This window comes from Oncorhynchus kisutch, linkage group LG6 (assembly GCF_002021735.2).
Source record: "Oncorhynchus kisutch isolate 150728-3 linkage group LG6, Okis_V2, whole genome shotgun sequence".
NCBI classification, from domain to species: domain Eukaryota; kingdom Metazoa; phylum Chordata; class Actinopteri; order Salmoniformes; family Salmonidae; genus Oncorhynchus; species Oncorhynchus kisutch.
The window spans coordinates 13,321,225-13,393,313 of NC_034179.2; the positions used below are offsets into that span (position 1 = coordinate 13,321,225).

At 43.7% G+C, this 72,089-nt stretch overlaps 1 protein-coding gene across 1 annotated transcript; it reads right to left on the reverse strand.

Moving 5' to 3' along the window:
- Nucleotides 1-6,492: 6,492 nt before the first annotated feature.
- On the reverse strand, nt 6,493-26,009 carry LOC109892347 (procollagen galactosyltransferase 2). The gene is made up of 12 exons (XM_031826215.1): nt 25,559-26,009; nt 23,299-23,409; nt 22,755-22,872; nt 20,489-20,623; nt 20,080-20,284; nt 19,719-19,838; nt 19,523-19,599; nt 17,843-17,949; nt 17,541-17,673; nt 17,037-17,164; nt 10,133-10,336; nt 6,493-8,086 (listed from the first exon to the last, which is right to left on the reverse strand). The coding sequence occupies exons 1-12, from the start codon at nt 25,759-25,761 to the stop codon at nt 7,855-7,857; spliced, it is 1,773 nt and encodes a 590-aa protein (XP_031682075.1). The 5' UTR covers nt 25,762-26,009; the 3' UTR covers nt 6,493-7,854.
- Nucleotides 26,010-72,089: the final 46,080 nt, after the last annotated feature.

A 72,089-nucleotide genomic window follows, 5' to 3' on the forward strand; every position in this document is an offset into this window, starting at 1 on the left:
CCTTTGAACAAGGTATGGTAGTAAGGTGTCAGACACACCGGGTTGAGCGCGTCAAGAACGGCAAAGGTGCTGGGTTTACACATTATAAAGAACTGATCCTGTCTGATCTTTATCTGCTGGGTTTATACATTATAAAGAATTGATCCTGTCTGATCTTTATCTGCTGGGTTTATACATTATAAAGAATTGATCCTGTCTGATCTTTATCTGCTGGGTTTGCACATTATAAAGAATTGATCCTATCTAATCTTTATCTTATGCATGAACGTGTGTTTGTTATTCAAGTGCGTGTTTGTGTGAGTGTGCGTGGCACAGTTTTTAAGTTACAGCCAGTGCAGAGCACAGAGTTCTCTGCTCCTCCTTGTCTAGCTAGAGGCTGTCTGGACTGGAGAGACCCTGCTTCCAGGGTGGGGACCTCAGCATGGCTTCTGATTGGCTCTCAGGGGAATGCAGAGGTCAAAGAAATATGGGGTGGTACACACACACACACACACACACACACACACATACCTAAATCTCTATTGGTATTGGCCATTGCCCATGCCATGGGAAAATCTCAGAGGTGGTTCATTCAAGTTCCTCTCTGGGAATTCACCTCAAATAAATGATGTAATGTTGTGCTGACTATTGGCTCTGAATAAGAGAAATGTGGTCACAGAGTTCACAAAAGTGCATGCAGTTCACAGAATGTCCCTAATGTAAATGTTACTATGCACGTGTGCAGTTCAGTCCACCCTATAGCATAGAGCAGCGTTCCCCAACTGGTGGCCAGTTTTTCTGAGATAGTAACTATTTAATTTTTTTCATTGTTGGATATAGAAGACTGTCAAAAACATCAGGAAATCAGCTCCAAGTGATTTTAATGTAGGAAATGTGTTCCCAAGTATTCCCACTCATAATAGATTGGGCTTCTTGGGGTCAAGTTGCAGTGTACCCCCCCCCCCCAACCATCCATACAAGAAAATTATCTTCCCACAGCTGAATGTGGTTGAGGACCCCTGACATATAGGTTACTATGCATGTGTGTGTGTGTGTGTGTGTGTGTGTGTGTGTGTGTGTGTGTGTGTGTGTGTGTGTGTGTGTGTGTGTGTGTGTGTGTGTGTGTGTGTGTGTGTGTGTGTGTGTGTGTGTGAGAAGAATGTCTGGGAAGGAATGTACTCGTCCAATTTCAGACCCAGCACTTCTCAGCCTCAACAGACAAGTCTTGTTCTTAAGAGAAATAAAACGTAGGGAGTAAGGACATGCTTAAACCATCTGACCAAGTCTTAAAGCAATGGAATTCCCTAAATCTTTCTCCGATTATTACCAATCCCACAAGGTATGACTCCAAACACCCAGACAATGCTGCTCTCCTTGATGTTATCCTCGCAAATAATCCTGAGACGTATCAGTCTGGTGTTTTCTGTAATGACCTTACAATGATCACCACTGTTTTACAGGCTGTGTTCATAATGGCTGCTCAGTGAAACAACCTGTCCTGATTTGTCATAGACGCTTTCTAAAAAACTAATGAGCAAGCCTTTCTTTAATGACCTGGCCTCTATAAATTGATCCCATCTGTCGAAGATGCTTGGACCTTCTTTTTTGATATTTTCAGTGGTGTTGTTAACAAACACGCCCCATAAAGAAAATGAGAATGAAAAACAGGTTCAGTCCCCTGGTTCGACCATGATCTTGCAGACTTACTCCACCTCAAGAATTCCATTTGGCGAAAAGCTCTGCACATGCATACTCAGGTCGACTGGATCTCGTTCAGGCAAATGAGAAATAAGTGCACTCAGGCTATCAGGAAGGCCAAAGGTAGTTAAAGCAGTTCTCTCTCTGAACTCCCCAAGAAGTTCTGGAAAACGGTTAAAGACCTAGAGAATATATCCTCCTCCTCACAGCTGCCCATGTTCCTTAATGTTGATGAGGTGGTTGTGACTGACAAGGAGCGCATGGCTGAGCTCTTTAATCACCACTTCATTAAGTCAGGATTCCTATTTGACTCAGCCATGCCTCATTGCCCATCCAACATTTCCTCATCTCCCAGCCCTTCTAATGTGACTAGCCCCGATGCTCCTCCCTCTTTTTCCTCTTCACCGCTACACAGTTTCAGATGGTTTTGATCCTTTCTTCTTTAAGGTTACTGCCCCTATCATCCCCAAGCCTATCACTAACCTTTTTAACCTGTCTCTCCTATCTGGGGAGGTTACCAATTGCTTGCAAGGCAGCCATAGTGGGTCCTTTATTTAAAGGGGGAGATCAAGCTGATCCTAACTGTTATAGGCCCATTTCTATTTTGCCCTGTTTATCAAAAGTGTTGGGAAAAAAACTTGACAAGAATCAACTGACTGGCTTCCTTGATGTCTATAGTATTCTCTTTGGTATACTATCTGGTTTCTGCTCAGGTTATGGATGTGTCACTGCAACCTTAAAGGTTCTAAATGATTTCACCATTGCCCTTGATTCTAAGCAATGTTGTGCTGCTATTTTTATTGACTTGGCCAAAGCTTTTGATATGGTAGACCATTCCATTCTTGTGGGCCGGCAAAGGAGTATTGGTATCTCTGAGGGGTTTTTGGCCTGGTTCGCTAACTACCTTTCGCAAAGAGTGCAGTGTATAAAGTCAGAACATCTGCTGTCTCAACCACTGCTTGTCAACAAGGGAGTACCCCAAGGCTCGCACCTAGGCCCCATGCTCTTCTCAATTTACATCAACAACATAGTTCAGGCAGTAGGAAACGCTCTTATCCATTTATAAGTTCTCTCATCCATTTATAACACAACAGGTGTTGGTACATCACACTAATTTCCAGTGGAGTAAAGTACTTAAGTAAAAAATACTTTAAAGTACTACTTAAGTAGTATCTGTACTTTACTTTGCTATGACATTTTTGATAACTATTACTTTGCTACATTCCTGAAGAAAATATTATACTTTTGGGGACATGCACCTCAGGGCAAGGGCGGGGAGGAGGCACAGGATACACTGGACCGTGGAGACGCATTGGAGATCTAGAACATAGAGCTGGCTCAATACGTCCTGGCTGGATGCCCATTTTAGCCCAGCAAATGAAAGGAGCTGGAATAGAGCGCACCGGGCTAGAATAGTGCACTGGAGACACCGTGCGCATCTCTGCATAACACGGTGCCTGACCAGTCTCCCCACGGTAAGCACGAGGAGTTGGCTCAGGTCTCCTACCTGACTCATGCAATCTCCTCGTGTTTCCCCCCCCAAAACATTTGTTGGGGCTGCCTCTCGGGCTTCCATGCTAGTCGTGTACCTTCATATCGTCGCTGTTCCTCTATTCTCCGGTATTTTTACTCGTAGTATCACCGTTCCGCTTTCGCTGCCTCTATCTCCTCCTTAGGACAGCGATACTCCCCCGGCTGTGTCCAGGGTCCTGCTCCATCTAATATCTCCTCCCAGGTCCATTTCCCCATTAAGCGCTGTTCCTCCTTTTCACGCTGCTTGGTCCTGGTTTGGTGGGTTATTCTGCCGCGTTCGTCATAACGAGGAGACCAAGGCGCAGCGTGATAAGCATACAATCTTCTTTTAATAAACAAATAAACACTAAACAAACTAACAAAGAAACAAAACGACCGTGACGCTATAATACATGAGTGCTGACAGGCAACTACACATAGACAATAACCCACAAAACCAACATGGAAAATGGCAACCTAAATAGGATCCTCAATCTGAGACAACGACAAACAGCTGCCTCTGATTGGGAACCAATTCAGGCCACCATAGATGGATAGATATATCTAGACAAACCAAAAACCCTAGACAAGACAAAGCACACATACCACCCTCGTCACACCCTGACCTAACCAAAATAATAAAGAAAACAAAGATAACTAAGGTCAGGGCGTGACAGTCTGAGTGTTGTAGTCTGCCCCTGGCTATCTGTAAATTATGTCTGAGTGTTGGAGTGTGCCCCTGGCTATCTGTAAATTATGTCTGAGTGTTGGAGTCTGCCCCTGGCTATCTGTAAATTATGTCTGAGTGTTGGAGTGTGCCCCTGGCTATCTGTAAATTATGTCTGAGTGTTGGAGTGTGCCCCTGGCTATCTGTAAATTATGTCTGAGTGTTGGAGTGTGCCCCTGGCTATCTGTAAATTATGTCTGAGTGTTGGAGTGTGCCCCTGGCTATCTGTAAATTATGTCTGAGTGTCGGAGTGTGCCCCTGGCTATCTGTAAATTATGTCTGAGTGTTGGAGTGTGCCCCTGGCTATCTGTAAATTATGTCTGAGTGTCGGAGTGTGCCCCTGGCTATCTGTAAATTATGTCTGAGTGTCGGAGTGTGCCCCTGGCTATCTGTAAATTATGTCTGAGTGTTGGAGTGTGTCCCTGGCTATCTGTAAATTATGTCTGAGTGTTAGTGTGCCCCTGGCTATCTGTAAATTATGTCTGAGTGTTGGAGTCTGCCCCTGGCTATCTGTAAATTATGTCTGAGTGTTGCAGTGTTCCCCTGGCTATCTGTAAATTATGTCTGAGTGTTGCAGTGTTCCCCTGGCTATCTGTAAATTATGTCTGAGTGTTGGAGTCTGCCCCTGGCTATCTGTAAATTATGTCTGAGTGTTGCAGTGTTCCCCTGGCTATCTGTAAATTATGTCTGAGTGTTGCAGTGTGCCCCTGGCTGTCCATAGATTAAAGCAATATATAATAATTGTGCTGTCTGATTTACTTAATATAAGAAATTTGAAAGGATGTATACTTCTACTTTTGATACTTAAGTACAGTCGTGGCCAAATGTTTTGAGAATTACACAAATATTAATTTTCAAAGTCTGCTGCCTCAGTTTGTATGATGGCAATTTGCATAAACTCCAGAATGTTATGTCGAGTGATCAGATGAATTGCAATTAATTGCGAAGACTCTCCTTGCCATCCAAATGAACTGAATCCCCCAAAAACATTTCCACTGCATTTCAGCCCTGCCAAAAAAGGACCAGCTGACATCATGTCAGTGATTCTCTTGTTAACACAGGTGAGAGTGTTGACGAGGACATGGCTGGAGATCACTCTGTCATGCTGATTGAGTTTGAATAACAGACTGGAAGCTTCAAAAGGAGGGTGGTGCTTGGAATCATTGTTCTTCTTCTGTCAACCATGGTTACCTGCAAGGAAACACGTGCTGTCATCATTGCTGTGCACAAAAAGGGCTTCACAGGTAAGGATATTGCTGCCAGTAAGATTGCACCTAGATCAACCATTTATCGGATCATCAAGAACTTCAAGGAGAGCGGTTCAATTGTTACGAAGAAGGCTTTAGGGCGCCCAAGAAAGTCCAGCAAGCGCCAGGACCATCTCCTAAAGTTGATTCAGCTGCGGGATCGGGGCACCACCAGTACAGAGGTGGCCTGGTGTCAAGAAGGTCAACAAAGAAGCCACTTCTCTCCAGGAAAAACATCAGGGACAGACTGATATTCTGAAAAAGGTACAGGGATTGGACTGCTGAGGACTGGGTTAAAGTCATTTTCTCTGATGAATCCCCTTTCCGATTGTTTGGGGCATCCGGAAAAAAGCTTGTCCAGAGAAGACAAGGTGAGTGCTACCATCAGTCCTGTGTCATGCCAACAGTAAAGCATCCTGAGACCATTTATGTGTTGGGTTGGTTCTCAGACAAGGGAGTGGACTCACTCACAATTTTGCCTAAGAACACAGCCATGAATAAAGAATGGTACCAACACATCCTCCGAGAGCAACTTCTCCCAACCATCCAGGAACAGTTTGGTGACGAACAATGCCTTTTCCAGCATGATGGAGCACCTTGCCACAAGGAATAAGTGATAACTAAGTGGCTCAGGGTACAAAACATTGATATTTTGGGTCCATGGCCAGGAAACCCCCCAGAACTTAATCCCATTGAGAACTTGTGGTCAATCCTCAAGAGGCGGGTGGACAAACAAAAACCCACAAATTCAGACAAACTCCAAAGATTGATTATGCCAGAATGGGCTGCCATCATTCAGGATGTGGCCCATAAGTTAATTGACATCATGCCAGGGCAGATTGCAGAGGTCTTGAAAAAGAAGGGTCAACACTGCAAATATTGACTCTTTGCATCAACTTCATGTAGTTGTCAATAAAAGCCTTTGACACTGTTGAAATGCTTGTAATTATACTTTAGTATTCCATAGTAACATCTGACAAATATATCTAAAGACACTGAAGCAGCAAACTTTGTGGAAATTAATCTTTGTGTCATACCTCAAAACTTTTGGCCACGACTGTTTATTTTAAACCAAATACTTTTAGATGTTTACTCAAGTAATAAAAACTGTATGACTTTCACTTGAGTAATTTTCTATTAAGGCATTTTTACTTTTCCTCAAGTATGACAATTGGGTACTTTTTCTGCAGCTGATCATTTCAGAGTAACTAACTACACTAACTACACTTCCCTAAAAAATGCCTTATTCATACACTGCCCTCTTGTGGTGCTTTCGTGTCAGTACATGTATCTTAAAAATGGCAGTGCATTTTCATAGATAGATTTCAATAAAAATTGAAAAAGTTGATTTTTAATCATGTATAAAGTTAGTTACATCATTGTCACATCCATCTTTGAACAGTTTTGGCACTGACAAAGCTTCTGCCAAATGTGCTACTTTTGAAAAACATTTGATCTTCAAAGTTGCTTGGCATCAAGGTACAGTATAGTCATTTATTTGACAAAGAGGGAATTTCACTACAATTAAGACATTGCACTTGGGTTTAATACTGTGCATTCAAAAAGCACAATATAATGCTAGAAATAAATTAGGAAAACTGTCCATATGAATTGTACAAATAATAGAATTTGTACACAGACAAAATACATCAACACAAACCAATATAGATGAGCTCAGTCAGAATGTAACTTGATTGTCGTGGCAACTGACACCATCAATGATGTCAGGAGAATATGGTTTGCAGGCTTCTCTCTGGACTGTTGATCTGGTGTAAGTCTACCATGAGGTCAGGCCTAGAGAGAGACACTGCTCCTAACATATTACCACACAGAATGAGTAGAATGTGATATAAAAGAGAATGGTTTCCTCCTGTATTTCTGTTTTCTGACGCCCAGTGACTAGATGTACAGCGAGGGTCACTCACCCAGGCCCTGGAGTGCTCTGCAGTGCACAATAGCACAGTTGGGGTCATTCCTATTGATTATATATATATATATATATATATTTATTTATTTATTTTATTTTATTTTTTTCAATCACGTCTTAATAAACTGAAAAGTAGAAGCTTATTTATTTAATTAATTTTAAATTCAATTCACTACCTGAATTGACTGGCTTCAATAGGAATTGACCCCAACTGTGCTATATATATATATATGATTCATAATTGAAATGTAATTTCAGTTTACTTCCTGAATTGAATGCCTTCAATTTGAAATTGACCCCAACCCTTGAAGGTGTCTGACAGTATAGGAGTGTCCTTCCATAAACGCTGCCATTCCTAACATGCATCACTTGATTTGAACACACACAAACAAACCCACACACACTTTGAAATCAGGTCTTGGGGCACTTGACCAAGTCTATAGAGCCTCCGCCAGCATCACTGCTGTCTGTATATTCAGTCACTCCCAGTGATTATGGACCGACGTACCAAATACAACATGGCCAATTATACAGTGAGAAATGAAGTGTCGCTGATGAATGGCACAGTCAGCAGTGACACCATAACCAGTAACCCTTTTCACACTACCGAGTCAAACCAAACACTACCTGCCTGGTTATGCATCCACAGTTGTTTTTGGAACCGTGCTGTAAAAGAACAACGTGAACAGACCATATCCAAGTCAGCGCAGTAAGGATGGGGTTGGCTGTGCAGTGTGAATCAGGCATGAATACATATGGTTGGACTACAGCTCATCTTTATATGACGTCTGCAGCATGTCGGGTTGGGGAGCCCCCTTCAGCGTCTTGTGGGAGCCCCTCCAGTCTGTTCGCACGTTGTCGTCGTCCCACAACGTGGAGGTCTCTGTGTCGCTCACCCACTTGGGGTCCCCGGCATATTGGGCTGGTTGCACCAGTAGGGGGCGTGTGGAGAACGCCTGCAGGTTACGGTTAGGATAGTGGGACTTGTAGTTCTCACTGTTGACCAACAGGACAGGGAGGTTAGAGATACATTGGTCACAGGACGATGACAACATTACGTCTGATGATAAAACTCCCACTAAGGAGATAAAAACTAGCCTGTCCATAACAAAGATATAACTGTGTGTACATAAATATCCAGAACAGGGACACACTTCATCATACAGTTACATGATACAGTGTTATGCTGGGTAACAATACACAGATCAAATGTAATCCTATGAAAGGTAACAGTTTTAAAATGTACTGGTCATTTCGAAACATTACAAAGAGAGATGAAATGACATGAAATATATTTTGTGGAAACAAGGTTATAATATAAGTACTGGGAATGAGTTTGTGGGTTGGGCAACTCTTGGAAAGAATTAATCAGTTAGTCAGAAGACCCAGAATCAACTCCAAGCACATTGAAGCAGAACCACACAGGGAAGAGGATGGGAAGGGGGAGGGGGACAAGGACTAGGGATGATGGCAGCTGGCCAGGTTTCCACACATGACAGAACACACAGGAATTCTCAACAGAACGCAAAGGCATTCTAACAGACTTCTGGATGCATGCCTGGTTCCCATTGGCTCAGAGAGGCTCTGGGTTCTATTAGCTTGGTCTGGCAGACACATGTCATGCAGCCAGAGAGAGAGACAGGGAGTTGACCACATGAACCTGGAACGCTACAACAAGCCAAGTCAGTCAGCAGAGACTAAAACTAACATGAAGCAAAGTACAAAACATTTGGACTTCTTGACATAACTAAAATGTGAATGTGTTTCAGAACATTTTAATTGTGGAAAGCTATTTTAAAAGCAGGCTTTTAAGAGTTGAGCTAAGAATGTGTTCACAGGAAGGTGAACATCAATGGGAGGCTATAAATGTGAAACCATAGGCTGGTGATTGTAACAGTGGTTTTCAAATCTGTCCATTCCAAAGCTACATTTATGCTTAACGTTTATCCAAAACTGCAGCTAATTAGGAGGTGTTGCTATAGGATGCTGCTATAGGTTGTTGCTATAGGTTGTTGCTATAGGTTGTTGTTATAGGTTGTTGCTATAGGGTGTTGCTATAGGGTGTTGCTATAGGTTGTTGCTATAGGTTGTTGCTATAGGTTGTTGCTATAGGTTGTTGCTATAGGTTGTTGCTATTAGTTGTTGCTATAGGTTGTTGCTATAAGTTGTTGCTATAGGTTGTTGCTATAGGTTGTTGCTATAGGTTGTTGCTATAAGTTGTTGCTATAGGTTGTTGCTATTGGTTGTTGCTATAAGTTGTTGCTATAGGTTGTTGCTATAGGTTGTTGCTATAAGTTGTTGCTATAGGTTGTTGCTATAGGTTGTTGCTGTAAGTTGTTGCTATAGGTTGTTGCTATAAGTTGTTGCTATAGGTTGTTGCTATAAGTTGTTGCTATAAGTTGTTGCTATAGGTTGTTGCTATAGGTTGTTGCTATAGGTTGTTGCTATAGCTTTGGCAGTTCAATGCTGGCAAAGGGTCAGAACAAGCTACACAAGATTAAATGCAATTTTTAATGGCACAAAGCAGAGTTGCCTGACAGCTTTGTAGCACTAAAATCATATTAAGTTCCATTGGCAATGGATGAAGGATGGTCCTAGTAAAACTAATCTTTCAGGGACGATCCCAGGGTGGTACTGGACTATCTTGGAGCTGATTCTTGAGAACTTATGACACTACTTTTCAAAGACAATTTGGCTACTTCGTTTCACCAGCTCTCTCCCCTATGGAGCATTGTTGTCAGACTTACGTACCAACTGGGTTTGAACCTGGATCTCCTGCACATTACAAACCTGTCTGGTGTCCCAGGTCTAAATCAGTCCCTGATTAGAGGGCAATAATGAAAGAATGCAGTGGAACTGGCTTCGAGGTCCAGAGTTGAGTGTGAGGGGTATAGGCATTAGCGCAGGGCGAGCTAACATAATTATTCTGGTTTCAGTTCCACCTACTTGGTGTGTCTGGTCTCAGTGATCTGAGAACATCTTAAGAATGGCTAAATAAATACAAGAATATATATATATTTTTTAAACAGTTGAGGTACTTACTTGGTGTGTTTGTCGTACATGATGGGTAAGAATTCGTCGACGGGCAGCATCTTGGAGAGGGGTTCAGCGTTGAGCAGTTTCTGGGCACCCTGGAGAGAGATGGCATAGGACAGGGTCCAGTAGGAATAGTCTGCTACCACCAGGTTCCTCACGTTCTCCACCACCTCCTCATCACCTGGCTTCACCTGCTTACGGCCCAGGTAACTGGGGACAAAGGAGAGACAGAGTTAGTTAGTCAGAGGACAACACATTCTCCACCACCTCCTCCTCATCACCTGGCTTCACCTGCTTACGGCCCAGGTAACTGGGGACAGAGGACAGACAGAGTTAGTCAGAGTACTGGACAGAGGACAGACAGAGTCAGTCACAGTACTGGACAGAGGACAGACAGAGTTAGTCAGAGTACTGGACAGAGGACAGACAGAGTTAGTCAGAGTACTGGACAGAGGACAGACAGAGTTAGTCAGAGTACTGGACAGAGGACAGACAGAGTACTGGACAGAGGACAGACAGAGTACTGGACAGAGGACAGACAGAGTCAGTCAGAGTACTGGACAGAGGACAGACAGAGTACTGGACAGAGAACAGACAGAGTCAGCCAGAGTACTGGACAGAGGACAGTCAGAGTACTGGACAGAGGAGAGAGAAAGACAGGGTTAGTCAGTAGTGGACAGAGGAGAGAGAGAGACGGGGTTAGTCAGAGTACTGGACAGAGGAGAGAGAGAGACAGGGTCAGTCAGAGTACTGGACAGAGGAGAGAGAGAGACAGGGTCAGTCAGAGTACTGGACAGAGGAGAGAGAGAGACAGGCTCAGTCAGAGTACTGGACAGAGGACAGACAGGGTCAGTCAGAGTACTGGACAGAGGAGAGAGAGAGACAGGGTTAGTCAGAGTACTGGGCAGAGGAGAGAGAGACAGGGTCAGTCAGAGTACTGGACAGAGGAGAGAGAGAGAGGGTCAGTCAGAGTAGTGGACAGAGGAGAGAGAGAGACAGGATTAGTCAGAGTAGTGGACAGAGGAGAGAGAGAGACAGGGTCAGTCAGAGTACTGGACAGAGGACAGACAGGGTCAGTCAGAGTACTGGACAGAGGAAAGAGAGAGACAGGGTTAGTCAGAGTACTGGACAGGGGAGGGAGGGAGAGAGACAGGGTTAGTCAGAGTACTGGACAGAGGAGAGAGAGAGACAGGGTTAGTCAGAGTACTGGACAGAGGAGAGGGAGAGACAGGGTTAGTCAGAGTAGTGGACAGAGGAGAGAGAGAGACAGGGTTAGTCAGAGTAGTGGACAGAGAAGAGAGAGACAGGGTTAGTCAGAGTACTGGGCAGAGGAGAGAGAGACAGGGTCAGTCAGAGTACTGGACAGAGGAGAGAGAGAGAGAGTATGTCAGAGTAGTGGACAGAGGAGAGAGAGAAACAGGATTAGTCAGAGTAGTGGACAGAGGAGAGAGAGACGGGGTTAGTCAGAGTACTGGACAGAGGAGAGAGAGACAGGGTCAGTCAGAGTACTGGACAGTGGAGAGAGAGACAAGGGTCAGTCAGAGTACTGGACAGAGGACAGACAGGGTCAGTCAGAGTACTGGACAGAGGAGAGGGAGACAGGGTCAGTCAGAGTACTGGACAGAGGACAGAGAGACAGGGTCAGTCAGAGTACTGGACAGAGGAGAGAGAGACAGGGTCAGTCAGAGTACTGGACAGAGGAGAGAGAGACAGGGTCAGTCAGAGTACTGGACAGAGGAGAGAGAGACAGGGTCAGTCAGAGTACTGGACAGGGGAGAGAGAGAGACAGGGTTAGTCAGAGTAGTGGACAGAGGAGAGAGAGAGAGACAGGGTTAGTCAGAGTAGTGGACAGGGGAAGGAGAGAAACAGGGTTAGTCAGTCAGAGTAGTGGACAGGGGAGTGAGAGAGACAGGGTTAGTCAGTCAGAGTAGTGGACAGGGGAGGGAAGGAGAGAGACAGGGTTAGTCAGAGTACTGGACAGAGGACAGACCGGGTCAGTCAGAGTACTGGACAGAGGAGAGAGAGAGACAGGGTTAGTCAGAGTACTGAACAGAGGAGAGAGAGAGACAGGGTTAGTCAGAGTAGTGGACAGAGGAGAGAGAGAGACAGGGTCAGTCAGAGTAGTGGACAGGGGAGGGAGAGAGAGACAGGGTTAGTCAGAGTAGTGGACAGGGGAAGGAGAGAAACAGGGTTAGTCAGTCAGAGTAGTGGACAGGGGAGTGAGAGAGACAGGGTTAGTCAGTCAGAGTAGTGGACAGGGGAAGGAGAGAGAGACAGGGTTAGTCAGAGTAGTGGTCAGGGGAGGGAGGGAGAGAGACAGGTTTAGTCAGAGTACTGGACAGGGGAGAGAGAGAGAGAGAGGGTTAGTCAGAGTAGTGGACAGAGGAGGGAGGGAGACAGGGTCAGTCAGAGTACTGGACAGAGGACAGACAGGGTCAGTCAGAGTACTGGACAGAGGAGAGAGAGACTATTACAAAAATGGGAACATCAGCAACCTTTTCTTCCACACTAACCATCCCCTGGCATGGCACAGTGCTATATTAGCACACTACCCCTTTGTTAAGAGAGGGGGGGTTAACGAGGGGTGGAAACTCAGAATACTTGACAATGAGGATTCTGAGTCAGCTAATATAAACCTCTATAAGTCCGGAACAGTACTTGTACAGGGTAACCCCAAACAGTTTCAGCTGGACTTTCACCAAATTAAAGAATCAGTCCAGCAGGAGAAGCTCTCCCTTGATAAAGATACCCCACCCCGAGCGGGTCAGACCAGACCATCATTATGTAACCCCACAGACGAGCAACCCCCAGCGGAGAGTCAACCTCCCAGCACAGATTACCACTCCCTCATTGAAATGAAGGACAAATTCACCCAGCTGGAGGTAAGGCAGGTGGAGCTGGAACAGCAGGTGATTACACTTCAGTCAGCACAGACCCAGACAACAGTCCAGCACAACAACACTCTCCTAACCAGACCCGGAATGCTGGAGGTGGAGAGAGACATATCTGCACTCTGGGCAGTGGTGAGACAGTGGTGAGACAGTGGTGAGACAGTGGTGAGACAACTTCAACAGGAGAAAGAGCAGGAGCAGGAGAAGAACAGAGCACTAGAGGAGAGGATCAGACTACTGGTGGAGGAGAGGTTGAGGGGGATGGAGGAGAGGGTGAGGGGGACGGAGGAGAGGTTGAGGGGGACGGCGTGTGACAGAGAACAACCCACTAGAGAGGTGGCCACCCCCACAGAGAAGCCAGCAGAACAGCCCACCTCAGCACCCAACAAAAGTCTCGACACCACAGCAGAACAGCCCACCTCAGCACCCAACAAAAGTCTCGACATCACAGCAGAACAGACAAATGAAGAACCCCAAGCCCAGCGGCTCTCACCCCCTCTGAGCACCCCCCCTGTCAGCCACCCTGATAGCCCTTCTGACAACCCCCCCACACCCACTGAGGACAAACACAAGACACAGATTGTACTACTTATGGACTCAAATGGGAAATATATAGAAGAAAAACAACTTTTTCCCAAACACAGTGTCTAAACTCTGGTGTCCAAACACCCAGCGCTCCCTAGACCTTCTGTCTGAGGACCAACTTGGTTCACCCAGCCACACAATAATACACACAGGCACAAACGACCTGAGAGCACAGCAGTCTGTGCGGACTGTCTGGACTTATAGAGGATGGCCACAGCACTGAAGGGAGTGATTGAAAAGGCTTCTTCTACTTTCCCCAACGCACAAGTGGTTATCTCCACCCTGCTACCACGAAAAGACTTCCACCCTGCCACAATACAGCGGGTAAAGGCAAGTATTTCCCGTGACTGTGCCTCAAAACCAAATGTTTTCCTGGCCCACCACTCCACCCTGGACTTGAACAGCCTCCATGACCAGGTCCACCTCTACAAGGCAGCAGTGCCCACCACTCCACCCTGGACTTGACCAGCCTTTATGACCAGGTCCACCTATACAAGGCAGCAGTGCCCACCACTCCACCCTGGACTTGACCAGCCTTTATGACCAGGTCCACCTCTACAAGGCAGCAATGCCCACCACTCCACCCTGGACTTGAACAGCCTCTATGACCAGGTCCACCTCTACAAGGCAGCAGTGCCCACCACTCCACCCTGGACTTGAACAGCCTCCATGACCAGGTCCACCTCTACAAGGCAGCAGTGCCCACCACTCCACCCTGGACTTGAACAGCCTCTATGACCAGGTCCACCTCTACAAGGCAGCAGTGCCCACCACTCCACCCTGGACTTGAACAGCCTCCATGACCAGGTCCACCTCTACAAGGCAGCAGTGCCCACCACTCCACCCTGGACTTGACCAGCCTTTATGACCAGGTCCACCTATACAAGGCAGCAGTGCCCACCACTCCACCCTGGACTTGAACAGCCTCCATGACCAGGTCCACCTCTACAAGGCAGCAGTGCCCACCACTCCACCCTGGACTTGAACAGCCTTTATGACCAGGTCCACCTCTACAAGGCAGCAGTGCCCACCACTCCACCCTGGACTTGACCAGCCTTTATGACCAGGTCCACCTCTACAAGGCAGCAGTGCCCACCACTCCACCCTGGACTTGACCAGCCTTTATGACCAGGTCCACCTCTACAAGGCAGCAGTGCCCACCACTCCACCCTGGACTTGAACAGCCTCCGTGACCAGGTCCACCTCTACAAGGCAGCAGTGCCCACCACTCCACCCTGGACTTGAACAGCCTCCATGACCAGGTCCACCTCTACAAGGCAGCAGTGCCCACCACTCCACCCTGGACTTGAACAGCCTCTATGACCAGGTCCACCTCTACAAGGCAGCAGTGCCCACCTTTGCCCGAACCCTAAAGGACATCGCTCTCAAACGTATCCCCAACACTTCACACAGGAGCAACAGATCAATAGACACCCCACCCAGACCGGTGACACACCCTCCCAGACCTGCAGGACCCCCCCCCCCCCCTGGACCTACACATAGAGGACCCACGCCAAGAGGAATTACATCCAGACCACAGCACCCCCAGACACATCCACACCCCCACCCCAACCAATCAACAACCCCCCACGTCAACCATGCTCACACCCCATTTAGGCCCCCTCAGATCAGACCTATGCCACTCCTGCCCACCCCATGCACCCCATCCCCGCAAAGAGGGCCTCAACATGGAAGCCACACATACGCCCAGGTAGTGAGCGGGAAACAGTCCCAACCCCCACTCTTACACTCGCCCAAGCCAATGGCATGTACCAGATGCTCAGCAGGCTCTGCTCACACTTACTGGCCTGAGGCCAAACCACGACCAACAACCTTGGACACTCTATGGAACAAAAAGCCTTCACTATATCATCCTGGAATATCCAAGGCCTGAGGTCATCTGCCTTTGGCCTAAAGAGCAGGAACCCGGACTTCACCAAAGAAATCGGTAATATAGACATTGTCATCCTGCAAGAAAGAAACCTGGTATAGAGGAGACGGACCCACTGGTTGCCCTCTAGGTTACAGAGAGCTGGTAGTCCCATCCACCAAACTACCAGGTGTGAAACAGGGAAGGGACTCAGGGGGTATGCTAATTTGGTATAGAGCAGACCTAACTCACTCCATTAAATTAATCAAAACAGGAACATTCTACATTTGGCTAGAAATTCAAAAGGAAATGATCCTAACAGAGAAAAATGTCCTCCTGTGTGCTACCTATATCCCCCCACTAGAATCCCCATATTTTAATGAAGACAGCTTCTCCATCCTGGAGGGGGAAATCAATCATTTCCAGGCCCAGGGACATGTACTAGTCTGTGGCGACCTAAATGCCAGAACCGGACAAGAACCTGACACCCTCAGCACACAGGGGGACAAACACCTGCCTGGAGGTGACAGCATTCCCTCCCACATATGCCCCCCTAGGCACAACTATGACAACATAACCAACAAAAACGGGTCTCTCTCTCTAACCAACAAAAACGGGTCAAAACTCCTGCAGCTCTATAGAGAGAGAGAGAGAGATATAGAGAGATTGCATGTGTAATGTTTACTGTTATTTTGTATTGTTTATTTCACTTTATATATTATCTACCTCACTTGCTTTGGCAATATTAACACATGTTTCCCATGCCAATAAAGCCCCTTGAATTGAATTGAATTGAATTGAGAGACAGGGTTAGTCAGTCAGAGTAGTGGACAGGGGAGGGAGGGAGAGAAACAGGGTTAGTCAGTCAGAGTAGTGGACAGGGGAGGGAGAGAGACAGGGTCAGTCAGAGTAGTGGACAGAGGAGAGAGAGAGACAGGGTTAGTCAGTCAGAGTAGTGGACAGAGGAGAGAGAGAGAGACAGGGTTAGTCAGTCAGAGTAGTGGACAGGGGAGGGAGAGAGACAGGGTTAGTCAGAGTAGTGGACAGAGGAGAGAGAGAGACAGGGTCAGTCAGAGTACTGGACAGACAGGGTCAGTCAGAGTACTGGACAGAGGAGAGAGAGACAGGGTTAGTCAGAGTACTGGACAGAGGAGAGAGAGACAGGGTTAGTCAGAGTACTGGACAGAGGAGAGAGAGACAGGGTTAGTCAGAGTACTGGACAGAGGAGAGAGAGACAGGGTCAGTCAGAGTACTGGACAGACAGGGTCAGTACTCCTCCGTCTCCTCCTCCTCCCCCTGCTCCTCTTCCACCTACTCCTCCGTCTCCTCCTCCTCCTGCTCCTCTTCCACCTACTCCTCCCCCTCCGTCTCCTCCTCCCCCTCATCCTCTACCTCCTCCTCCCTCCCCTCCACCTCCTCCTCCCCCTCTCCTCCCCCCTTCTCCCCCAGATTAGTTTATCATACAAAATGAGTCCAGGGCAGCTAGGCCCTTTCCTCTTCATGGCAACACGGGTAGGCAGTAGTCATCTGGTCACCAGGGTGACCGTTTGTGACAGTGACTCACATGATGTCCCAGTCCAGTTCCACCATCTCCACCTCCTCCATCAGACGAATTACGCGCCGCTTGAAGTTGGCCTGGAAACGCACGTCATCCTCAAAGATCAGCGCCTTGTCCATCTGCTGGTCTACCATCTGAGAGGGGTGGAACATGTAGTTTAAATTAGCTCTAATTACAGACCACAGAGGCATTTCGACTTTACTGAACGAGCCAATTAAGCTCCTACTGACATGGCCCTCCAGGTCCCATGTCCCAAGATGTGTGTGTGTGTGTGTGTCCGTGTCTGTGTATGTTTGTGTGTGTGTGTATCCTAGTCTGTGTGTGTGTGTCTGAGTCTGTGTGTGTGTCTGTGTGTGTGTGTCCGTGTCTGTGTGTGTGTCTGTGTGTGTGTGTCCGTGTCTGTGTGTGTTTGTGTGTGTGTGTCCTAGTCTGTGTGTGTGTGTCCGTGTCTGTGTCTGTGTCTGTGTGTGTGTGTCCGTGTCTATGTGTGTGTGTGTCTGTGCTCCTCACCTCCTTCCAGATGTAGTAATGACTCAGGAAGCATCCCACCTCTCCTTTGGTCAGGGTACGGCGAGAGAACGGGTCATAGTAACCAGGCAGTATGTCCACTCCCAGAATCTTTATATCACTGCTGTTCAGAGCTCTGCAGGACACACACAGACATCATAGTCTCCAACTCTCTCTAAACCTCCCTCAGAGCCACAGCTATGCCAAGCTTTGTATCCTCACCTAGCCTGGATATCCAGACTGAATTCAACTCTGTTTAGTGAAACGTAGCATAATTGAGTCAGGATTCGCAGGCTAATTCTCACCCTCCATCGATGGCGTCCACCACCTTGACATCTATCTCCAGCTCATTGAGAGAATACAGCATCCTGTCTCTACGGTCCTGACGACGCCGCAGGTTAATCAGGTACACCTACAACACAGGACAGCCAGGGTCAGAGGTCAACTCAGAGACACAGTGATCCATAGATTGTGTGTGTATATCAGAGGGGTTGGGTCAAAAGTAGAAGACAAATGTCTATCCTGTATGAACTAATAAAGTATATCTTATCTTATATTGAGTGTGAGAGATCATACTACCATTATAAACTGGGTGGTTCGAGCACTGAATGCTGATTGGCTGACAGCCGTGGTATATCAGACCGTATACCACACCCCGTCAGGCGTCATCTATGTATAGTCATTTTACCCCTACCTACTATACATGTATAAATTACCCCAACTAACCTGTACCCCCGCACATTGACTCGGTACCGGTACCGCTGTATATATCCAAATTATTGTTATTTTATTATGTAACTACTTATTACATTTTATACTTTAGTTTATTTAGTAAATATTTTACTAACTCTATTTTTTTTAACTGCATTAAGGGCTTGTAAGTAATCACTTCACGGTAAGGTCTATACTTCACGGTAAGGTCTATACTTCACGGTAAGGTCTATACTTCACGGTAAGGTCTATACTTCAAGGTAAGGTCTATACTTCACGGCAAGGTCTATACTTCAAGGTAAGGTCTATACTTCAAGGTAAGGTCTATACTTCACGGTAAGGTCTATACTTCACGGTAAGGTCTATACTTCACGGTAAGGTCTATACTTCACGGTAAGGTCTATACTTCACGGTAAGGTCTATACTTCACGGTAAGGTCTATACTTCACGGTAAGGTCTATACTTCACGGTAAGGTCTATACTTCACGGTAAGGTCTATACTTCACAGTAAGGTCTATACTTCACGGTAAGGTCTATACTTCACGGTAAGGTCTATACTTCACGGTAAGGTCTATACTTCACGGTAAGGTCTATACTTCACGGTAAGGTCTATACTTCACGGTAAGGTCTATACTTCACGGTAAGGTCTATACTTCACGGTAAGGTCTATACTTCACGGTAAGGTCTATACTTCACGGTAAGGTCTATACTTCACGGCCTATACTTCACGGCAAGGTCTATACTTCACGGTAAGGTCTATACTTCAAGGTAAGGTCTATACTTCACGGCAAGGTCTATACTTCAAGGTAAGGTCTATACTTCACGGTAAGGTCTATACTTCACGGTAAGGTCTATACTTCAAGGTAAGGTCTATACTTCAAGGTAAGGTCTATACTTCACGGTAAGGTCTATACTTCACGGTAAGGTCTATACTTCAAGGTAAGGTCTATACTTCAAGGTAAGGTCTATACTTCAAGGTAAGGTCTATACTTCAAGGTAAGGTCTATACTTCAAGGTAAGGTCTATACTTCAAGGTAAGGTCTATACTTCAAGGTAAGGTCTATACTTCAAGGTAAGGTCTATACTTCACGGTAAGGTCTATACTTCAAGGTAAGGTCTATACTTCAAGGTAAGGTCTATACCTGTTTTCGCGCGTGTGACAAATAAAATGTCATTTGATGTAAATAGTCTACAGCAGTGTTCCAAGCCACTGCTACTTATTTAATCTATTCAGGTATGTGATGAGGAGTTTGGGCTCCTGGCCTTTGTCTCACCTCATCGAAGCCCATGAGGTCTCTCTGTTTGGGGAAGAGGCTCACGTATTTGGAGGGGGCCATGGGGGGGCCATCGACTGGGGGAAGAACATAGAGATGTGGTATTTTTACCGTTATTACCTAGTTATTACACATCTATTACTGTTAGACACCGACTTTAGAATGATGTGAAAAACGACCAAATAAGGTTTCTTACTGGTGGCCTCCAGGATGAGATGACTAAAGCTGATGCTGTCGTCTTCTATGGTGTGGTGAGGCTTGGCTGGGACGTTCAGGTAACCATACCTCACCTTGTTACACAGGTACATCTGCACCTCTGGAAACACACAGCACAATAAACTCTGTTATTAAACAGTCTCCATGGCCTCGACGTGGCCAGCAACATGTGCATGTAATCATCTAGCCTTTTACACAAGGAACACATTGATTACACCCCAGCAGCAGGGATGTGGATGTTTGCGATTACACATTATTAGACTAAGTGTGTGTGGGTGCACGTGCATTCATGACTGACTGTGTGTGCATTATAATGTACATGCTGTACTGTAGACCCCAACCTGAGACGCGGCAGGAGAAGGCGAAGACGATGATGTCATCGAAGGGCCAGGAGTAGTCCAGGTGAGGAGGGTGGAAGGCCAGCTTCTTCATACCCGTCTTCCTCATGTCCAGCAGGAAGGTAGAGTGGACCATGGGCACCGGGTAGCAGCCCAGCCGGTGGCGCTGTCTGGTGGGGAAATACTCAGCTGTACGCCGGTAGTAACCCTGGGAACAGACACACAGGGTACGTATCTGACTGTTTGTACGTTCAACGTGTCAATGTTTTAATTGCATCTGTCCCCATGTAAATGAATGATTGAAATGAAAACAATATGGTCTTTAATCGCATTTATACAAACCAACTTTCCATTTCACACAATCGTGCCTACCCACAACCCACTGTGCTGGCTCAGATCTTTACTGTCTTACTTGGGGAGTGATGCCGCACCAGTAGTTGGAGTAGGCTCCCTGAGAGTCCAGCATGGGAGCCACAACAGACTTGTTCTCTGCTATCAGAAGGTTCAGAGTCTCTGGGTTGGTCAGGATGTTGTCTGTGTCAGCGTACTGGAGGAGACAGAGATGTAATAATATGATATATTATCATATTATATAATAACAATATAGTGGAGATCAAGGGCACAGACAGAGATGGTCAACGGATGACACGGTGTGTTTAGTGAGGCGGTGGAAACCAAAGCACACTGATCTTTTTGGTAACAACCATAGCAGGGTCACACTCTGTATGTGGGTAATGAAAGAAAGCTATGATACTACTTGTAGGCCAGAGGACAGAGTAGATATGATGCTATTTGTAGGCCAGAGGACAGAGCAGATATGATGCTACTTGTAGGCCAGAGGACAGAGTAGATATGATGCTACTTGTAGGCCAGAGGACAGAGTAGATATGATGCTATTTGTAGGCCAGAGGACAGGGCAGATATGATGCTACTTGTAGGCCAGAGGACAGAGGAGATATGATTCTACTTGTAGTACAGAGGACAGAGTAGATATGATGCTACTTGTAACCCAGAGGACAGAGGAGATATGATACTACTTGTAACCCAGAGGACAGAGTAGATATGAAGCTACTTGTATCCCAGAGGACAGAGTAGATATGATGCTATTTGTAGCCCAGAGGACAGAGTAGATATGATGCTACTTGTAGGCCAGAGGACAGAGTAGATATGAATCTACTTGTAAGCCAGAGTACAGAGTAGATATGATGCTACTTGTAACCCAGAGGACAGAGTAGATATGATGCTACTTGTAGGCCAGAGGACAGAGTAGATATGAATCTACTTGTAGGCCAGAGGACAGAGTAGATATGATGCTACTTGTAGGCCAGAGGACAGAGTAGATATGATGCTACTTCTTGGCCAGAGGACAGAGTAGATATGAAGCTACTTGTAAGCCAGAGTACAGAGTAGATATGATTCTACTTGTAGGCCAGAGGACAGAGTAGATATGAAGCTACTTGTAGGCCAGAGGACAGAGTAGATATGATGTTACTTGTAGGCCAGAGGACAGAGTAGATATGATGTTACTTGTAGGCCAGAGGACAGAGTAGATATTATTCTACTTGTAGGCCAGAGGACAGAGTAGGTATGAATCTACTTGTAGGCCAGAGGACAGAGTAGATATGATGCTATTTGTAACCCAGAGGACAGAGTAGATATGATTCTACTTGTAGTACAGAGGACAGAGTGGATATGATGCTACTTGTAGGCCAGAGGACAGAGTAGTTATTATTCTACTTGTAGGCCAGAGGACAGAGTAGATATGAATCTACTTGTAGGCCAGAGGACAGAGTAGATATGATGCTATTTGTAACCCAGAGGACAGAGTAGATATGATTCAACTTGTAGTACAGAGGACAGAGTGGATATGATTCTACTTGTAGGCCAGAGGACAGAGTAGATATGAATCTACTTGTAGGCCAGAGGACAGAGTAGATATGATTCAACTTGTAGTACAGAGGACAGAGTAGATATGATGCTATTTGTAACCCAGAGGACAGAGTAGATATGATTCTACTTGTAGGCCAGAGGACAGAGTAGGTATGATGCTACTTGTAGGCCAGAGGACAGAGTAGACATGAAATCTACTTGTAGGCCAGAGGACAGAGTAGACATGATTCTACTTGTAGGCCAGAGGACAGAGTAGATATGATGCTACTTGTAGGCCAGAGGACAGAGTAGACATGATTCTACTTGTAGGCCAGAGGACAGAGTAGATATGATGCTACTTGTAGGCCAGAGGACAGAGTAGACATGATTCTACTTGTAGACCAGAGGACAGAGTAGACATAATTCTACTTGTAGGCCAGAGGACAGAGTAGACATAATTCTACTTGTAGGCCAGAGGACAGAGTAGATATGATGCTACTTGTAGGCCAGAGGAAAGAGTAGACATGATTCTACTTGTAGGCCAGAGGACAGAGTAGATATGATGCTACTTGTAGGCCAGAGGACAGAGTAGATATGATGCTACTTGTAGGCCAGAGGACAGAGTAGACATGATTCTACTTGTAGGCCAGAGGAGATATGATGCTACTTGTAGGCCAGAGGACAGAGTAGACATGATTCTACTTGTAGGCCAGAGGACAGAGTAGACATGAATCTACTTGTAGGCCAGAGGACAGAGTAGACATGATTCTACTTGTAGGCCAGAGGACAGAGTAGACATGTGACTGTACCAGTATGTAGTCAGCCCAGCGTGTCTTGGCGAAGTTGAGAGCAGCCTGTTTAAGTTTCATCAGGTATTCATATCTGCCGTTGCTCCAGTATTTAGGCCCCATCTCTCCTGGGTAGGACCTGTGAGGGAGTCAGAATGAGACACACACACACACCAACCGACGCACACACACTTGCAGAGGCATGCTACAGTATCATTCCTGCATTGCTTTGAGGTACTTAGAGAGAGAAAATGAGAGGTGACCTCAGGTCAGGTAGTACTGTTGTCAGCAGGCTCTGTAAACACCAAACATTTATTTAAGGCTTTCTTTTCTATTCACACTGTGTTTTAAAGTTACATTGTGAGTTGAGGCTCAGCTGTCGGCTACTGCTACTACTGTCTGGATGTTCAGGTAAACTAATACAGAGTTTATACAAATGAGCTGATAATCAAGGGTTTTTCAGAGCTAATCAACTGTGTCAACACACACACACACACACACACACGTACAAGCATGCATACTTCTAGAAGAAAACAAGATAATGCTGAACACAACTCAAACCTACGTAGGATGCTCCATAGGCCTCCATTCCACGTAGTGATAAAACTGTTGCATGACTGTCAGCCATTCTCTCAGAACAGCTGTAGTGTTGTCAGCATTGTGATCTGTCGCTGCCCTGCGGATATGGGGACATAGACACACTGTCTGACATGGAGACACACTGTCTGACATGGGGACATAGACACACTGTCTGACATGGGGACACACTGTCTGACATGGGGACACACTGTCTGACATGGGGACATAGACACACTGTCTGACATGGGGACACACTGTCTGACATGGGGACACACTGTCTGACATGGGGACACACTGTCTGACATGGGGACACACTGTCTGACATGGGGACATACTGTCTGACATGGGGGCATAGACACACTGTCTGACATGGGGACATAGACACACTGTCTGACATGGAGACACACTGTCTGACATGGGGATATAGACACACTGTCTGACATGGGGACATAGACACACTGTCTGACATGGGGACATAGACACACCTAACCCACTCCTTGGCCCCAGGACTTTTCACAGAATTTGTTTTAACCCTAAACTGGCACACCTGATTCAATTAGGCAACTAATCATCAAGCCTTTGACTAATTGAATCAGGTGTTTCTCTTGCCAAGGGAGGTAGGGGTTCTGAGGCTGCTGCAGCACACCCTGAAACATCTGAACATTTGTTTTGTTATAAAAACATGTGTATATATATATATATAATATATATATATATAGTACCAGTCAAAGGTTTGGACACACCTACTCATTCCAGGGTTTTTCTTCATTTTGTCTATTTTCTACATTGTAGAATAATAGTGAAGACATTGAATGAGTAGGTGTGTCCAAACTTTTGACTGGTACTGTTTATAAAATATAAAAAAGTCACAAAAGTAATGCACTGTGTCTTAACTAGTATTAGCGGACCGATAGAGGCAGGAAAAATAAAAAAATTTCAGCATCTCTGCTTTGGCAAAAAGATAGATGTATAATTAAGAACAGTATCTTGCAGGATTCAATAGTTGATCTTGTAAGAGTTGTTGTCCTGTACCTTTTCTCTGTGACTGTCATTCTAATGGAATCCAGAAAGAACAACCCCCTGTCCTTTTCTCTGTGACTGTCATTCTAATGATCCAGAAAGAACAACCCCTTGTCCTTTTGTCTGTGACTGTCATTCTAATGATCCATAAAGAACATTCCCCTGTCCTTTTGTCTGTGACTGTCATTCTAATGATCCAGAAAGAACATTCCCCTGTCCTTTTGTCTGTGACTGTCATTCTAATGATCCAGAAAGAACATTCCCCTGTCCTTTTGTCTGTGACTGTCATTCTAATGATCCATAAAGAACATTCCCCTGTCCTTTTGTCTGTGACTGTCATTCTAATGATCCAGAAAGAACATTCCCCTGTCCTTTTCTCTGTGACTGTCATTCTAATGATCCAGAAAGAACAATCCCCTGTCCTCAAACATTTAGGTTATCAGCAAAGACACAAAATATCAAATTAAATATGTTTCTTGATCAAATAACATTGAAAACAACCACTTTTTTGTGCAGTATTAATTGACCATCCTTACAAACCACTTAATGTAAATGTACATGACTGTATTGTACATAGGCTGGTCATCTAGGTTTGTACCTGTAGACTTTCTATCTGCATGATGAAAAACAATGACCAATACGGTATTGAGTACATTGAGACATCAAGTGGTTTGTGACAATGAGATGTGATGATGTGGCTCAGTTGGGAGAGCATGGAACTTGCAAAACTAGGGTTGTGGGTTCAATTCCCACAGGGGCACAGTACAGTATGAACTGTACTGGAAATGTACTGAAAATTTCCCTGGATAAGAGTGTCTATGGAAAAAGCAATGGAAATACTATTTCAGCTTCAATATTGACATAAATTGGATTTCCAAAGTACTTCAAGAAACTGGAAAACATATAAGCAAGGCAAGTCTGGCGTAAAGTACAGGCTAATGTGAAAACCATCTAATTGCATAATACAATGGCTTAAAATGTTACTTCATGAACTCTGCATTGGAGAAAAAGAAAGAAAGCATAATTAGAGTACCCTATAGAAGCTGAAGCGTTATATTTTGTTAGGAGGTCAATGGTTCTAACGGGATTATGGGGATTGGCGACTGGGGACGAGAGGTATTCTTAATCTAATCCAAATGCGATTGATCGCCCACGAGTTTGATAAGAATGATATTTTAACAAATAGCGGCCAGGGAAAGAGCGCTGGCAGGACGTCTGCCACCTACCAAACAGAAATGCGTGCTTTGGGATAGTTCAGTCTCTCCAATGCTCCGAGGTAGTAAGGCAAGGAATGCGCCGCGTTCCGAGCAATGATCGCAATAACAACCGTTGGCGGCTGCATTTTCGATTCTTCTGGATATTTCTCCTCCGAAAAGTAACATTCTGATCTAGAAACGAAGGCCCCTAAAACTAAAACCCAAAGAAACATGGTGGATGTAGCAGTCCAAGCTACTGCATGTAGCTACAGCTCCCAGTCCGCGTCAGCAATAAGGAAAATGGTGTTTTCCTCAATTTTAAACCCCCCTCAAGATGAATCTCTTTCCTTGGCAGTATCGGTGGAAGGTTTTAAATTACAACTTCCGCACCAAAAGCCCTGTGAGAAAATTGTATCACCTGCATGATACAATGTAACTATTTGCTTATAGTAGGCTACTATTTCCGCACATTTTAACGGGCTTTTAAATGAATTGATAACCTGCTGCTGGTGTGCGTTTAAACATTTAGAAAAAGTAGCTTTGGTTTATGAGCGATTATTGTCATCCCAGTTACCGACGGCGACATTATTTTCTGGTCCTATCAGGACCGGTTGTCTTTTTGGCGTGCAGTCAGGACCAACCTTGATTTCAAATCCAATTCCATATATTTTTGGTTAGGGACAATCTTCAGTTGGCTCCTCTTTCCTATATTAAGAGGCTTGAAAATGTATTATTGTGATATAATGTTTAATTAATTGAGAATGTATGCGAAACTGAAATTTGGCCATAAAATCAATGAGTGAAAAATAATATTTTGAACCTCTCTAAATAACGTATTTTTAACATCCGCAAAATACATATTTTCACCTTTCATTCAGCACATAAATGCACCCGATGTCAACGTTGCTTACTGGGATTCTAACAACCGTATTAAAGCTAGGCTACGGCTACTCAACACACAATGTTTGAATATTCAATATCTAACAACCAAATAGTGGCCATGATCTAAACAGTACACACTTCTGATAGTCTATGAGGGAGAAATTAAGTTTACAAACTTAACACAATGTTAGTTTCTGTCAATATCTACCTATTGCCTGAAGAGGGAGGCATTGAGTTTACATTCCAAACGCAGTTATTCAATGAACAGTTAGTTATTCAAGGGCAGGAAGAGAGACCAAGCAACACTGAAAGAGGGTATAATCAGGAAAGAAAACAGAGAGTGAAAGAGAGACAGAAAGAGAGATTGGCATGACATAGGTCAGAGGAGAAGAAGAGAGTAGAAGAGAGAAGAAGAGAGTAGGAGAAGAAGAGAAGTATAAACATGACAGGAATCTAAACTGAATTCAGGGAGCTTTTGGAGGGCCTCAATTCAATCAATGAGCCAGCCACAGCAATGTCAGGGGGGACAATCCGTTTTTGCCTCGCTCTCTGGACAGGGGATCAAGACGGGAAAAGGGACATCTATTCATGACACCCTGTCACACCCCCTGACCCCCATGACCCTGCTGGCCAGTTTCCCAGCACCCTCTGCAGCTGCAGGTCTGGGAGAGTTCAATAACTTTTACAGGCTGGGTTAAAGGTGATAGGTGAAGGGTCAGTGGCGTGGTGGGGTGGCAGGGTGTGCAGAGAGGGCCAACAGGTTCACAGCCGAGCTAGATGGAGGCTTTGGAGAGAGACTAAATGTTTATTCAGTGAATGGACACAGACAAACGTGCTCTCTCACACATACACACGTGACACATAGTGGGGGGTCTGACAGCCAGGGGCCCCACTGATACATACCCCCCCCCCCCGGAAGCGGTCACTGTCTATCTATCTATCTATCTACCACCACCAATCTCCTTCTCTCTCTTTTGTTCCCCAAGTCACAATCCCTCCGGGGGCCCCAGTCGTGACACTCTGAAAACCCTGCGGAACCTTTATTGCCGTGGCGATAATCAATAACCGCGTTCCCACACTGACGTCTCAGAGCCTGCTGGGTCAATATCTGTCGCTCACACTCCCTCGGTTGGCACTTACGTTCTTACTCAGCAGCCTTTTAGCAGGGGCCAGAGTAGGTTGTGTGTGTGTGTGTGTGTGTGTGTGTGTGTGTGTGTGTGTGTGTGTGTGTGTGTGTGTGCGTGTGCGTGTGCGTGTGCGTGTGTGTGTGTGTGTGTGTGTGTGCGTGCGTGTGTGTGAGAGAGAGCAGAGCGTAGAAATGCTCATTTGTCTAGTTCCCTCCCCATCCCAGCTCCATCTTTCCCCCACTCTGCTTGCTTGTTGTATTTGGAAGGCATATGGTTTTATTGGAGAACACAAACAGCAGACAACTCCTAGTTTTTTTTGTTTCTCTCTCTCTCTCCCTCTCTCTCACACACACATGCACACACAACAGCTTGCCCACTTCATGACCATAGAGATCAATCTTTACCTCCACAACAATGGAAGTCACTAAAGAGTTAATGGAGAAGATGCTTTACCACACAAAGGAGTCACATGCAACACACACACACACACCTCAGGACAACCTGGTCTCATAGACTAGACATAACATAGTAAACATAATTCTGGAAAAATCTAATTAGTATGATGTTATGTATGGTATGGTTACATGCTGTAAGACAGATGATTAATTATGTCAAAAGCGAAAAGTAAGGTGGTTGGTCGGGGTGGATGCGTAGGCATATATCGCAAACATCTAGCAACCCAAAGGTTGCGAGTTTGAATCTCATCACAGACAACTTTAGCATCTTAGCTACTTTGTGACTACTTGGCCTGTTAGCTAACACTAACCTTACACCTAAACTTAACCCTAACCCCTGACCCTAAACCCTAGCCAGGCTAACATTAGCTAACGTTAGCCACCTAGCTAGAATTAGTTTTGCAAATATGTAACGTATTGGTCATATAATACGAATTGTAGTTTGTAACATATCATACAAATGGGTGAAGGACATTGACAAATGAATACATACCATATGAAATGTTACATATCATATTAAATGGGGTGTATAGGATTTACGTACAGAATTATCAAATATAATTGTATTTGTCACATGTGCCAAATACAACTGGTGTAGACCTTACAGTGAAATGTGTGCTTACAAGCCATTAACCAACAATGCAGTTTTATGAAAATACATTTTAAAAAGTAAGTAATAAAAGTAACAAATAATTAAAGAACAGAAGCATAATAACAATAGCGAGGCTATATACAGGGGGTACTGGTACAGAGTCAATGTGGAGGCTATATACAGGGGGTACTGGTACAGAGTCAATGTGGAGGTTATATACAGGGGGTACTGGTACAGAGTCAATGTGGAGGCTATATACAGGGGGTACTGGTACAGAGTCAATGTGGAGGCTATATAGAGGGGGTACTGGTACAGAGTCAATGTGGAGGCTATATACAGGGGGTACTGGTACAGAGTCAATGTGGAGGTTATATACAGGGGGTACTGGTACAGAGTCAATGTGGAGGCTATATACAGGGGGTACTGGTACAGAGTCAATGTGGAGGCTATATAGAGGGGGCATCGGTACAGAGTCAATGTGGAGGCTATATAGAGGGGGTACCGGTACAGAGTCAATGTGGAGGCTATATAGAGGGGGTACCGGTACAGAGTCAATGTGCGGGGGCAGAAACTGGGGGAAGAAACTGTTTAGAAGCCTCTTGGACCTAGACTTGGCTCTCCGGTACCGCTTGACGTGCGGTAGCAGAGACAACAGTCTATGACCAGGGTGGCTGGAGTCTTTGATAATTTTTAGGGCGTTCCTCTGACACCGCCTGGTATAGACGTCCTGGATGGCAGGAAGCTTGGCCCCGATGATGTACTGGGCGGTACACATTACCCTCTGTAGTGCCTTGCAGTCAGAGGCCGAGCAGTTGCCATACCAGGCGGTGATGCAAATTTCCTGTAGTCCACAATCATCTCCTTTGTCGTGATCACGTTGAGGGAGAGGATGTTGTCCTTGCACCACACGGTCAGGTTTCTGACCTCTTCTCTATAGGCTTCTCTATAGGCTGTCTCGTCGTTGTCGGTGATCAGGCCTACTATGACACTGTTGTGTCATCGGCAAACTTAATGATTTTTTTATTTATTTTATTTTATTTCACCTTTATTTAACCAGGTAGGCTAGTTGAGAACAAGTTCTCATTTGCACCTGCGACCTGGCCAAGATAAAGCATAGCAGTGTGAACAGACAACACAGAGTTACACATGGAGTAAACAATTAACAAGTCAATAACACAATAGAAAAAAAGGGGAGTCTATATACAATGTGTGCAAAAGGCATGAGGAGGTAGGCGAATAATTACAATTTTGCAGATTAACACTGGAGTGATAAATGATCAGATGGACATGTACAGGTAGAGATATTGGTGTGCAAAAGAGCAGAAAAGTAAATAAATAAAAACAGTATGGGGATGAGGTAGGTTAAAATGGGTGGGCTATTTACCAATAGACTATGTACAGCTGCAGCGATCGGTTAGCTGCTCAGATAGCAGATGTTTGAAGTTGGTGAGGGAGATAAAAGTCTCCAACTTCCGCGATTTTTGCAATTCGTTCCAGTCACAGGCAGCAGAGTACTGGAACGAAAGGCGGCCAAATGAGGTGTTGGCTTTAGGGATGATCAGTGAGATACACCTGCTGGAGCGCGTGCTACGGATGGGTGTTGCCATCGTGACCAGTGAACTGAGATAAGGCGGAGCTTTACCTAGCATGGACTTGTAGATGACCTGGAGCCAGTGGGTCTGGCGACGAATATGTAGCGAGGGCCAGCCGACTAGAGCATTGTCGCAGTGGTGGGTGGTATAAGGTGCTTTAGTGACAAAACGGATGGCACTGTGATAAACTGCATCCAGTTTGCTGAGTAGAGTGTTGGAAGCAATTTTGTAGATGACATCGCCAAAGTCGAGGATCGGTAGGATAGTCAGTTTTACTAGGGTAAGTTTGGCGGCGTGAGTGAAGGCGGCTTTGTTGCGGAATAGAAAGCCGACACTTGATTTGATTTTCGATTGATATGAGTCTGGAAGGAGAGTTTACAGTCTAGCCAGACACCTAGGTACTTATAGATGTCCACATATTCAAGGTCGGAACCATCCAGGGTGGTGATGCTGGTCAGGCGTGCGGGTGCAGGCAGTGAACGGTTGAAAAGCATGCATTTGGTTTTACTAGCGTTTAAGAGCGCTATGGTGTTGGAGTCGTGCCTGGCTGTGCAGTTATGTGGGATCAGCGTGGCGGATGTGTTGTTACCTACCCTTACCACCTGAGGGTGACCCGTCAGGAAGTCCAGGATCCAGTTACATAGGAAGATGTTTAGTCCCAGCGTCCTTAGCTTAGTGATGAGCTTTGAGGACATTCTGGTGTTGAACCCTGAGCTGTAGTCAATGAATAGCGTTCTCACGTAGGTGTTCCTTTTGTCCAAGTGTGAAAGGGCAGTATGGAGTGCACTATGGTGGTCTGCTTGAAACATGTTGGTATTACAGACTCAGACATGGAGATGTTGCACATGTCAGTGAAGACACTTGTCAGTTTGTCAGATCATGCTCGGAGTCCCTCTGGCCCTGCGGCCTTGTGAATGTTGACCTGTTTAAAGGTCTTTCTCAGATCGGCTGCGGAGAGCGTGATCACACAGTCGTCCGGAACAGCTGATGCTCTCATGCATGTTTCAGTATTACTTGCCTCGAAGCTATAAGCTTCTGGGTTAGAGTCCCGCTCCTTGAAAGCGGCAGTTCTAACATTTAGCTCAGTGCGGATGTTGCCTGTAATCCATGGCATCCGGTTGGGGTATGTACGTACGGTCTCTGTGGGGACGACATCTTCGATGCACTTATTGATGAAACCAGTGACGGATGTGGTGTACTCCTCAATGCCATTGGAAGAATCCCAAAACTTGTTTCAGTCTGTGCTAGTAAAACAGTTCCCGACCATTTTAATACGAAATGCTCTGAGACCAGGTTGCTCAGGAGGGAGGAATCGGCAGTGGGAAGGAATGTTTGGGTGGCAGTATAGATAAATTGACTGGTGAGCAAAAGCTTGAAGGTTTTATCCCAAGTGGCCAATACTGCTGTTTGACTAAAGCACTTAAACAGAATTGCTTTAGTGAAAAATGACTCAAGCAAGCCCAGAGTCCGAGCCATGGCACTTTTTGGTCAGCTTGAGGATGTTTTTGCTCTGTAAGAATGATGTAAATCTATTGTAGATTTTTTTACCTAGAAAGGAAGCTCCCGCAATGCGGTTGCAAAGTCACATATCTATTGAATGGCTTTGCATAGGCTACACAAGGAAAGTAATAAAATGACTGTTTTATACAGATTTAGAATTGGATTTTATACTGCCAAGCAGCCCACGTGTGTATTGCAAGATGTAAGTAGTGGTACTTCAGACATTTGAGGATTTAACTAGTTTTGATTGGTCCTCCCAAGCACCTAAAAACACATTAATACCTGCACTAAACAAAGGCAGTTCCATTGTTCATTGCTTTTCTTCAGACTTCACTGGTCTAATCCCTCATGCGGAAGGTTGCTGTGTCCTTATAAACTTTACCGTTATTAAAGTTGAGATTTTATAAGGACACTGCAACCTTCCTCTTGAGGGGTTTGATTATCATACACAACACACAACCCACAACACACGGCTGGTTATGAGAGTCACAGAAAGATAAAAGAGGTTTAATGAACTCACAAGGGGGGATACATTTGTCTACTGTACAGCAGCCATAATACAAAAAATAGAAACAACCACACATTTTTTAAACAATCAGTACAATTACAACAAAGACACCCAGAAACACCCATCTGGATTTGGGTGAATTAGATTGTTGAAAAAGGAAGTCCTGGTTGGATATGGGTGAGAGGTTAAGATGACCGTTCTGGTTGAGGGACAGAGCAGGGGAAGCCCTGATTGATTACAGCTGGAGATGGTTATAATAGGAGGTGGTTATAGTGGGAGGTGGTTATAATATGAGATGGTTATAATAGGAGGTGGTTATAATATGAGGTGGTTATAATATGAGGTGGTTATAGAGGGAGGTGGTTATAATATGAGGTGGTTATAATATGAGGTGGATATAATATGAGGTGGTTATAGAGGGAGGTGGTTATAATAGGAGGTGGTTATAGTGGGAGGTGGTTATAATATGAGGTGGTTATAGTGGGAGGAGGTTATAATATGAGGTGGTTATAGTGGGAGATGGTTATAATATGAGGAGGTTATAGTGGGAGGAGGTTATAATATGAGGTGGTTATAGTGGGAGGTGGTTATAATATGAGGTGGTTAGAGTAGGAGGTGGTTATAATATGAGGTGGTTATAATATGAGGTGGATATAATATGAGGTGGTTATAATATGAGGTGGTTACAGTGGGAGGTGGTTATAATAGGAGGAGGTTATAGTGGGAGGTGGTTATAATATGAGGAGGTGGTTATAGTGGGATGTGGTTATAGAGGGAGGTGGTTATAGTGGGATGTGGTTATAGAGGGAGGTGGTTATAGAGGGAGGTGGTTATAGTGGGATGTGGTTATAATATGAGGAGGTGGTTATATTGGGAGGTGGCTATAATAGGAGGTGGTTATAATATCAGGTAGTTATAATATGAGGAAGTTATAGTGGGAGGTGGCTATAGTGGGAGGTGGCTATAAAGGAGGTGGTTATAAAGGAGGTGGTTATAGTGGGAGGTGGTTATAATATGAGGAGGTTATAGTGGGAGGTGGTTATAGTGGGACGTGGTTATAATAGGAGGTGGTTATAGTAGTAGGTGGTTATAATATGAGGAGGTTATAGTGGGAGGTAGTTATAATATGAGGTGGATATAATATGAGGAGGTTATAATAGAAGGTGGATATAATAGGAGGTGGTTATAATATGAGTTGGTTATATTGGGAGGTGGTTATAATAGGAGGTGGTTATAATAGGAGGTGGTTATAATAGGAGGAGGTTATAATAGGAGGTGGTTATAGTGGGAGGTGGTTATAATAGGAGATGGTTATAATAGGAGGTGGTTATAGTGGGAGGTGGTTATAGTGGAAGGTGGTTATAACAGGAGGTGGTTATAATAGGAGGTGGTTATAGAGGGAGATGGTTATAATAGGAGGTGGTTATAGTGGGAGGTGGTTATAATAGGAGGTGGTTATAGAGGGAGATGGTTATAATAGGAGGTGGTTATAGTGGGAGGTGGTTATAGTAGTATAGTTCTTTTCTCCAACTCCATTCGCCTATAGCCTTCTTCGCACTGCTCTAGCGAATCCCATGCGGGCTCAGGCATTCTCTCTGGGTCTGCCGCCCACCTGTCGATTTCTTCCCACGTCGTATACTCCGTGCCATTGCTGTCCATAACGTCCTCCTTTCGCTGCTGCCTGTTAACACGCTGCTCGGTCCGTGTGTGGTGGGTGATTCTGTAACGGCGTTCTTCGTTTGTTGAAAGAGAGGACCGAAATGCAGCGTGGTGGTTAATCATGATCTTTAATGAAACAAATGACGGAACGATACATGAACTAACTTATCAATACAAAAAACAACAAACGGAACGTGAAACCTAATTACAGCCTATCTGGTGAAACTACACAGAGACAGGAACAATCACCCACGAAAGACAAAGCGAAACTCAGGCTACCTAAATACGGTTCCCAATCAGAGGCAACGAAAATCACCTGACTGCTGATTGAGAACCGCCTCAGGCAGCCAAGCCTATACAACACCCCTAATCAGCCGCGATCCCAAATACTACAAACCCCAATACGAAATACAACACGTAAACCCATGTCACACCCTGGCCTGACCAAAATATATAACGAAAACACCAAAACCTAAGACCAAGGCGTGACAGTAGGAGGTGGTTATAGTGGGAGGTGGTTATAATAGGAGTTGATTATAGTGGGATGTGGTTATAGTGGGAGATGGTTATAATCGGAGGTGGTTATAGTGGGAGGTGGTTATAGTGGGAGGTGGTTATAATAGGTGGTGGTTATAGTGGAATGTGGTTATAGAGGGAGATGGTTATAATAGGAGGTGGTTATAGTGGGAGGTGGTTATAATAGGAGGTGGTTATAGTGGGAGGTGGTTATAGTAGTATAGTTCTTTTCTCCAACTCCATTCGCCTATAGCCTTCTTCGCACTGCTCTAGCGAATCCCATGCGGGCTCAGGCATTCTCTCTGGGTCTGTCGCCCACCTGTCGATTTCTTCCCACGTCGTATACTCCGTGCCATTGCTGTCCATAACGTCCTCCTTTCGCTGCTGCCTGTTAACACGCTGCTCGGTCCGTGTGTGGTGGGTGATTCTGTAACGGCGTTCTTCGTTTGTTGAAAGAGAGGACCGAAATGCAGCGTGGTGGTTAATCATGATCTTTAATGAAACAAATGACGGAACGATACATGAACTAACTTATAAATACAAAAAACAACAAACGGAACGTGAAACCTAATTACAGCCTATCTGGTGAAACTACACAGAGACAGGAACAATCACCCACGAAAGACAAAGCGAAACTCAGGCTACCTAAATACGGTTCCCAATCAGAGGCAACGAGAATCACCTGACTGCTGATTGAGAACCGCCTCAGGCAGCCAAGCCTATACAACACCCCTAATCAGCCGCGATCCCAAATACTACAAACCCCAATACGAAATACAACACGTAAACCCATGTCACACCCTGGCCTGACCAAAATATATAACGAAAACACCAAAACCTAAGACCAAGGCGTGACAGTAGGAGGTGGTTATAGTGGGAGGTGGTTATAATAGGAGTTGATTATAGTGGGATGTGGTTATAGTGGGAGATGGTTATAATCGGAGGTGGTTATAGTGGGAGGTGGTTATAGTGGGAGGTGGTTATAATAGGTGGTGGTTATAGTGGAATGTGGTTATAGTGGGAGATGGTTATAATAGGAGGTGGTTATAGTGGGATGTGGTTATAGTGGGAGGTGGTTATAGAGGGAGGTGGTTATAGTGGGATGTGGTTATAGAGTGAGGTGGTTATAGTGGGATGTGGTTATAGAGGGAGATGGTTATAGTGGGATGTGGTTATAGAGGGAGGTGGATATAGTGGGAGGTGGTTATAATAGGAGTTGGTTATAGTGGGATGTGGTTATAGTGGGAGATGGTTATAATCGGAGGTGGTTATAGTGGGAGGTGGTTATAGTGGGAGGTGGTTATAATAGGTGGTGGTTATAGTGGAATGTGGTTATAGTGGGAGATGGTTATAATAGGAGGTGGTTATAGTGGGATGTGGTTATAGTGGGAGGTGGTTATAGAGGGAGGTGGTTATAGTGGGATGTGGTTATAGAGTGAGGTGGTTATAGTGGGATGTGGTTATAGAGGGAGATGGTTATAGTGGGATGTGGTTATAGAGGGAGGTGGTTATAGTGGGAGGTGGATATAGTGGGAGGTGGTTATAGTGGGAGGTGGTTATAATAGGAGGTGGTTATAATATGAGGTGGTTATATTTGGAGGTGGTTATATTTGGAGTCTGTAATAGTGGGAGATGGTTATAATCGGAGGTGGTTATAGTGGGAGGTGGTTATAGTGGGAGGTGGTTATAATAGGTGGTGGTTATAGTGGAATGTGGTTATAGTGGGAGATGGTTGGATATGGGTGAGAGGTTAAGATGACCGTTCTGGTTGAGGGACAGAGCAGGGGAAGCCCTGATTGATTACAGCTGGAGATGGTTATAATAGGAGGTGGTTATAGTGGGAGGTGGTTATAATATGAGATGGTTATAATAGGAGGTGGTTATAGAGGGATGTGGTTATAATATGAGGTGGTTATAATATGAGGTGGTTATAGTGGGAGGTGGTTATAGTGGGATGTGGTTATAGTAGGAGGTGGTTATAGTGGGAGGTGGTTATAATAGGTGGTTATAATAGGAGGTGGTTATAGTGGGAGGTGGTTATAATAGGAGGTGGTTATAGTGGGAGGTGGTTATAGTGGGATGTGGTTATAGTGGGAGGTGGTTATAATAGGTGGTTATAGTGGGATGTGGTTATAGAGGGAGGTGGTTATAGTGGGAGGTGGTTATAGTGGGATGTGGTTATAGTAGGAGGTGGTTATAGTGGGAGGTGGTTATAATAGGTGGTTATAGTGGGATGTGGTTATAGAGGGAGGTGGATATAGTGGGAGGTGGTTATAGTGGGAGGTGGTTATAATAGGTGGTTATAGTGGGAGTGGGTTATAATAGGAGGTGGTTATAGTGGGAGGTGGTTATAATAGGTGGTTATAGTGGGAGTGGGTTATAATAGGAGGTGGTTATAGTGGGAGGTGGTTATAATAGGAGGTGGTTATAGTGGGAGGTGGTTATAGTAGGAGGTGGTTATAGTGGGAGGTGGTTATAATAGGAGGTGGTTATAGTGGGAGGTGGTTATAGAGGGAGGTGGTTATAGTGGGAGTGGTATTAATAGGAGGTGGTTATAGTGGGAGGTGGTTATAATAGGTGGTTATAGTGGGAGGTGGTTATAATAGGAGGTGGTTATAGTGGGAGGTGGTTATAATAGGAGGTGGTTATAGTGGGAGGTGGTTATAGTGGGAGGTGGTTATAATAGGTGATGGTTATAGTGGGATGTGGTTATAGAGGGACGTGGTTATAGTGGGAGGTGGTTATAGAGGGAGGTGGTTATAATAGGTGGTGGTTATAGTGGAATGTGGTTATAGTGGGAGATGGTTATAATAGGAGGTGGTTATAGTGGGATGTGGTTATAGTGGGAGGTGGTTATAGAGGGAGGTGGTTATAGTGGGATGTGGTTATAGAGTGAGGTGGTTATAGTGGGATGTGGTTATAGAGGGAGATGGTTATAGTGGGATGTGGTTATAGAGGGAGGTGGTTATAGTGGGAGGTGGATACAGTGGGAGGTGGTTATAGTGGGAGGTGGTTATAATAGGAGGTGGTTATAATATGAGGTGGTTATATTTGGAGGTGGTTATATTTGGAGTCTGTAATAGTGGGAGATGGTTATAATCGGAGGTGGTTATAGTGGGAGGTGGTTATAGTGGGAGGTGGTTATAATAGGTGGTGGTTATAGTGGAATGTGGTTATAGTGGGAGATGGTTGGATATGGGTGAGAGGTTAAGATGACCGTTCTGGTTGAGGGACAGAGCAGGGGAAGCCCTGATTGATTACAGCTGGAGATGGTTATAATAGGAGGTGGTTATAGTGGGAGGTGGTTATAATATGAGATGGTTATAATAGGAGGTGGTTATAGAGGGATGTGGTTATAATATGAGGTGGTTATAATATGAGGTGGTTATAGTGGGAGGTGGTTATAGTGGGATGTGGTTATAGTAGGAGGTGGTTATAGTGGGAGGTGGTTATAATAGGTGGTTATAATAGGAGGTGGTTATAGTGGGAGGTGGTTATAATAGGAGGTGGTTATAGTGGGAGGTGGTTATAGTGGGATGTGGTTATAGTGGGAGGTGGTTATAATAGGTGGTTATAGTGGGATGTGGTTATAGAGGGAGGTGGTTATAGTGGGAGGTGGTTATAGTGGGATGTGGTTATAGTAGGAGGTGGTTATAGTGGGAGGTGGTTATAATAGGTGGTTATAGTGGGATGTGGTTATAGAGGGAGGTGGATATAGTGGGAGGTGGTTATAGTGGGAGGTGGTTATAATAGGTGGTTATAGTGGGAGTGGGTTATAATAGGAGGTGGTTATAGTGGGAGGTGGTTATAATAGGTGGTTATAGTGGGAGTGGGTTATAATAGGAGGTGGTTATAGTGGGAGGTGGTTATAATAGGAGGTGGTTATAGTGGGAGGTGGTTATAGTAGGAGGTGGTTATAGTGGGAGGTGGTTATAATAGGAGGTGGTTATAGTGGGAGGTGGTTATAGAGGGAGGTGGTTATAGTGGGAGTGGTATTAATAGGAGGTGGTTATAGTGGGAGGTGGTTATAATAGGTGGTTATAGTGGGAGGTGGTTATAATAGGAGGTGGTTATAGTGGGAGGTGGTTATAATAGGAGGTGGTTATAGTGGGAGGTGGTTATAGTGGGAGGTGGTTATAATAGGTGATGGTTATAGTGGGATGTGGTTATAGAGGGACGTGGTTATAGTGGGAGGTGGTTATAGAGGGAGGTGGTTATAATAGGTGGTGGTTATAGTGGAATGTGGTTATAGTGGGAGATGGTTATAATAGGAGGTGGTTATAGTGGGATGTGGTTATAGTGGGAGGTGGTTATAGAGGGAGGTGGTTATAGTGGGATGTGGTTATAGAGTGAGGTGGTTATAGTGGGATGTGGTTATAGAGGGAGATGGTTATAGTGGGATGTGGTTATAGAGGGAGGTGGTTATAGTGGGAGGTGGATACAGTGGGAGGTGGTTATAGTGGGAGGTGGTTATAATAGGAGGTGGTTATAATATGAGGTGGTTATATTTGGAGGTGGTTATATTTGGAGTCTGTAATAGTGGGAGATGGTTATAATCGGAGGTGGTTATAGTGGGAGGTGGTTATAGTGGGAGGTGGTTATAATAGGTGGTGGTTATAGTGGAATGTGGTTATAGTGGGAGATGGTTGGATATGGGTGAGAGGTTAAGATGACCGTTCTGGTTGAGGGACAGAGCAGGGGAAGCCCTGATTGATTACAGCTGGAGATGGTTATAATAGGAGGTGGTTATAGTGGGAGGTGGTTATAATATGAGATGGTTATAATAGGAGGTGGTTATAATATGAGGTGGTTATAATATGAGGTGGTTATAGAGGGATGTGGTTATAATATGAGGTGGTTATAATATGAGGTGGTTATAGTGGGAGGTGGTTATAGTGGGATGTGGTTATAGTAGGAGGTGGTTATAGTGGGAGGTGGTTATAATAGGTGGTTATAATAGGAGGTGGTTATAGTGGGAGGTGGTTATAGTAGGAGGTGGTTATAGTGGGATGTGGTTATAGTAGGAGGTGGTTATAGTGGGAGGTGGTTATAATAGGTGGTTATAGTGGGATGTGGTTATAGTGGGAGGTGGTTATAATAGGTGGTTATAGTGGGATGTGGTTATAGAGGGAGGTGGTTATAGTGGGAGGTGGTTATAGTGGGATGTGGTTATAGTAGGAGGTGGTTATAGTGGGAGGTGGTTATAATAGGTGGTTATAGTGGGATGTGGTTATAGAGGGAGGTGGATATAGTGGGAGGTGGTTATAGTGGGAGGTGGTTATAATAGGTGGTTATAGTGGGAGTGGGTTATAATAGGAGGTGGTTATAGTGGGAGGTAGTTATAATAGGTGGTTATAGTGGGAGGTGGTTATAATAGGTGGTTATAGTGGGAGTGGGTTATAATAGGAGGTGGGTTATAGTGGGAGATGGTTATAATAGGAGGTGGTTATAGTGGGAGGTGGTTATAGTAGGAGGTGGTTATAGTGGGAGGTGGTTATAATAGGAGGTGGTTATAGTGAGAGGTGGTTATAGAGGGAGGTGGTTATAGTGGGAGTGGGTTATAATAGGAGGTGGTTATAGTGGGAGGTGGTTATAGTGGGAGGTGGTTATAATAGGTGGTTATAGTGGGAGGTAGTTATAATAGGAGGTGGTTATAGTGGGAGGTGGTTATAGTGGAAGGTGGTTATAATAGGAGGTGGTTATAGTGGGAGGTGGTTATAGTGGGAGGTGGTTATAATAGGTGATGGTTATAGTGGGATGTGGTTATAGAGGGACGTGGTTATAGTGGGAGGTGGTTATAGAGGGAGGTGGTTATATTTGGAGGCGGTTATAGTAGGGGGTGGTTATATTTGGAGGTGGTTATAGTGGGAGGTGGTTATAGTGGGAGGTGGTTATAATAGGAGGTGGTTATAATAGGAGTTGGTTATAATAGGAGGTGGTTATAATAGGAGTTGGTTATAATAGGAGGTGGTTATATTTGGAGGTGGTTATAATATGAGGTGGTTATAATATGAGGTGGTTATAATATGAGGTGGTTATAATATGAGGTGGTTATAATATGAGGTGGTTATAAAAGGAGGTGGTTATAATAGGAGGTGGTTATAGTGGGAGGTGGTTATAATAGTAGGTGGTTATACTGGGAGGTGGTTATAGTTTGAGGTGGTTATATTTGGATGTGGTTATAATGGGAGATTGTTATAGAGGGAGAAGGTTATAATAGGAACTGGTTATAGTGGGATGTTGTTATAGTGCGAGGTGGTTATAGAGGGAGGTGGTTAAAATCTTATAGAGACTACCTCGTTCCTTCCTACAGGCTCTTTAACCAAATCCACTGCTGTTTCTGTCTGTCTCTATCCCTGTTGCCAGGCAACTATGCAGTCACCGTCAAAGAATTGCCAGAGACATTTAGGCAGTTGCATGGTTAGGGGGGGACCAATAGGATTGAACGATGGGTCCCCAAAACATTCTTATAAGTCACAACTATCGGTGTCTTTCAGATCCTTTTACTAGTTACTACCAGCTCAGTAACTTATCAGAGCAGTTTCAAACTGCTGTCTCCCCTATTTACACACCACTAGCTGCTCATTGCCCTAGCAGCAGGGTAGAGATGCTTTCATCTAAGGAGGCTTATTGGTGGATTCTTCTGATTCCTCTCCTCGATTGTTAACTTCCTTCTTCTCTAACTTCTCCAGGGACGGGTTCATTGACCACACCCTGTGGCTTCAGACTCCTCCCCCCCACTGCTCCTTTTAGCCAGTGAGTTAAACATTTATTTGTGAATGGAGACTGAATGGAGAAGAGCACAATGGCACTGAGGAAAGGATGCCCCCCCCCCCCCCTCCACTGTTTCTGTGTAGAACCACCAACTAACATAAAAGCTAACTGCTTCTGCTGTGCTGTCCTGGCTGGCTGGCTGGCTGGCTGGCTGGCTGGCTGGCTTCAACAACTCACATTCTTGATCTGGCTCTAGTGCATTTTTAGGCAGGTTTCCCAGACAAACTCCATGGTCAATGGAGACACTCCTTACAGTGCTTTTTAGTCCAAGACAAGGCTTAATCTATGTCCAGGAAACTAGCCCCTTAAGGTATTTGTTTTTATTATCTAAAGGAAATTCACAACCATGAACTGGATTGCCCGTAGTCTACGTTTTAGTCTACTTTTTCGGCTGTTCCCGCACACAAAGAAAATTCTCGAGACAAGTCGAAGTTTGAAGCTGAAGTCTACATCCCTTAGTCGGTGATTGGTCAACAGTAGGGATTTGAGAATGAAGTGTTTGTTGTCATTCAATGAGAGACAAATCATTTTCATTCAATACTGCATCAAACATGCGCGACTCTGCAAAAACGTCCAAATGAATGACCGTTTTTTGGGCTACGGCATCTCAAAATAGACAAACAGTACTCTTGCCACTTTTTTTGTTTTGTTTTTCAAGCAAAGTTTTTTTTTAGGGAGTATGCGAGCACACTCGTTCGGTTCGTTTGGCTAGGCGCCAGTCGATCTGAGGCCTGCTGTGGCCGTAACAATGAAAGGGGGAAATTAATCCTGGAAAAACTGATGTTTAAAACAGGATTACCTAGATAACACAGTTATTCTGTATTAAACCTCCTCATAGCAGACAGAAGCTGTCCTCCCACATATCAGCCTACTTTATTTAATATTTTGGGGGATATTAAAAGTTAACCAGTACACCCACCAAATCATCCTCTCAGTATAAAAAGAGAATTGTGGGAAATATCACATTTATTTACAAACTCGTCGATAGATGGTTATGAAAAACAAAGCCTGAGGTGGCCTGGTCCCAGATCTGTTTGTGTTGTCTTGCTAACTGAAGACAGCACACAGATCTGGGACCAGGCGTGAGGAGGCTCCACTGCTAGCCTACCTCCTCTCAGGATTCCGTCTCTCTAGTCAGAACATGAAAAGGCGGTGGAGAGGGATTTGCTCTCCAAGATCCAAATGAGCAATGAATGGAGCAGTGGGAGTATGTGAGGAGAGAGAGAGAGAATGTGCGTGCGTGTGTGTGTGTGTGTGTGTGTGTGTGTGTGTGTGTGTGTGTGTGTGTGTGTGTGTGTGTGTGTGTGTGTGTGTGTGTGTGTGTGTGTGTGTGTGTGTGTGTGTGTGTGTGTGTGTGTGTGTGTGCATGTGAGGAGACCCAGCCGAGCTGATCAGGAGCGCTTAACTCCTCTCCTTGAGACAGATGAAATAGGAAAAGGTTTTTACTTTAAAGCAGCAATCAGCAGTTTAAACAATAACAAAGGATTGTCCCGGTCCCTATTACGGTAAAAAGCTGAGGGATGGGGCTGGACAGGCACGGCGCTACACCGGGGCCCCTGTTACGGTAAAAAGCTGAGGGATGGGGCTGGACAGGCGCGGCGCTACACCGGGGCCCCTGTTACGGTAAAAAGCTGAGGGATGGGGCTGGACAGGCGCGGCGCTACACCGGGGCTACGGGGGGATATAGCCACGTCACAAGTCTGCGTAGCACAACTTAAGCCCCCTCAAGTATTTTAATATTTTTTTATTTTTAAATAAAGAAATATGCTACATTTAATAACCAGCCATTCGGTTCCCAATCCGATCCCTGGCTGCGTGGTCGTGCCGCGCATGTGCCCTATGACGTGTGTGTGTGTTTAGGGGGGTGTGCTCGCGCACGTTAGGCTATGTTATGTGAGATAACTTCTAGCTAGCTAGTCGCCCATCTCGCCCCGTTGCGATGGATCGTTTTCTGATCAAGAGAAGAGCGCGGTAGGAAATGAAAATCCAGACCCAGACCTTGTCTCCGAGGAAAGAAGAAGAGAAGAAGAGAAGAAGAAGAAAGAAGAAGAAGAAGAAGAGGGAGATTTTTATTTATTTTTTATTTGACCTTTATTTAACCAGGTAGGCAAGTTGAGAACAAGTTCTCATTTACAATTGCGACCTGGCCAAGATAAAGCAAAGCAGTTCGACAGATAAAACAACACAGAGTTACACATGGAGTAAAAACAAACATACAGTCAATAATGCAGTATAAACAAGTCTATATACAATGTGAGCAAATGAGGTGAGAAGGGAGGTAAAGGCAAAAAAGGCCAAGATGGCAAAGTAAATACAATATAGCAAGTAAAATACTGGAATAGTGGTTTTGCAATGGAAGAATGTGCAAAGTAGAAATAAAAAAATAATGGGGTGCAAAGGAGCTAAATAAATAAATTAATTAAAATTAAATACAGTTGGGAAAGAGGTAGTTGTTTGGGCTAAATTATAGGTGGGCTATGTACAGGTGCAGTAATCTGTGAGCTGCTCTGACAGTTGGTGCTTAAAGCTAGTGAGGGAGATAAGTGTTGGAACTGGAACTGGAAGGAGAGGCGGCCAAAGAAAGAATTGGTTTTGGGGGTGACTAGAGAGATATACCTGCTGGAGCGTGTGCTACAGGTGGGAGATGCTATGGTGACCAGCGAGCTGAGATAAGGGGGGACTTTACCTAGCAGGGTCTTGTAGATGACATGGAGCCAGTGGGATAAGAAAGATGAGTCAGAGAGAGAAACTCGTGAGCCACGACGTGAGGGAGCACCAGAGCAGTTTGCCGCTGCTAGCTGCTCCACAGCCACCGTTAGCTGCACTGTCAGCACAGCCACCGTTAGCTGCACTGTCAGCACAGCCACCGTTAGCTGCACTGTCAGCACAGCCACCGCTCCCTCTGATTTTAGCCAGTCACCTGTTGAAGAACCAAGGCGCCGCCTTCTTTGGCGTTATCCAGCCACAAAAGTTGAACAACAGGACCGCTACTTCAATCGTAGATGGTATGAGGATTACAAATGCCTGGAATATTCTATTACAAAGGACCGTGCTTTCTGCTTTCTCCACCATGGTGGAGAGAAGGCGGCATTTACCCACAATGGCTACCAGAACTGGAAGAAGGACACAAGTTTGCTCAAGACACACAATGCTTATGTGGAGCAAAAAATATGCAATGGCTGCGTGGAATGAGTGGACTATTCAGAGAGAGTCTGGCTCAACAATATGCAATGACAGCGTGGAATGAGTGGACTATTTAGAACGAGTCTGGCTCAACAATATGCAATGCTCTAAGTGATGGACATTTGAAAATAGCCAGAGAGAACAGAGAGTCTATGAGAGCTGTTGTGGAGTCATTGCGTTACTCTGAATACCAAGGACTTTCACAGAGAGGAGACATTGCGTTACTCTGAATACCAGGGACTTTCACAGAGAGGAGACATTGCGTTACTCTGAATACCAAGGACTTTCACAGAGAGGAGACATTGCGTTACTCTGAATACCAAGGACTTTCACAGAGAGGAGACATTGCGTTACTCTGAATACCAAGGACTTTCACAGAGAGGAGACATTGCGTTACTCTGAATACCAAGGACTTTCACAGAGAGGAGACATTGCGTTACTCTGAATACCAAGGACTTTCACAGAGAGGAGTCATTGCATTACTCTGAATACCAAGGACTTTCACAGAGAGGAGTCATTGCGTTACTCTGAATACCAAGGACTTTCACAGAGAGGAGACATTGCATTACTCTGAATACCAGGGACTTTCACAGAGAGGAGACATTGCGTTACTCTGAATACCAAGGACTTTCACAGAGAGGAGACATTGCGTTACTCTGAATACCAAGGACTTTCACAGAGAGGAGACATTGCGTTACTCTGAATACCAAGGACTTTCACAGAGAGGAGATATTGCGTTACTCTGAATACCAAGGACTTTCACAGAGAGGAGTCATTGCGTTACTCTGAATACCAAGGACTTTCACAGAGAGGAGTCATTGCGTTACTCTGAATACCAAGGACTTTCACAGAGAGGAGTCATTGCGTTACTCTGAATACCAAGGACTTTCACAGAGAGGAGACATTGCGTTACTCTGAATACCAAGGACTTTCACAGAGAGGAGACATTGCGTTACTCTGAATACCAAGGACTTTCACAGAGAGGAGACATTGCGTTACTCTGAATACCAAGGACTTTCACAGAGAGGAGACATTGCGTTACTCTGAATACCAAGGACTTTCACAGAGAGGAGACATAGAAAAAGACATGGCTGTTAACCAAGCACATTCATAACCCATCCGAAACATTATTACCAATGCACAGTTGTCTGATTATGCATATGGAATAAATGCACTTGTAAATAGTCATGAAATCAACTATTTTTTTAGCATCCCCACGTATATGTCAAGCTCCCCTCGAGTTCACCTGATCGTGCTGCTGCTCCAGTTTCAGCTGTTCTGCCTGCGGCTATGGAGCCCTGACCTGTTCACCGGACATGCTACCTGTCCCAGACCTGCTGTTTTCAACTCTTTAGAAACAGCAGGAGCGGTAGAGATACTCTTAATGTTTGACTATGAAAACCCAACTGACAATTGCTCCTGAGGTGTTGACCTGTTGCACCCTCTACAACCACTGTGATTATTATTATTTCTAGGGAGTTTTTCCTAGCCACTGTGCTACTACACCTGCATTACTTGCTGTTTGGGGTGTTTCTGTACAGCACTTTGTGACATCAGCTGATGTAAGAAGGGCTTTATATATACATTTGATTGATTGATTGGTTGATTATCACCAGGAGAGAAACAATCCTGGCACCGTGCATGGGGCTGGTAAAATGTAAACAGACTCAAATTCATAGACAGAGCTACAGATTCAAGGACTGAACATCCATGATATACAAATTATAGTGTTAACCATGTTTTGAGGCTATATAGTGTTTGTTTACATTTACGTTGTTTACAAATATTGGAGTGAAACAAGCTCATATTTTGAGTTCTGATGGAGTACGATAGTTGAACTAAGCTCATGAGGCATTTATAAGTTATATTCTTCAAGAATCAATGGGAACATATCATTAATTTAGAAGTCTGAAAATGGATGTAGCAACTGCTGATTGCCTCTTTAAGAAGGAGGACCCCCCATGTCCACTGGTTTATCTGCTAGATGAGAGAGACTGCGAGGGAAGAACGACTGCCCCTTTTCATTGAAGCAACGGAAGTCAGGAAATCAGGACACCCCCCCCATTATATTGAATGGAAAAATTGCAATATTCGTGGTCAATCTTCGTGTAAATAAAATGTATGTATGTCCTTGAACCAATGATGTAAAAATCATATACAGAAGAAGTTAATAGGATAATTCATTAGCGAACGGCAGTCTGCAGTACCCCAGTCGGCCTTCAAATTGAGTTAATCAATGAGAGGGGGCAGCACTGAGCTAGCCTGCAACGTCACTTCCTGGAGTAGCTCAAACTGTGCATGTTATTTTTACCCCTTCAGCCCTTAGTGCAAGCCACTTCCCTTGGGGGAATCCCCGTCGAAACCGGATGCAGTGTGATTGCCATCTTAAGTGGAGGTCCAATTCACTAACGTTGCCCCCTCGGCCCTTGATTTAGCTTGAGGGAGCGAGTGAAGAACTATGATCACTTATGGGGTTGATATGACCCACAATTCAATGCAAACTGTAGTCACGTGTCAAACTCCGGTGGCCGCATAGTGTCAAATTTAATCAACACAGCTGCATTTTGGGGATGTCAGACAAAATTATGAAGCTAGTCTGCTTAAAAAATATATATAGACGACATTGAATTTAGTGTTGGCAAATTGGCTTAGTCTCGTGGTGAGGACCCTTTAAAACGGAGCTAGCTTCATAAACATATTTTTAAGAATTCTGAAATGTATTGGAATAAATGACTAAAATATAAAACTAGCTAGCCAACTATGGGTAACTGTAGCTAGCTAATCTGACTGGAGTGCTAGCTAGCTATGTTAGCTTGCTAGGTACATTCATAGCTTTAGGTTGGTTGTTTTTAATTTCCATGAAGGCCGTTGCCTCTCCAATCATCACCCTACCCCGCTTGGGCAACGGACATTTAAGGTACACTCGGATGTGACAAGGTAAAACCTCATTCAAGGGCTGAGGGTTTAGGACCATGGGCTGTCTACTTTCTCCATTTTGTTTACAGTCATTGGAGGCTACGTCCTGGCTCGGGATCCTTCACTAGCAGGTTAGAGTGTACAAGCTGCACACACAACAAGGCCACGTTCAGCAAGACACAAGGTTTTGGAACATGGCAGATAGAAACACAATGAAAAGTGCCAACGTGGCCTCCCGGGTGGCGCAGTGGTCTAGGGCACTGCATCATAGAGCCTCTGGGTTCGCGCCCAGGCTCTGTCACAGCCGGCCGCGACCGGGAGGTCCGTGGGGCTGCACAATTGGCCTAGCGTCGTGAGGGTTTGGCCGGTAGGGATATCCTTGTCTCATCGCGCACTAGCGACTCCTGTGACGGGGCGGGTGCAGTGCACGCTAACCAGTTTGCCAGGTGCATGGTGTTTCCTCTGACACATTGGTGCATCTGGCTTCTGGGTTGGATGCATGCTGTGTTAAGAAGCAGTGCGTCTTGGTTGGGTTGTGTTTCGGAGGATGCATAGCTTTTGACATTTGTCTCTCCTGAGCCTGTACGGGAGTTGTAGCGATAAGACAGGATACTATGAAAAGGGGAAAAATTCAGACGTTATTCCTTATTCTACATGTCAGAAAGACGTGTTTGTTTTACAAAGCATATTTATATCAGAGCCTTCCAAAACGTTCCATCTACTGAACGTGTCCCTGGCTAATGTGGCGATTGTATTATAGTTGTCACATGCACCATCTGTGTACGGTGAAGGGAGGACAGATGGTAGGCCTTCCTTTCAGGGTTAACTGTGAGTTGTGTACGGTGAAGAGAGGACAGAGGGTAGGCCTTCCTATCAGGGTTAACTGTGAGTTGTGTACGGTGAAGGGAGGACAGATGGTAGGCCTTCCTATCAGGGTTAACTGTGAGTTGTGTACGGTGAAGGGAGGACAGATGGTAGGCCTTCCTATCAGGGTTAACTGTGAGTTGTGTACGGTGAAGGGAGGACAGATGGTAGGCCTTCCTATCAGGGTTAACTGTGAGTTGTGTATGGTGAAGGGAGGACAGATGGTAGGCCTTCCTATCAGGGTTAACTGTGAGTTGTGTACGGTGAAGGGAGGACAGATGGTAGGCCTTCCTATCAGGGTTAACTGTGAGTTGTGTACGGTGAAGGGAGGACAGATGGTAGGCCTTCCTATCAGGGTTAACTGTGAGTTGTGTACGGTGAAGGGAGGATAGATGGTAGGCCTTCCTATCAGGGTCAACTGTGAGTTGTGTACGGTGAAGGGAGGACAGATGGTAGGCCTTCCTATCAGGGTTAACTGTGAGTTGTGTACAGTGAAGGGAGGATAGATGGTAGGCCTTCCTATCAGGGTCAACTGTGAGTTGTGTACGGTGAAGGGAGGACAGATGGTAGACCTTCCTATCAGGGTTAACTGTGAGTTGTGTACGGTGAAGGGAGGACAGATGGTAGGCCTTCCTATCAGGGTTAACTGTGAGTTGTGTACGGTGAAGGGAGAACAGATGGTAGGCCTTCCTATCAGGGTTAACTGTGAGTTGTGTACAGTGAAGGGAGGACAGATGGTAGGCCTTCCTATCAGGGTTAACTGTGAGTTGTGTACAGTGAAGGGAGGACAGATGGTAGGCCTTCCTATCAGGGTTAACTGTGAGTTGTGTACGGTGAAGGGAGGACAGATGGTAGGCCTTCCTATCAGGGTTAACTGTGAGTTGTGTACGGTGAAGGGAGGACAGATGGTAGGCCTTCCTATCAGGGTTAACTGTGAGTTGTGTACGGTGAAGGGAGGACAGATGGTAGGCCTTCCTATCAGGGTTAACTGTGAGTTGTGTACGGTGAAGGGAGGATAGATGGTAGGCCTTCCTATCAGGGTCAACTGTGAGTTGTGTACGGTGAAGGGAGGACAGATGGTAGGCCTTCCTATCAGGGTTAACTGTGAGTTGTGTACAGTGAAGGGAGGACAGATGGTAGGCCTTCCTATCAGGGTTAACTGTGAGTTGTGTACAGTGAAGGGAGGACAGATGGTAGGCCTTCCTATCAGGGTTAACTGTGAGTTGTGTACGGTGAAGGGAGGACAGATGGTAGGCCTTCCTATCAGGGTTAACTGTGAGTTGTGTACGGTGAAGGGAGGACAGATGGTAGGCCTTCCTATCAGGGTTAACTGTGAGTTGTGTACGGTGAAGGGAGGACAGATGGTAGGCCTTCCTATCAGGGTTAACTGTGAGTTGTGTACAGTGAAGGGAGGACAGATGGTAGGCCTTCCTATCAGGGTTAACTGTGAGTTGTGTACGGTGAAGGGAGGACAGATGGTAGGCCTTCCTATCAGGGTTAACTGTGAGTTGTGTACGGTGAAGGGAGGACAGATGGTAGGCCTTCCTATCAGGGTTAACTGTGAGTTGTGTACAGTGAAGGGAGGACAGATGGTAGGCCTTCCTATCAGGGTTAACTGTGAGTTGTGTACGGTGAAGGGAGGACAGATGGTAGGCCTTCCTATCAGGGTTAACTGTGAGTTGTGTACGGTGAAGGGAGGACAGATGGTAGGCCTTCCTATCAGGGTTAACTGTGAGTTGTGTACGGTGAAGGGAGGACAGATGGTAGGCCTTCCTATCAGGGTTAACTGTGAGTTGTGTACAGTGAAGGGAGGACAGATGGTAGGCCTTCCTATCAGGGTTAACTGTGAGTTGTGTACAGTGAAGGGAGGACGGTGAATTTATTTAAAATAAGCTTTGAAATAATATCAACTCATAAAATAAGAGTTAAACTAAATATATAAGCCTTACCCATTCACAATGCAATCAGAATGTGATAATTAGTGATCTACTATTAACTACAAATGTACATTTCCTTAAGAAAATATGTTCTTGCTAGCTTGTTTTAAAGTATTTAAGGTTATTGGTTGATAGGATAGCCTGAACGTAATTGGCCAACGAAACAACCTGGTCTCAGAGCATTCCGTATTGCTCTGTACGTACAGTACCAGTCAAAAGTTTGTGCACACCTACTCATGCCACGGTTTTTCTTTATTTTTACTATTTTCTAAACTGTAGAATAATGGTGAAGACATCAAAACTATGAAATTACATATATGGAATCATGTAGTAACCAAAAAAGTGTTTAGATTCTTCAAAGTAGCTTTGCACACTCTTGGCATTCTCTCAGCTGTGTTATACGCCCATCCATCCACCCCTACGAACCACCCTACTTTTCAATCTACACACAATACCCCCTAATGGATGATCAACACACAATACACCATAATGACAAAGCAAATACAGGTCTTTAGAAATTTAAATAACTGAAATATCACATTTACATAAGTATTGAGACCCTTTACTCAGTACTTTGTTGAAGCACCTTTGGCAGCGAATACAGACTTGAGTCTTCTTGGGTATGACGCTACAAACTTGGCACACCTGTATTTAGGGAGTTTCTCCCATTCATCTCTGTAGATCCTCTCAAGCTCTGTCAGGTTGGATGGGGAGCGTCGCTACACAGCTATTTTCAGTTCTCTCCAGAGATGTTCAATCGGGTTCAAGTTTGGGCTCTGGCTGGGCCACTCAAAGACATTCGGAGACTGGTTTTCATCAATGATCTCTCTGTACTTTGCTCAGTTCATCTTTCCCTCGATCCTAACTAGTCTCCCTTCCCCTGATGCTGAAAAACATACCCTACGGACAATTCCTTTGACCTCGTGGGTTGGTTTTTGCTCTGTCATGCACTGTCAACTTTGGGACCTTATATAGACAGGTGTTAGCCTTTCCAAATCATGTCCAATCAATTGAATTTACCACAGGTGGACTCCAATCAAGTTCTACAAACATCTTAAGGATGATCAATGGAAACAGGATGCACCTCAGCTCAATGTCAAGTCTCATAGCAAAGGGTCTGAATACTTAAGTTTAAAAAAGAAATGTAATACATTTGCAAACATTTCTAAAAACCTGTTTTCTCTTTTGTCATTATGGGGTATTGTGTGCAGATTGATGAGGATTTTAGAATAAGGCTGTAACATAACAAAATGTGGAAAAAGTGACGTGGTCGGAATACTTTCCGAATGCACTGTATGTGGACAACCCTTCAAACTAGTGGATTTGGCTATTTCAGCCACTCCCATTGCTGACAGGTGTATAAAATCGAGCATGTAACCATGCAATCTCCATAGACAAACATTGGCTGTAGAATGGCCTGTACTGAAGAGCTCAGTGACTTTCAACGTGGCACCGTCATAGGATGGTACCTTTCCAACAAGTCAGTTCATCAAATTTCTGCCCTGCAAGAGCTGCCCCGGTCAACTGTAAGGGAAGACCCCCCTGAAATGGACAAAAATGAATGGCAAGTCATTGGCACCGGACAAACCATATACACATTGGTCAATACCACCCAATTGGACATTTATTCGTGCAAAGTTGATGGCAAATGTCATATGGCTATTGCCAGTTGTAACACTTCAAAAATCCAACAGGGGGTGAGTGCGCTCCACCGTGGTTTTTCATATTGGAAATGGACATCCAGTCAACATCCAAAAGCAAAATTTTGAAAAAATGATTTTTTTGTCAAGCATTATCACCCCTAAAAAAGTGCTTTCTGGACCGTTTTTCGAAATTCTTTCGATTTTTTGTCAATTACACATGTGTAAGAACTGTATGAATATACTTTTGTCCAATTTTATTAGCATAATTTTTTTTACATGCGCATAAGAAATAGGTTTTGTCCATTTGCAATGTGATTTCATAGGAAGTCAAAAGTCAAAAGTCAAAAATGTCAAAATGTTGTAAAAAACTTCACACACCCTTAACCCTTTCATGCGTGAGTTCCAAATATCTCTAACGGTCACCCCAGCGTGAGTTTTTTTATGCACGTGATGTTAGAACGTTCTCTCCATTCCAGAATGTGATTGTTCGGTAACAGTACATTTAATCGGCGCTGCCCTCAAACCAAAGCACGCAGCCTGTTTTTATTTGTCAATTTTAAATTATTTTCTAATACGTTTTTTATTTCTAATAACAGTTTGAAATGAGGTGTGTTCCGCCTCATTCATTCACATACAAGTAGTCATTTTTACTTTTGCGGACCAATTAATTTTTTTGACATTTCTGACCCGGACAAAATTCCCCAAACACTTCTCAATTGTTTGTGCAGTTCAAGTCTGCAGACATTTGCTCATCTGCCATCCTGCACACACGTGTTCATGTTTTCCACCTGTCGCCTGCATCGCAATCAAAGTTGTTTTCGTTACCAATAATAACTTTGGAAATGTGTGCGTTTCTATCAAAGTGCCTTATTACGTTATAATAGTTTCTGCATGTCGTTTCTACTGTAGCATAATATTTTGGGTATATTCCTTATAACCGTGGACACGCAATGTAACGTTACTCATTTCATAACATTTATGGTGTTATACTCAATGATTAGGTAGCTAGCTACATTCTTCTATTAGCTCTGGAAAACAATGCTAATTGCGTCAGGGAAGTATTAGCATGTGTTGTATTTTGAAGCTACCCTGGCTTTATGACTCCCAAGTGGCACAGCCGTGCTAGAGGCGTCACTACAGACACCCATCTTCAAATCCAGACTGCATTTCTATCAAAGTAAGTGCCTTATTACGTTATAGTTTCTGTGTGTCGTGTTATACTGTGTCTACTGTAGCTCACTGTGTGTATGGAGCGTAATATATTTGTGCATATTCCTTATAACCGCGGACACGCTAGGTAACGTTACTCACCTTTTATGGTGTTATATTAAATTGTGCTTATGTAGCTAGTTACATTCTTCTATTAGCTCTGTAAAACAATGCTAAATGCATCAGAAGAAGATGTTGTATTTTGACGCTACCCTGGAAAATTTTAGAAATATCTTATACCACTTGGTCGTTTTCTGAGTGCATTCCACAAAGCTGTTTATCATGTCAGCCTTATCCACTGCCCCCATTTTGAGGTTATAGTCTAGCACGCAGTCTGGTTTGATGTTTCTCTGTCTGGTTTGTTTCTCTCTCCCGTCAGGTGGTCCAACTTCCCTGTGGCTGACATGGTTGCTGTATGGACAGAGGAGAGGACATGGACGTCTCGTTTGTCATGGAACTTTACTGCCAGCTGTTAACATTTTTTATTTTGTATAATGGGTCATTTACGATGGCAGTAGCGTTGTTGATGAAATGCAGTCATAGCAGCAGAACTAGAAAGCAGTCTTGGGAAAAGAGGGTGGCAAAGAAGGGTGTTGCAAACATAGGATCTCTGCCCCAGTATTCTCTTATGGAGTTCCTCTTTACGGTCACCAGAAATGTATACATTTCACTAATTGTGGCTGCCCTCCCCACTCCAGACTGGGACTCATCAACACAAACAGCAGGGCCAGGAGGGGTGAAATGGCTGGCCTTCCAGCTACCACAGAACTCCTGTACTATCGGTCTGCCTCCGTCACCACCAGCATCTTCGAAGGGAACTGGGACTTTGTCAGTCGACAAGGGGTCCTCTGTCACTGTCAGAACCTGATTCCTGACATTCAGACTCATTGTCAGAATTTTTTTTAAATCTCAATTTCTGCATTTCTGAGTTGTCTCCTTTTGAAAGACATTGCTAATGCTACAGCTTAGCTCATTAGCTACGTACATAATAACAACACTGAATGGCTCAGAGCGGGAGTGAGAGGTTACGTGATTGACTGCCTGCACGCGTCCTATGTATCAATAAATCACTATCAAATGTTTTGTGTAGTGTTATTTTATTCACGTTTTTCAATTACCGGTGATAAATCATGCATTCCGATTTTTGCATAGATTGTAAAGGGCACATAGTATGTGTGTAAAATAATGTTTTGAAGGTTGTACTGATTATGAGCTAAGCTAATTCCAGCTATGTGTGTGGAGCCATGTTTGTTGACATACAATGCATTCTGGGTTTCACTTGATCGTCTGTCGGACCAAAGATGCTATAGCAAAATGAGGTAAGAGTTCACACATTTTTTGAAGACTTCCGGAAATTAATGGTGGGATGTGAACGACGGTAGATGACACACCCCTTCAACATGCATACTATAAACAGACCAAACACATCTCGTCTTCTCTTACTATCTTCGGTTTCTGTGAGGAAAAAAATGCATGGCTGCGCGCTGAAACTAATCGTCGGATTACTTTCGATTTCTATAAAGTGTTTTACATAGTTATTTCGATCAATGGTGAGCTCACCCGTGATGTGATTAATTATACATAGTAATTGCTATTAGCAAATTCATAATGTAGTTTATGTCAGCCTAGAGCTAGAAAATATGACAGCTTGTGTGGGGTCAATCTTTCCTCAGTTAGCGCTAGGACAACTAGCCTACATTTTTCCAGTTAGGATGATTGTGTTATGCTATATATACTGTACTTCTGTGAATATCTGAACATTGCATCCCAAAATAAACTGCTCACATTCTGGACATAACTTTGTAAGGACTGTGTTTGTGTAAATAGTTTCTGAAAAAAGTGTGGCCAGCTCAAACGCTGATTGTTGCGTCATTCGAAACTGGCCGTTCTAAACGAGCATTCTAAATGAGTGTTCTAATCACACAGGTGTGATCGTACGCTTCAGGGACCACTGTAGAACGATCACACCCGTGTGATGGTACGTGTGAAAGGGTTAAAAAAGTGCTTTCTGGACCGTTTTTCAAAATTCTTTCAATTTTTGTGTCAATTACACATGTATAAGAATTGTATCAACATACTTTTGTCCAATTTTATTAGCCTAATTTTTATTTTATTTTTACATGCGCATAAGAAATATGTTTTGTCCATTTGCAATATGATTTCATATGAAGTCAAAAGTCGAAAATGTGAACTTTTTTAAAAACTTATCACCCTCGTAAAAAAGTTCTTTCTGGACCGTTTTTCGAAATTGTTTCGATTTTATGTCAATTCATCATGTGTAAGAACTATATAAATATACATTTGTAAAATTGTATTATCATAATTTTTTTTTTTACTTGTGCATAAGGAATATGATTTGTCCATTTGCAATATGATTTCATAGGAAGTCAAAAGTCAAAGTCAAAAGTCACTTTTTTGGGGCCAAATACCATAAGAAATTTGACATGCTCAAAAATCCTGCAGAAATGCAAAATTGACTGGCCAGATGAACTCGGGATGGCCTGGCAGTGATAGTTGCTCCTTTCCATCGCTCATTGTGTTGACTTCATCATGTCCATTTTGTGATGTTTTTTCACTGTTGAATCATATTGCAAGTGTACATGCATTGTTGTGCAACTGGTAACCCAAAAATAAAAATATGGTGATTTCATTATGTCCATTTGTTTATGTTTTCTTACTTTTGCAAAGTCACTGGGCATTTGCAATATGGTTCAATGGGCAGGTACCATCACGAATTTGTCATGCTATAAAAATCCTGCAGGAATGTGAAATTGACTGGCCTGATGAACACAGGATGGCCTTGCAGTGATAGTTGCTCCTTTCCATCGCTCATTGTGTTGACTTCATCATGTCCATTTTGTGATGTTTTTTCACTGTTGAATCATATTGCAAGTGTACGGGCATTTGCAATATGGTTCAATGGGCATTTACCATAAGAAATTTGACATGCTTAAAAATCCTGCAGAAATGCAAAATTGACTGGCCAGATGAACTCGGGATGGCCTGGCAGTGATAGTTGCTCCTTTCCATCGCTCATTGTGTTGACTTCATCATGTCCATTTTGTGATGTTTTTTCACTGTTGAATCATATTGCAAGTGTACGGGCATTTGCAATATGGTTCAATGGGCATTTACCATAAGAAATTTGACATGCTCAAAAATCCTGCAGAAATGCAAAATTGACTGGCCAGATGAACTCGGGATGGCCTGGCAGTGATAGTTGCTCCTTTCCATCACTCATTGTGTTGACTTCATCATGTCCATTTTGTGATGTTTTTTCACTGTTGAATCATATTGCAAGTGTACGGGCATTTGCAATATGGTTCAATGGGCATTTACCATAAGAAATTTGACATGCTCAAAAATCCTGCAGAAATGCAAAATTGACTGGCCAGATGAACTCGGGATGGCCTGGCAGTGATAGTTGCTCCTTTCCATCGCTCATTGTGTTGACTTCATCATGTCCATTTTGTGATGTTTTTTCACTATTGAATCATATTGCAAGTGTACGGGCATTTGCAATATGGTTCAATGGGCACTTACCATAAGAAATTTGACATGCTCAAAAATCCTGCAGAAATGCAAAATTGACTGGCCAGATGAACTCGGGATGGCCTGGCAGTGATAGTTGCTCCTTTCCATCGCTCATTGTGTTGACTTCATCATGTCCATTTTGTGATGTTTTTTCACTGTTGAATCATATTGCAAGTGTACGTGCATTGTTGTGCAACTGGTAACCCAAAAATAAAAATATGGTGATTTCATTATGTCCATTTGTTTATGTTTTCTTACTTTTGCAAAGTCACTGTGCATTTGCAATATGGTTCAATGGGCAGGTACCATCACGAATTTGTCATGCTATAAAAATCCTGCAGGAATGTGAAATTGACTGGCCTGATGAACACAGGATGGCCTGGCAGTGATAGTTGCTCCTTTCCATCGCTCGTTGTGTTGACTTCATCATGTCCATTTTGTGATGTTTTTTCACTGTTGAATCATATTGCAAGTGTACGTGCATTGTTGTGCAACTGGTAACCCAAAAATAAAAATATGGTTATTTCATTATGTCCATTTGTTTATGTTTTCTTACTTTTGCAAAGTCACTGTGCATTTGCAATATGGTTCAATGGGCAGGTACCATCACGAATTTGTCATGCTATAAAAATCCTGCAGGAATGTGAAATTGACTGGCCCGATGAACTCGGGATGGCTGGGCAGTGATTCTGGTTAATCTCAGTCGCTCGTTAGGGTTGATTTCAGAATGTCACTTTGGTGATGGTACCTCACTGTTTAAACATATTGCAAATGGACAAGAGTCACCAGCAAGTCACCGTCCGTCAGTCAATTAGATATCATTCTGACACCAAACTGATACAAACTGACACCAAACCCACTTTTTCCAACTCGTTTAGTAGCCAACTATCACATACTTCAGAGCGGGCCCAAAATTCACAACGCCTTCGGTTCAAACCATAAAAAAAACATAAAACACGTAGTTACGTTCTAGCTGCGGGTCCATTTCTTATGTTATGTGTAGGCCTAGCTGAGGCGACCCCGAATCCCAAGTTTCGGCTCGATCGGTCATTTGGTGTCCGAGCAAAACCCTAATTGGTGCTGAAAATCCACTTTTTTCCATGACTTGCTACGGGGTCCTTGAATGAGCTATCGGACAGAAACGTTGGGGTCCGTCTCTATGGAACGAGACGGTCGCAATGCACCTAGTCTTGCGTTTCTGAGACTTTTCTAAATGTCGTCATTTTCGTAACGGTCAAAATGAATTGAAGTCATTGCAAATGTACGAGGCTGTTTCTCGGTCCGAGAACCTTCTAGAGCCACGTAACTCACCACGCACTATTGACCGGAGGTCTAGAACAGGATTCTAAAATTTCAGAACTCTAGGTCTGACGGTTCTTTTTTAGCTCGAACAAAGCTAACTATTGCAGTCACTGTCTGTCTCTACGCACCCCAATACGTCCCTCCATCCAAGTTGTGTTTTAGTGTGATTTATTTTTCCTTTGAAATTTTATGGGAAAAATGACTGATTTACAGTTCATGGGGGTTGCCTAATCACATATATGAAGTTTTGGAAAGATCTGACTTTTTTAACCCCTCGAAACAGCCCAAGAGACACCAATTATGGCACTTCCGGTTGGCACAGGAAGCTATAAATCAACACATATCCTCATTGGGGTATGCTTTTACAGAATCCTAGAATCCTAGAATTTTAAGTCCTTATGCTAAGAACTGACTGATTTACACAGGGTTGAATGCACTATGTCTATCAAACTGCAGGCAGGGTATGGGTATACACTTTTAGGGTGATTTTAACCACTTCCGGTTGGTCCAGGAAGCTTAGAATCGACACAGGTAGACCTCATAGTGGCTTGATGGACTGTTACCGAAGACAGGTTCATACGGCATTCATAACCCATATAGGCTTCAGGTTGAATTTAGGTGTGCAGGCAATGTATTCCAATGGGGAGAGAAGTCATTGTAATCTGTGAGATCAAAAAACCCTGTTTTACTGTTAAGGGTTAATGCCACACGGTCAAGGTTAGGCTTGCACAGATCGGGAGGCCCTTAGGAACATTCCTGTGGTTGAATTGTCCTTCTAAACCTAACGGTTCCGCCGCTGTCACCCAAAAGCAAATGATGTTGTGGTGGAGGCTTCATTTTGGGCCTACTTTTCTAATGGTCGCTGCGCCTAGACCGAGCGAGCTATGGTCAAGCGGGATATCTCGTTGAACTCGGCACGGCCTAGAGATTATGTTTATGCCATTGCCTGCTCTCTGTGTCTTTGAGCACCGCACTTTATCACTCCATCCTTGCTGTGTGTGTATGTGAAAGCTTTTCTTTGACATCTGTTGGGAGAAATGACTGATTTACAGTTCATGAGGGTTACCTAGTCACACATATGAAGTTTTGGAGAGATGTGACTTTTCTAACCCTTCAAAACAGACAGTGTGACCCAATTAAAGGCACTTCCGGTTGGCACAGGAAGCTATAAGTCAACACATGTCTTGATTGACATAAACACTTACAGAATCCTGAGTTTTAAGTCTTTAAGTTAAGAATTGACTGATCTACGATCTACACAGTGTTGAATGTAGTCATTTTCACCTTTGAAGGTTATGTACTTCAAAACACCTTTTGGGTTAATTTAACCACTTCCGTTTGCTCCAGGAAGCTTAGAATCGACACAGGTAGACCTCATAGTGGTCTGATGGACTGTCATAGAAGACAGGTTCATTAGGCATTCATAACCCACATAGGCTTCAGGTTGAATTTAGAGGTGCAGGCAATGTATTCCTATGGGGAGAGAAGTCAATGCAAACTGTTTGATGTAAACACCTTCTTTTAACTGTTAAGGGTTAATGCCACAGGGTCAAGGTTAGGCTTGCACGGATCGGGAGAACCTTAGGAACGTACCTGAGGTCGAATTGTGCTTCTCAACCTAACGGTTCTCTCACTGTCACCCAAAACAAATGACATTTAGGGCTAGGCTTCATTTTGGGCCTACTTTTTCTCATGGTCACTGCGCTTAGACCGAGCGAGCTACGGTCAAGCGGGATATCTCGTTGAACTCGGCACAGCCTAGGGATTATGGTAATGCCATTGCCTGCTCTCTGTGTCTTTCAGCACCGCACTTTTTCACTCCATCCTTGCTGTGTGTGTGTGTGAGAGCTTTTCTTTGGCAGTAAAACACCTTCTTTGAACTGTTAAGGGTTAATGCCACACGGTCAAGGTTAGGCTTGCAAAGATCGGGAGGACCTTAGGAACATTCCTGTGGTTGAATTGTCCTTCTAAACCTAACGGTTCCGCCGCTGTCACCCAAAAGCAAATGATGTTGTGGTGCAGGCTTCATTTTGGGCCTACTTTTGTGGCTGCGCTTAGACCGAGCGAGCTACGGTCAAGCGAGATATCTCGTTGAACTCGGCACGGCCTAGAGATTATGATTATGCCATTGCCTGCTCTCTGTGGCTTTCAGCACCGCACTTTATCACTCCATCCTTGCTGTGTGTGTGTGTGTGAGAGCTTTTCTTTGACATCTGCTGGGAGAAATGACTGATTTACAGTTTAGGAGTGTCACCTAGTCACACATATGAAGTTTTGGAGAGATGTGACTTTTCTAACCCTTCAAAACAGACAGTGTGACCCAATTAAAGGCACTTCCGGTTGGCACAGGAAGCTATAAGTAAACACATGTCTTGATTGACATAGACACTTACAGAATCCTGAGTTTTAAGTCTTTAAGTTAAGAATTGACTGATCTACACAGGGTTGAATGCACTATGTCTATCAAACTGCAGGCAGTGTATGGATCAACACTGATAAGGTGATTTCAACCACTTCCGGTTGCTTCAGGAAGCTTAGAATTGGCACAGGTAGACCTCATAGTGGTCTGATGGACTGTCATAGAAGACAGGTTCATAAGGCATTCATAACCCACATAGGCTTCAGGTTGAATTTAGGGGTGCAGGCAATGTATTCCTATGGGGAGAGAAGTCAATGCAAACTCTTTGAAGTAAACACCTTCTTTTAACTATTAAGGGTTAATGCCACACGGTCAACGTTAGGCTTGCACGGATCAGGAGGACCTTAGGAACGTACCTGAGGTCGAATTGTGCTTCTCACCCTAACGGTTCTCTCACTGCCACCCAAAATCAAATGACATTGTGGAGAAGGCTGCATTTTGGGCCTTCTTTTTTTCAAGGTCGCTGCACTCAGAACGCGCTACGGTCAATCGGGGCGTCTCGTTAAACTCGGCACAGTCTGGAGACTATGGTGATGCCATTTTTTGTGTTGATTTCAGAATGCCATTTTGGTGATGGTCCCTCTCCGTTTAAACACATTGCAAATGTACAAAAGTCAAGTAGCAAGTCAGTGTCCATCAGTCAATTAGATGTCATTATGACACCAAACTGATATCAATTGACACCAAACCCACTTTTTCCTACTCATTTAGAAGCCAACTATCACATATGTCAGAGCAGGCCCATAATTCACAGCGCCTTCGGTTTAAAACATAATAAAAACGTAAAACACATAGTTACGTTCTAGCTGCGGGTCCAGGTCGGACATTATGTGTAGGCCTATGTGAGGCGACCCCGAATCCCGAGTTTCGGCTCGATAGGTCCTTCGGTGCCCGAGTAAAACCCTAATTGGTGCTGAAAATCCACTTTTTTCCATGCCTTGCTACGGGGTCCTTGAATGAGCTATCGGACAGAAACGTTGGGATCTGTCTCTATGGGCCGAGCCGGTTTCAATGCACCTAGCCTTGCGTCTCTGAGACTTTTCTAAATGTCGTCATTTTTGTAATGGTCAAAATGAATTGAAATCATTGCAAATGTACGAGGCTGTTTCTCGGTCCGAGAACCTTCTAGAGCCACCTAACTCACCACGCACTATCGACCGGAGGTCTAGAACAGGATTCTAAAGTTTCGGAACTCTAGGTCTGACGGTTCTTTTTTAGCTCGAACAAAGCTAACTATTGCAGTCACTGTCTGTCTCTACGCACCCCAATACGTCCCTCCATCCAAGTTGTGTTTTAGTGTGATTTATTTTTCCTTTGAAATTTTATGGGAAAAATGACTGATTTATAGTTCATGGGGGTTGCCTAATCACATATATGAAGTTTTGGAAAGATCTGACTTTTTTAACCCCTCGAAACAGCCCAAGAGACACCAATTATGGCACTTCCGGTTGGCACAGGAAGCTATAAATCAACACATATCCTCACTGGGGTATGCTTTTACAGAATCCTGAGTTTTAAGTCCTTACGTTAAGAATTGACTGATTTACACAGGGTTGAATGCACTATGTCTATCAAACTGCAGGCAGGGTATGGATAAACACTTTTAGGGTGATTTTAACCACTTCCGGTTGGTCCAGGAAGCTTAGAATCAACACAGGTAGGCCTCGTAGTGGCTTGATGGACTGTCATCGAAGACAGGTTCATACGACATTCATAACCCACATAGGCTTCAGGTTGAATTTAGGGGTGCAGGCAATGTATTCCTATGGGGAGAGAAGTCAATGCAAACTCTTTGAAGTAAACACCTTCTTTTAACTATTAAGGGTTAATGCCACACGGTCAACGTTAGGCTTGCACGGATCGGGAGGACCTTAGGAACGTACCTGAGGTCGAATTGTGCTTCTCACCCTAACGGTTCTCTCACTGTCACCCAAAAGCAAATGACGTTGTGGGGCAGGCTTCATTTTGGGCCTACTTTTCTAATGGTCGCTGCGCTTAGACCGAGCGAGCTACGGTCAAGCGGGATATCTCGTTGAACTCGGCACGGCCTAGAGATTATGTTTATGCCATTGCCTGCTCTCTGTGTCTTTGAGCACCGCACTTTATCACTCCATCCTTGCTGTGTGTGTGTGTGTGAGAGCTTTTCTTTGACATCTGCTGGGAGAAATGACTGATTTACAGTTTAGGAGGGTTACCTAGTCACACATATGAAGTTTTGGAGAGATGTGACTTTTCTAACCCTTCAAAACAGACAGTGTGACCCAATTAAAGGCACTTCCGGTTGGCACAGGAAGCTATAAGTAAACACATGTCTTGGTTGACATAGAAACTTACAGAATCCTGAGTTTTAAGTCTTTAAGTTAAGAATTGACTGATCTACGATCTACACAGGGTTGAATGTAGTCATTTTCACCTTTGAAGGTTATGTACATCAAAACAACTTTTGGGTTAATTTAACCACTTCCGTTTGCTTCAGGAAGCTTAGAATTGGCACAGGTAGACCTCATAGTGGTCTGATGGACTGTCATAGAAGACAGGTTCATAAGGCATTCATAACCCACATAGGCTTCAGGTTGAATTTAGGGGTGCAGGCAATGTATTCCTATGGGGAGAGAAGTCAATGCAAACTCTTTGAAGTAAACACCTTCTTTTAACTATTAAGGGTTAATGCCACACGGTCAACGTTAGGCTTGCACGGATCGGGAGGACCTCAGGTACGTTCCTGAGGTCGAATTGTGCTTCTCACCTTAACGGTTCTCTCACTGTCACCCAAAAGCAAATGACATTGAGGGCCAGCCTTCATTTTGGGCCTACTTTTCTAATGGTCGCTGTGCTTAGACCGAGCGAGCTACGGTCAAGCGGGGCATCTTGTTGAACTCGGCACGGCCTAGAGAATATGGAAATGCCATTGTAGGCTTTGTGTGTCTTTAAGCACCGCACTTTGTCACTCCATCCTTGCTGTGTGTGTGTTTCTGTGTGTGTGTGTGTGAGAGAGAGCTTTTCTTTGACATCTGTTGGGAGAAATGACTGACTTACAGTTTATGGGGGTTGCCTAATCACACATATGAAGTTTTGAAAAGATCTGACCTTTTTAACCCTTGGAAACTGCCACTGTGACACCATTTAAGGCACTTCCGGTTGGCACAGGAAGCTATAAATAAACTCATATCCTGATTGAGGTATGCCTTTACATAATCCTGAGTTTTAAGTCTTTACGTTAAGAACTGAGTTATTTACGGAGGGTTTAGTGAGTGTGTGTTATTTCAGAAAATCATAAAAAATCACAGAAGTCTCGCAGAGCTCCGCAGCACACTTTAAAAAGATTCGTAAGAACACCCTGCAACTGGATCTGTAACCGTTGAAAAAAAAACACCTATCCGTGAACATCACCAATCTGTCGTTGTACGATTTCTCTTAAATGACGATAGATAAATGGCAGTTTTTTTTTTATTGACACCGGAGGCTCCTTGACTTTGACATGAAGTGGAAAAATAATTTCTCTATTTTCATTTTGGACCTTTAATCCCAGATAAATGGACATAACTCAAAAACCGTTGAGGCCTAGACGCCATCTTGTTCGGGGCCAACTGCCCGTTATGCCAAACCTACGCTCACCGAGTTTCGGCTTCGAAATATTTTCAGTTTTCGAGATAAGGCCCCGTCGTGAATCGTGATGTTTTGTCCAATAGCAATATGATTGCTTATGCCCTCTTGTGGCAAAATGACCAAAATCTTATTATTTTTGTAAAACGGAAACCGAATGTCCGACAAAGTTCATTTGATGACTTCCCGGTAGGTCCGGCCCTGCCGCTCGGCCCGACGCCGTCCGCGAATTTTACAAACGATTTCGGACGTCTAGTAAGGGACCGTACATTTGCAATATGGACTTTCTCACTAACCATACGGCACCTGCCGAAATCTTCCCTTATGTATGTAAGTGCTGTTGTGAAGTGGAGACTTCGAGGAGCAACAACAGCTCAGCTGTGAAGCTCACAGAATGGGACTTCCGTGTGCTGAAACACATAGGGTGTAAAAATGGTCTGTCCTCGGTTGCAACACTCACTACCGAGTTCCAAACTGCCTCTGGAAGCAGCGTCTTCACAAAAACTGTTAGTCTGGAACTTCATGAAATGGGTTTCCTTGGCCGAGCAGCAGCACACAAGCCTAAGATCACCATGCGCAATGTGAAGCTCGCCACCATTGGACACTGGAGCAGCGGAAACGAGTTCTCTGGAGTGATGTATCACTCTTCACCCTCTGGCAGTCCGATGGACGAATCTGGGTTTGGCGGAGAACACAACCTGCCTGAATGCATAGTGCCAACTGTATAATTTGGTGGAAGAGGAATAATGGTCTGGGGCTGTTTTTCATGGTTTGGCCTAGGCCCCTTAGATCCAGTGAAGGGAAATCTTAACGCTACAGCATACAATGGCGTTCTAGACAACTCTGTGCTTCCAACTTTGTGGCAACAGTTTGGAAAGGCCCTTTCCTGTTTCACCATGACAATGCCCCCCGTGCACAAAGCGAGGTCCATACAGAAATGGTTTGTTGGGATCGGTGTGGAAGAACTTGACTGGCCTGTACAGAGCCCTGACCTCAACCCCATCGAATACCTTTGGGATGAATTGGAACGCTGACTGCAAGCCAGGCCTAATCGCCCAACATCAGTGCCTGACCTCACTTATGGTCTTGTGGCTGAATGGAAGCAAGTCCCCACAGCAATGTTACAAAATCCAGTGGAAAGTCTTCCCAGAAGAGTGGAGGCTGTTATAGCAGCAAAAGGGGAGACCAAGTCTATATTAATGCCCCTGATTTTGGAATGAGTTGTTAGATGAGCAGGTGTCCACATACTTTTGGTCATGTAGTATATGATACAAATTTTGGATTTACATTTAGTAAATTATAGCTAGTCTACGAGACCAGGCTGGAGCAGGACAATTCTGAATAGCTACTGTACCACTGTATTCCTATGGTTCTCATTCAAACCTATGTTAATTTATGCATATTTGAAATGGCTATAGTTGAAAAAATATAGATAAACTGAAATATTGATTGATTGATTGATTGATTGATAGTATAAGATAGCCTGAACATGTGAAAGTTGGTTTGGTGTCTTTAGCTTGAAAAGTTCAAGAGTTTTCAAAATGTTAAAGTTTTTTAATAGCTGAAATGGTTTAAAAGCAGTATCATTTGAAAGGTCCAACAGTGTGTTCTTATGGTTGGCTTTGAATCCATGATTCCATGCTAATTTATGCACATTTTAAATAGTTTATAAAGATGTTACAGAATTTGACGTTAAAGTAGCCTGATCTTAGCCTAATTGGCCAAGGAGTAGGACCCTTTTGAATACCTACCTCTAATTCCTATATGTGTCTCATTCAAACACATGTTAATTTATGCACATGTTAAATGGTTATAGTTCAAAAAGTATTTATAGTATCAAAAAGACTTTGAAAAGCAATATATATCGTGTCAGTCTGAACATCTCAACATTGGCTTGGTGTTGATAGCTTAAAGGGTAGTAAATGCTGTGGCCGGGCAAAATACTTCCATTCAAGCCTATGGAGCTTTTATGCACATGTTAAATGGTTATAGTTCAAAAAGTCTAAATAGTATTAAAATCATTTGAAAGTTGGTTTCGTGTTTATACCTTAAATCGTTTAAATGCTAGAGTGAGCTGAATAATCTGGGGTGTATTACCTTCATTATGGGGCGGCAGGTAGCCTGCTGGTTAGAGCGTTGGACTAGTAACGGAAAGGTTGCTAGATCAAATCCCCTAGCTGACAAGGTGAAAATCTGTCCTTCTGCCCCTGAACAAGGCAGTTAACCCACTGTTCCTAGGCTATCATTGTAAATAAGAATTTGTTCTTAACTAGTTAAATAAAGATAAAATCAAGCACAATAATTAGTTTGTACATGTTCTTGCAATTGTTCAACCTCCATCCCTTCTGACTTGTCCACAATAACCATAATATTCATCAGACATTTGAAAGCCAATAATTGTACTAATTTATGTCCTTTCATACATTTACATACAATTCTTCATATTGGCCTTATACACTATACAAATGCCACAAAATGCTTTCAAGGGACTGCTTTATGTCTAAGTGCCTGGTTACTGCGTTGCACTGGTGTTCTCACACAAAACAAGATTACCACAGAGCAAACAAGCGTCATACAGTGTTTTCAGAGCGTTTTGGCACTGAATAAACAGTGTACGAATTGTAATCACTTTTGGGGAGAAAATAGGGCTGTTGTGTCTTTAAGAGCTTACTTGTCCCCTCGCTCGCAGCTGCTGGCCTGTGTGTGTGTGCCCATAGAGGACAGTGGAGATTCATTAGTTCTACAGCACAATGGACATTTATCATCCACCCTGTGGTGATGCTATTCAAATTCAGTACCAAGCGAAGAGCATCCCCACTCCCTCTCGCCGTCCGTCGCGGTGACACCGTATTGTTACGCCAGCCCAAGAAAAGAGCAAGGAGCTGGAGCGAGGCTATGGGCAGTGCCATTCCATAAGAACCGACTGTCCCAGCAAGTCATTTGCTGCGGAGATACTGCAAGCTGAAGCGTGAGATCATTTCAAACAGCAACCTGCTCCGAGCATCTTTCTTCCTCTGCACGCGTTCCGGTCTTGTCGAGAGTTATTGAAACAAGGATACAGGCAGCGCATGTCGTGAGAACAGAGAAGAGACCGCACAGGACTGCGCGGTTTTCTTGATTCCATCACCGCTTATCTCTAGCGCCAGACAGAACACTAGGCTACAACTCCAAATCATCGTTTTAAAAAAATTGTTTTAATGAAAACGTTTTATAGCGTTACGATTGGAATCGGTTTGTTTGCGGCACTTGTGTTTTTGAGATGACCATGAAGATTCTGCTTATTTTCTGACGCGGTGTGGAGACTACGTGGTTTTGCGCCCTTAACAGGTGCAGCAGGGATGGCCAAAACGTTTTCTTCTTGTATCGACACTGCCTGAACAAAGTCTGGACTTTAAAGAAGGGAGTCTTGTTTTATCTCACTGGTTCCTTTAAAACTATTTTATATGACTTATTATATGATTCATTGAGAAGAGGTGATATTTCGTATAAAATGCTGTGGCGTTTACTTTGTATCTTAATCACTTTCAGATGTTTGAGGAAAGGAAAAGCAACCTGTAAGTATTTGAGGTTTGCTTTGAACTGTGGTAGCCCGAAATACATATTAGTAGCGACAGCTCTAGTAGGCCTAACCGTGTAGGACACCACATAACACTGAATGGTGTAGCTTACTTTTCCGGACGATATAAAGAATTGGTCATGTATCTAACAGCAAGGCATTCTATACTTTCTATACTAACATTGAATCGAAACGAGACACTTCTTCCGTTAGTATTAGTAGGCTATGCTGTGTTTATTATTGGATATTTGGAAAAACACATTTATAACTTAAGTTAGGCTCATCTGTAGCTTCTTATCCGATGGTTGAAAACGGAAGGACCATGGAAAGTCCATGAGACCATACAACGTAGCACAAGGAATGAAAACATATCTACAAGTGCAACTTGTTTTTCTCTATCTCGTTGTCTTTCGAAATGAAGGGTTGTTTTCTAATCAACAATGAATGTATACATTTAACAAATAATTTGGTAATCGAAGCAGGTGCATCCTGTAGGCATATTAGCTTCTAATCTGTGCGTTTGTGTTGAATCGAATTAATGCCTGTTTTTTCTTTTGTGGGTTTTTTTTCCCCCGAGAATGCCATCCTAGAGTGTTAGCGACTGATTGTCCAAACGCAATTCTTGAGCAAAATCAAACAAAATCCCAAGAATTGTGCATGGACATCTGTTGCTGAAAACTCCAATTCTTCATGGCTTTATCCAAACGAAAAATCACGAAAAATCAAGAAATAAAATATGCTAACTCTTTTTTTAAATTCCCAATGCAGGTAAGAATAATCATATTTTTTTCAACAGATTAAAATGGGGTTGATTCGTTAAAAACCCAGATTTGAGATGTTTTGGGCCAATACAGTGGTGTAAAATATTATGACAGCCTCGTGTACTGTATGTTTCTTGGTGTATGTTTGCGTAGGCCCGATGGATCCACCAATTGGTGTTACACTTAGTCGAAAATCTAATTAAATCGGTTTGTTTTAAATGGCAACTATCGATTGGAGTCATTGATATATCGAGTGTGTTTGGCCATTTGTACAATGCAGTGACATGACTAGGCACACAGGCCATCAGAGTGATTCGTGGAATCAGTCAAATTAGCCTATTCAAAGAAGGACAAACAATATCATTAAAATGAACAGTGACCTGAGAGGGTTTTACATCATTAATGACTACAATCATTAGGTCATTCTAAGGGTTTACTGTAAAATGTTGTGGGGCTACTATGCCTATATTTTAAAGTGATGAGACATTTGGATATGGGCGTTATTTCTTCATTGGCTTAATCATTATCTTTGAGTAGATCCTAATCCTTATAATAGTGTTGTAAAATGTTGTCTTTGATCATGGCGAACATCATTTATAATCAAAGTATCAGTCAATTGTTTGAGAAGTTATGTGCGTGATATACCAAACGGTCTAATGTGTCGTCGACCTACAGAGTAATTACCTAATTTGAAGAGGAAGCATCATGTTTTTATTGTACCCCTAATTACAAATTAAATTAGAATGGGGAAGGTAAGACATAATGTATATTTTATTTATTGTATTGTTTAAAAAAAACATACATACAATATTTCAATTGGTTAGATCATAACAAGGCCAAAGGCTACCAAATCGGACGTGTTATCTACATAATAGTAGATTACACAACTGTGAGCGCATGGGGTTTGCAGTACACGAGGTGCCAAGAGTGTGGATGGATAGAGAACAGTGGAATGCCAGTATTAGGGACGGTTCGATAACGTTAGGGGGCAAAATACTTGGCCTGAATTTAGTGGCGTGACACCTGAATCACGTCACAGTCCTTGGCCTAGTTTGGTGGTCAGTTGTAGTTTCTAAATGAAACGTTTTCTTTAATCGTTAAAGAATCGTTTATATGTTTTAATCTATTATTATAACTATTGTTATTATTATTATCAACATCATGAAAAGTGATGAATATGTTTGAGAAAACTGTGGTAAATTAGCTGCCTCCATAAATTGCCCTTTCAAAACGCCTGTTCGATTGTGTATGTGTTGGGGTTATAGGCTGGGTTTCTGTATAAGCACTTTGTGACATCTGCTGATGTAAAAAGGGCTTTATAAATACATTTGATTGATTTATTGATATATAAGGATCAAACATTTGTGCACACACAAATAAGATTAAACTATGTTTTTGTACATCAATGTGTAGCTTCCAAAATATCTGTCAGACCTTGCAACATAGGACCGTGTATGAATTGTCGTTCTATTTTTCCAGTCCCATCCCTCAGCCTTGCCTGCGGTTTGGCTGAAATACTAATTTGTGTGTTGTGGATTTAAGGACTATCTGTTTTTTATGTAAATCACGTCAAGCAGACTTGACCAGTCAGATTGTTTTACACTTTGGTCAAAACTAAATCAACACAATTACTCATTATAAAAACATATATGTATAATAACAGCAATTTCATACAATAAATAATAGCCTAATTTTTATAATTCTAACGTTAAAATAGCGTTATTTAATACGCTATGAATACGTAATACGTTTATAGTAACCTACATTGCACAACCTTAGCCAAAGACTTGTGTAATGTGGTAGAATTGGAAGTCTTCAAACCGTCAATGTCAAGTCTTGTGAATCTGTTTGTCTGCAACAACAAAAAATACAGCTGTTTCCGTTACCTTATATGGGCTTTAGCCTACAACCTTGATTCTTCACATACTTTGCAACCCTCCTTTATAGACGCAGGGTGGGCAGCCTCTCCCCCACCCCCTTCCTCAGACCGAAGGTGCTTGAATGTAAATGAAGGCCCCAACATCCGCCTGCTATTGTACATGGTTGGTTTGGGGATGTTATTTGTCTGTCAACTAAAAACGTTGAAGGACGTATCAACGGAACAAATAAACGCTATGTTTAAAAATAAAGACAATGTAGCCAATAAAACGCAGGGACCAGATTTCTTGCAGTTTTTTTGTCATCATGAAAACGTATAGGTCTAAATGTCAAAACGAAAAACAGTGCATGATGTTAGAAAAATAACAATACAATTGATTTATATTTCTAAAGGTAACCCTATTCAACTTAAGGCAAAAGGCGTGAAAAGCTTGTTTATAGAATCATACAGTATTTTAAATATTAAAATCTAGGTTAAGGGATTGATTTCACCAACAGGACAAATTATTAAAAAAAATAAGTTTATCGTCTGTTTACATTTTGAATAATTCATCCACAGACTGAGGAAGCTATGCCACAATCAACTGAATTCGATTTTTGTATTATTACATTAATAATGATTCAATAAGAAGAACCAATGCAATCTTCAAATGTATTTTATTGTTTAATTAGGTTATTTTTGGGCCCTAGTCTATTTTCTACTAAATTCATGAGATTCCATGAAAAAGGTCGAATTAAAAGGTTTGGATTAAAAACGTAATTAAAATGTACTGCTATCGTACTAATCACATGGATAAATACACGCAGTTAAAACGTGCTAAAACAAGCAGTTTATTTTGCTGGCTTTGAGTCAGTAAGAACTGTCTTTGATAATTATACACAGTGTCTTATTGAGCCAAACCGACTCATGCCCTCTCGACAGGTCACGCCGCGGGGGGAACTGTGTGTTCTTTTCTCAGCCCTTTCTCCACCTCTAAAAAGGCTTTCCCTCGCGCCAAACACACACACACACACACACACACACTTCTCCCTCTCGTAATGTTAATTTGCATTGGCATTACAGCTACTATTATCGGACAGTATCCCCTTGCAAATCGAGTACACATTGTCCACAACGAGAAAAATGTTTGTGCTCGCTAGGGGGTCTTGTAGGTTGATTTTATGAATATTCTAGGTGAAGGAGCTGAGGAGAAACAGTCTTTTAAATCGCGCTGTAATCTGCCTATAACTGAAATTCGACACTCCATTTACATCGATCAGCTTTGATACTGCATGTAACACTCTTAAATGGTTACTATATGACTTTATGATGTAAAGGGGCGGCAGGTAGCCTAGTGGTTAGAGTGTTGGGCCAGTAACCCGAAAGGTTGCTACATCGCTAGATCCCCGCGCTGACAAAGTATAAGTCTGTCGTTCTGCCCCCGAGCAAGGCAGTTAACCGACTGTTCTTGTAATCCGAATTTGTTCTTAATTAACTGACTTGCCTAGTTAAATAAAGTTATAATATGCCGTGACCATAATGATACTAATTTCTCTCCTCAAGCAAATCATTGAAGTGCTTGTCACTGTAAAGGTACAGGAAAATGGATAGAGAACGTAATGTAAACAGGTTGTGTATGCATATAGATGCATAAAAACAATTGTTACCTATTTAATTTATGTTTATTCTGTACTGCAGCAAACATCATTGCTGTTTGACAGATTGCCTCAATTTCCATTTTATGTCTCAAACTGTTAGAACATACATTTAATGATTGAATCAGTACTTTGTTTGTGAATAAAAAATGGGATAAAAAGGGGGTAAATTATTAAGATCCTTGACCAATCACATGCAGAGTTCAAGGCGACATGAAAAACAGAGGCACCAAATACTGTTGGGAGTATCAGCTCAAGTCCACTGTCTCTTCCCGAATCCATTTGAATGGGGACAGATGTGTAGCAGCCTTCTAGAGTCCTGTAGAGACCCACGGAGTCTACAGCATAGCATCTGTCCACAGCTCTCCCTCTCTGTGGAATGCCCTCATCTTCTCGCTCCACACAATACCATTCTGGAGGGCCAGGGCCCTTATTAAAACAAGCATTGGATCTAGGATCAGGTCCCCCCGTTCTCATTTCATTCATTATGATCTAAAAGGCAAACTGATCCTAAAT

Coding starts and splice junctions, on each gene's coding strand:
- LOC109892347 (XM_031826215.1), bottom strand. CDS start 25,761: ATGTTTCTTTGGGTTTTAGTTTTAGGGGCCTTCGTTTCTAGATCAGAA. Junction 17,950..19,522: donor ACCTCATGGGCTTCGATGAG/GTGAGACAAAGG, acceptor CCTGTGTTGTAG/GTGTACCTGATTAACCTGCG. Junction 17,165..17,540: donor ATTACTACATCTGGAAGGAG/GTGAGGAGCACA, acceptor CACCCCTCTCAG/ATGGTAGACCAGCAGATGGA.